Here is a 60,948-nt window from a genome sequence, read left to right on the forward strand (position 1 = left end):
GTGGTCTCCAAAAAGCTGGGCATGAATAGGTGGCAATTATTGATAAAGCTGTCATTCATCTGTGTCAATTGTAAGAATTAAGGACAATATATTAAAATTATCAGATAGCAAACTTTATTCAATTTAAAAATTTTAAGTTTGGTTTTTACATTTTTTCTTCATTTTATATTTATGACATTGGGCACTGTTGGATATACAGTGATTTGTCCTCATAACATTACATTCTAGTGGAGGACACTAGAATGAAACACACATTTTGTTTATCATAAGTTGTGTAAAAAATAAAGCAGGGTAACAAGACAAAGAATGCCTGTAATAGGGCAGGGGTTAGCTACATAAGGTCGTTAGAGAAGGTCTCTGAAGAAGTTGCATTTGAGCAGGGAATGGATGAGGAGACAGGACCAACAGGTAAAGATCTGAGGAAAGAACATTTCTTTCAGAAGAAAGAATATTTACAAAGGTCCTGAGGTAAGAATGGGCTTGGTAGCCGAAGTGGAGTGATAAAAGGGGAAGAGGAGTAGAAAATGAGATCACAGAAGAGGTCAGGAGCCAGGTCATGTGGGTAAGGTGGTAAGCTAATAGGGCAAGAGGAGACAGAGAGAGACAAGAGATTACTGCAATAGTGTAAATGAGAGAAAATAATTGCAGATTAGGGAGTTTGGGGTGGAAATGGAGGTGACGAAAAGTGGTAAACTTGGAGTATATCTTAAAGGTTAGTTGATAGGGTCTGCTGAAGGATTGAGTGTCGGAAAAAATATGGAAATATGGCAGACAGACTTTAAGGTGGTTCCCATAGCCCACTGCCTCCTGGTGTTCATGCCCTTGTGTGATCCCCTCCCTTTGAGCATGGGTGGGACCTGTGACTAACTTCTAACCAAGAGAATATGCCAAAGGTAATGGGATGTTACATCTGTGGTTATATTATATAAGACTCCATCTTGCTACCAGGCTCTTTCTTTCTCCCTTTTAGCTTTGAAAAAGCAAGCTGCTACGTTATCAGAGGGCCCATAGAGAGGGTCATGTGGCAAAGAACTGTGAGTGACTTCTAGGAGCTGATAGCAAGAGCTAGTAAGAGGCCAGGGCCCTCAGTCCTACAACCACAGGAACTTAATGCTGCTAACAACCTTGTGAGATTGGAAGTGGATCACCAACCAAGCTTCAAGATAAGAACAAAATGCTGATCCACACCTTGATTGTAGCCTTGCAGAGCCTTGTAGAACCCCTGACCCATGAAAGCTATGAGATAATAAATGTGTGTTGTTTTAAGCTACTAAATTCATGATAATTTTCTATATAGCAATAGAAATGTAGCCACATAGGATGTTTAATTCAACTATTCTAGTCTTAGTGCCACAAGGTAGTAAAACAATAAGAAAGCCATGATCCTCAAACATGGCCCACTTATTTTACAGGTTGGGGAAACAACACCACAGAGAGTCAAGTGACTTGTCTGAGGCCACATGGGTCATTAGCAATTAGAATCCCCCTCCCTTTTCCCCATCTGTAGCTCTTTCTGCAACCCTATGCTACCTTCTAAGTATTACACATGTCAAGCTTTTTGTTTTTGTTTATTTTGTTGTTTGCTCGTTTTTTCTGTTAGTCTATATAAAGCACTTTATTCTAGCTTATTAAGATTTAGAATTTTTCTTCATTTGATCCACGAAGGTGTGAGTTAGAAGCTCTCTCTTGAGTTAGAAAAAAGATGTCTTTCTTTACCTTAACAGGGAGATCTGTCCCATGTGTGATTCATATGAATTCCTAAACTTTAACGAGTGATAACCTCCATTGTGAAAATGAACTGGCTTGGGTTAGAGAGAACTCTTTAGGGTCTCCCAAACATAGCTAATTTTAAAACTGCCTGGATGACACAGTCAGTTGATTGTTTGACTCTTGGTCATGATCTCAGGGTTGTGAGTTAGAGCCCCGCATCGGCTACATGCTCAGTGGGGAGTCTGCTTGAGATTCTCTCTCCCTCTCCCCCGTCCTTCCTACTTGTGTTCTCTCTCTCTCAAAATAAATAAATAAATCTTTAAAAAAACAAAACAGAACTAAAACTTCCGGCCCAGTCATTCATAAATCCTTTGGATCTCAGGAAGCCCTTGTCCCTGTTTATGTGGCCTCTCCTGAGAAACACAATCACTGGAGAGCCACTGGGTTGAGGTGATAGAAAACAAGAAAATAGAAAATATTTTCAAGAAAGAAAGAAAGGAATGAAGGAAGGAAAAAAGGAAGAAAGAAAGAGAGAGATATGGAAAGAAAGAAAAAAAGAAAAAGAAAGAAAGAAAGAAAAAGAAAGAAAGAAAGAAAGAAAGAAAGAAAGAAAGAAAGAAAGAAAGAAAGAAAGAAAGAAAAAGAAAAACAAAACCATATAAAACAATACACCTTAAAATTCCAGTAACCTGTTGTGCTCATGATTAAAAACATGGACCTTGAGCAGCTCTGGGATAAGAACATCTCTCATTAACTGCACAGCTATGGTCAAACCTGGTGGATTCATCTTACACTGCTTCTGTGTCCATTGTCAGAGAGACAGGAACTGGAATTTTAGTTAATGTTACTTTGGAAGTTATTCTTTATGCAGTTCATGGAGTATTGGATGGGTTTAGCAAACAACCTCATCATATTAGGACACTTTAATACTCTCATGGCAATCATCCTCCTATTTTTTTGCCCTTTTTTCACATCATGTTCCTACAAATTACTATAAATTACTATTTTCATTCTTTTAATAATGGAATGAGAAGATGGAATTCTTTTCTTTTGTGTATGAGCCAAGGAATAATCTGTGTCAAGGCTGATGGAGTGAAATAGGCAACAAGGATAGAGTGAAAGATGATAGAGCAATATCCATGCACAATGGACAACCAAATATTTTTCTATAGATTATAGTAACTTGGGGGTGACTTTGGATAAAATGAATCTTGTAAATCATTTTGGCTTAAGTTATCAAGCTGTAAGTTGGACTGCTATTCTGCTACTTGATACAAGCAAATACTAGCAGTCACATTGTATGTGGAAATGTTTCACCTGGCCTAAGTATATATGAATATAGCAATTCTGAAAGTAATTTGAGATTACTAAATTTCTCCTATCCCTTTTGCTGTGAAGATCTCCCCACCACCACCCCATTCCCTGTCATCCTGCAAAAATACTGTCTTTATTTGTCAAGATCCTGACATTAGAAAATTAACTACTTCATTCTTTCTTTATTTGTTGTTTGACTAAAATTTAAATAACTCAGGAGTGATAACAAATGAAGTTTTGTCAGCTATTTATACGTGAAAGTGAGTCTATCCCTTCATTTTCTGGAACAGGTTTAGCTGAAGGATGGAAGGCTGGTTAGTAGTGGGAAAGTTATCTGGGGTGTACTTGGAGGGTATATATGTTAGGGGGATACACTTAGAGAGAGTCAAGCAGAAGGAAGAGGAGTCCTGAAGACCAAATCAGCCCACTTGACAGTCTGCCTGGCAAGGCAGCAGACTGCCATAATCTCAGCCTAGCTTCTTTCCTGATCCTTGTAAAAGATGGTAGATGTCTGAACAAGCTCAGAAACCTAAATAACAATTATGGTGCCACTCAAGAGCCACACCTTCTTACACATTATTTAGTAACATAAATATTATTCTGTCAAGTTCCATGTATTCAAAGCTTTCAAAAGCACACTATAGTTTTGTGTTACTCAAGTATGTCCTATGGTACTACCTCCTTGTCTGATGAGAGTATATTACTGATGATATGCCTATTTTGCTGTATGTAGACAATGCATAAATATAGTTACATTCTCTGAATTTCCATATTTCTGAGAAAATTTAATTTTCAGTCTGGGCACTTTATATTGTATTTGATAACATGGTCATAATTGAATTTGTCAGTTCAATTAAACAAATAATTTAGTAAAATACTATTTCTTTTTTTTAAATTTTACATTTTTTAATTTTATTATGTTATTCATCATACATTACATCATTAGTTTTTGATTAGTGTTCCATGATTCATTGTTTGCATATAACACCCAGTGCTCCATTCAGTATGAACCCTCTTGAATACCCATCACTAGGCTAACTCATCCCCCCACCCCCTCCTCTCTAGAACCCTCAGTTTGTTTCTCAGAGTCCATAGTCTCTCATGGTTCATCTCCCCTTTCGATTCCCCCCCTTCATTTTTCCCTTCCTACTATCTTCTTTTTTTTTTTTAACATATAATGTATTATTTATTTCAGAGGTACAGGTCTGTGATTCAACAGTCTTACATAATTCACAGCGCTCACGATAGCACATTCCCTCCCCAATGTCTATCACCCAGCCACCCCATTCCTCCCACCCCCACCACTCCAGCAACCCTCAGTTTGTTTCCTGAGATTAAGAATTCCTCATATCAGTGAGCCCAGGGCCAGATGGCTTCCCAGGGGAATTCTACCAAACATTTAAAGAAGAATTAATACCTATTCTTCTGAAACTGTTCCAAAAAATAGAAATGGAAGGAAAACTTCCAAACTCGTTTTATGAGGCCACCATTACCTTGATCCCAAAACCAAAGACCCCATCAAAAATAATTACAGACCAATATCCTTGATGAACATGGATGCAAAAATTCTCACCAAAATACTAGCCAATAGGATCCAACAGTACATTAAAAGGATTATTCACCACGACCAAGTGGGATTTATCCCTGGGCTGCAAGGTTGGTTCAACATCTGCAAATCAATCAATGTGATACAATACATTAATAAAAGAAGGTACAGGAACCATAGATCCTCTCAATAGATGCAGAAAAAGCATTTGACAAAGTACAGCATCCTTTCTTGATCAAAACTCTTCAGAGTATAGAGATAGAGGGTACCTACCTCAATATCATAAAAGCCATCTATGAAAAACCCACAGTGAATATCATTCTCAATGGGGGAAAAACTGAGAGCTTTCCCACTAAGGTCAGGAACACGGCAGGGATGTCCACTATCACCACTGCTATTCAACATAGTATTAGAAGTCCTAGCCACAGCAATCAGACAACAAAAAGAAATAAAAGGCATCCAAATCAGCAAGGAGGAAGTCAAACTCTCACTGTTTGCAGATGATACGATACTTTATGTGGAAAACCCAAAAGACTCCACCCCAAAACTGCTAGAACTCATACAGGAATTCAGTAAAGTGGCAGGATATAAAATCAATGCACAGAAATCAGTGGCATTCCTATATGCCAACAACAAGACAGAAGAAAGAGAAATTAAGGAGTCGATCCCATTTACAATTGCACCCAAAACCATAAGATACCTAGGAATAAATCTAACCAAAGAGACAAAGAATCTGTACCAGAAAAGTATAAAATACTCATGAAAGAAATTGAGGAAGACACAAAGAAATGGAAAACATTCCATGCTCATGGATTGAAGAACAAATATTGTGAAGATGTCAATGCTACCTAGAGCAATCTACACATTTAATGCAATCCCTATCAAAATACCATCCACTTTTTTCAAAGAAATGGAACAAATAATCCTAAAATTTGTATGGAACCAGAAAAGACCCCGAATAGCCAGAGGAATGTTGAAAAAGAAAAGCAAAGCTGGCGGCATCACAATTCCGGACTTCCAGATCTATTACAAAGCTGTAATCATCAAGACAGTATGGTACTGGCACAAAAACAGACACATAAATCAATGGAACAGCCCAGAAATGGACCCTCAATTCTATGGTCAACTAATCTTCAACAAAGCAGGAAAGAATGTCCAATGGAAAAAAGACAGTGTCTTAAAATATTATTTCAATTTAGGTATTTTTATTCCATTGCTTAAAAGCAAATATAAACAAAATTAACCAAGACCAAAAAAAAATTCCAAACAAACACTAAGCTTGCCAGTTAACTGTCAAAAAAGTTGAGGCATTGGAAAGCAGATCATTGGCAACACCCATGTGAATTTTTGTGAATCTATCAGGAGTTGAAGGAACTTGATTATGATTAACTTGACTTTAAGAATTAGTTCCTAAAATATGTATTTATAAAGATTTCCCTCTGTAATGGAGAATAACTTGTACAGTTATGAGGGTTAAAATGTCATTATACATTATATACAATACCAAGAATGAACCTTAATATAAACTGTAGACTTTGGATGATAATGATGTATTAATGTAAGTTGATCAGTTGGTACACATATCCCACTCTGGTGGGGGATATTTATAATGGGGGAGGCTGTGCATGTGTGGGGGCAGGGGGCATATGGAAAATCTCTGTATCTTCTGCTCAATTTTGCTGTGAACCTAAAACTGCTCTAAAAAAATAGTCTATATAAAAAAGAAAGAAAGAAAGAGAGAAGGAAAGAAAAGAAGCCCAGACTTAAGAATATGGACTTTTCACCAAGGAGGCGGTAATGATGAAAATGCCAAAAAAAACCAAACAAAAAACCCAGAAAAGTAATGATTCCAGTTGACTAGGAAAAACTTAGAAATGTTTGGCTAAACTCTTTAGGTGCCAAAGTTTAATTCATGAATTAAGTTCTTCATTTATACCAAGATCAGTTTCAATTCATGGATCAAATTACTAAAGCCACATGCCCACCTAAAAGACAGAAAGAGAGGAAGATATGTGTCCATGGGTGTGTGCATGCATAGATAGTTCAGTTCCCACTCTTGACAAGCTCTGCCTGGCCTCACCCATACCTATCGGCCGGGGGTGGACAGAAAAGCCCCTGCTTCTATCATGGGGCAGAAGACTGCTTCTATCATTGGCTAACTTGTTGAGAGGTTTGCCAGCTTCACTCCAGAACATGGGCCATTTGTTTTTGTTTGCAAAGAAATTTTGAAAAACAACAACAACAAACAAACAAGCTATGATTCTTTGGTCTTGTTAAAAAATATTGTGTGTGTGGTGGTAGTTAAGCTTGGGAGTCAGGGAGGTTTGAGAATGTTATGTATGTATGGGACAGACCCTTGCTGTCAGGTACGCAGTGTTTGCTGAATAGGATTCAATATGTGACAGACACAAGATAATGCTGATAATCTTCAGAAGCTTGTAAAAAGTAGAATAAGTTAGTTTTTGACCCCGGGATACTATTGAGAGTCATGAATACTTGCAGATCCCAAGACACTAGTGTGTTTTAGCCATAAGTAGATCAGCTTCCTAAAAAGCTATGAAGGGACAGTAAAACCAACATATGCATATATATGTGTATATATATCTATATATGTTCTGTATATAAATACATATGTGTCATATATATCTATATGTACGTATATAGACACCTATATACATTCTATGAATTAAGTATTTAAAATACATACTAATTAAAAATGGCAAAATCAAATGCATAGCTATTGTCTCATTTGTTTTAGATTCCCATTAGCTAACATAGTAAAATTTCCAGCAAGTGCCCTTTTAGAGAGAGAGTTTTATTTATTAAAAATAATTTCACATATCATTTTGTAACTACCCTGCACAGGGAATTTATGTTAAAATGTTTAATATGTCATCTCTGTTTTGAGCTATTCAGAACATTAAAAATACATACAGTAGAGGCCTTTATGCATCAGTTTGTTTTTCTTACATAATTCATCTCAGCATTTAAGTCCTACTAAAATAACTCAAGACTATTTAATTTGCTTGGGAAAACTGAGACACATAACAGATTTTTTGGTCTTAATACCTTAGCACAAAGTATCCATAGTTATTATTACTGCAGAATCAAGCATACTTTCAGAAATATGACAATGTACAATTAGGGAAATTCCAAAATTATCTACTTAGACACTGTTTCAGAGAATATAAATAAATCTTTCCCTCTAACACCAACTATCTATAGTGTTCTTACACTCTAAATAAATAACCAAATTAATCATCCTCGGTCTTAAATTTGTAGAGTTCTCATTTTTTTGCAAGAATAGCTGGCTTTCATTAGCATCTTTCAATTAACTTGCCCATGCTGAGCATAAATATTTGAATCTAATAAACAGTTGGTTAAAATGCATTCCCTTGCACTGGGATAGGATTTGTGTGTGTGTGTGTGTGTGTGGTTATTTAGTTTCATTTTTTAATCAGCAGCTTCATCCTGGGCTGGTTAGGATCAGAGCTCTGACCTACTGCTTTGACCTTAAGACTGCACAATCCTATAATTATGATGCCCTTATATATATGCAGAGGCAAGGAGCTCATTATTGTATTTATTTTTAGAATATATATAATAATCAGGTTTATGAAGGTTGCAATGAATCATTGGCTACCAATAGTTTCATTTATTAGTAAATAATAATTTATCATGATTAAATGGGATTAGGATGTTTTTGTTTCCATAGTTCAAAAAAAAAAGTAAAGAAAAAAAATAAAATAAACTGTAATAAATATAATTTACTTAAAACAGCATTTATTTTTTTTTAAAGATTTTATTTATTGGACAGAGAGACACAGCGAGAGAGGGAACACAAGCAGTGGGAGTGGGAGAGGGAGAAGCAGGCTTCCCACTGAGCAGGGAGCCCGATGTGGGGCTGGATCCCAGGGCCCTGGGATCATGACCTGAGCTGAAGGCAGATGCTCAACGACTGAGCCACCCAGGTGCTCCTAAAACAGCATTTAAAATACAATTTTATGTGGAGTTTAAAATTACAAAATCCTTCAATTATTTATACTTTTGGGGGGAATTTTTCCCAAAATAGCAAAATCAATTATTATGGTATCATAGATATTATTGAAAATGTTTTCATATTTGGTAGCATTAAATATACAAATCAAATATTAGCCTTAAATAAAACTAAGCAAAATGACTTTGAGAACAGATGGCTTAGTAAAAACAAAAATAGTTTTTACATTTTTCTCAGAGCTTTTGTTGGTAGCATAATTTCTACCTAAAATGTACTCCACTTCCATATCCCAAACTTTCATGACCCTCACAAATGTCAAGTCTTCCTCAAGGCCTTTCCTAATTCTTTCTACTTCATGTAATTTCCTTTTTTGGACCTCTGTTCGTTGTGTACCTAAAAAATACTTCTATTGATTCTTTGTCAGTTACAAAGTTTTTTCAATTTTAAGCAACATAGATTCTGACAGTGGCTTAAAAAGATAAGGTTTTATTTTTTTCACATGACACAAAATTTGGGAGGAGGTGGCTGATGGATATATGTTAGCAGCTTAGAGATATCCGTGCTAGCATCATTGTGATTCTCTTGTTCTTTCCCATTTGATTTCAAGATGGCTGCTCTATCTGATCTTGTTAAGTTTCATCCTTGGTGTTTCCCTCCTTTGGCAAGCCAGGAAAAGAGAAGCAATCATAAGAGGGGATGAAGCATCCATGTCTTTTTTTTTCCTGAATGAGTGTATGTGTAACAAAATTAAAATATTTTAATTCAGCAAAGTGCATTTTAATCAATAATGAGCAACATAAGAAAACATGTATTTCATTTGTAAATAAAAATTACAAATGGCCTGTATTTTGGAATAATTTGTATTTGGGGGAACGTACTAATTCTGATGTATGAGGGGGAAAAGAGAAAGAGGTTGATTTTTATTTTTTGCAATCATGCAACTTTCTATTTTTTACAACTGTTATGAAATGAAGATCTACATTTAGCTTTTTCAAATTTCCAACAAAAGTCCCTTCCAACTTTTCCTTTTCCAACCAAAGTCTTCATGTTATATGCTTTAAATATAAGGTTTAGTTTTAAGTTTCAAAATGATCATTGTTTTATATTAAATACAGACCCTGGGAAACAATACTAATATACTTCTATGTAAAGGGCCTTGTTAAACACAACCATTTCTTAAAACTATTATTGGCTTCTGCCTTCTTTGTTTTTTTTTCTTGGCATTTTTTTCTTTCTGGCAGGGAAGATAGGTAGGTTTGCACCAGTTGTGAAACTGGACCTCAGTGTACTATCATAACAAATGGCCCTCACAAGGAGGCCTAGAGATGCAGAAGGTACCAGTAGCCAAACCTGGCCTGGATTTAAGCTGCAAAATGGAAGGGGTCTTTGAGGTGCCCTGTTGGTAGCCGCTCTGCCTTCTCAGGTACTAGACTAAGAACTTACTGAGGACTCAAGGATCATTCCTTTCACAGAATGTGGATGTTTCCTGGTGATTCTGGGCTACTTAAATCCCAGAGTTGACTTATGTCTCCAGTGCTGGTGATGGGCCAGAGGTTGTGTCTGGATAATGGCCAAAGATATCTTCAGATTTATCTGAATCTGGCTACAGTGAACAGAGTTAAAGTCATACTGACCTTAAACTTAAGAGTGAGTCTAAGGGCCTACTATATTATTCCTTTTTACCTAGTAGCCCTTTCAATGTAAATATTTCATTAATTCTGAAAAAGTTAAAAGACCAAAGAAAGGCTTTAAAAACTGTTATTACAGTAATAATGCAGAATTATAATAATACAGAAGCCAGCTGGCACTGGGTAAAAATAATCATTACAAATGAAAGCTATAGATATGTTTTTAGTCCTTAAAATGTGTTAAGGTTTTAGAAAAGTATTAGGAGTAATTTGCCATAATTGGAAGTGCTTTCAAGTATTTGGATGAAAGGCACTTTGGGAAATATAAAGGATGAGCTCTTTAGTTAATAATAATAGTAATTATTTGGCACTTTTATATAGGGAGTTCACTGCACATTAGATACATTAAATATCCCAACAGGCAGCCTCTTTCCTAGATGACCAAATAGACAGGAACTGACTCATAAAAGTTCACAGGACAAGTTACCAACATAATTTGAGTTTTAATCTGTGACTTATTCCCAGTCCAGGTAGCTACCTATGGTTTTAAACCTATAAGCTGCACACTTATTAATTAACATTTGTCCAGTAGTGACTATGTACCAAGCACTGTAATATGTGCCAGGTCTAAAGATGAATAATACCTAGTTCTGCCTACAAGAAACTCATAGCCATTCTGTGTTCACCTAATCATGCTGTAGCTGCCCACATGGTTATTCTGGAAGGGGCAGTAGCCTCGTGGGCTTTACCCTGTCTCCAGCCTGGGAATCTGTCATAAAATAAATAATGAGGAATATGTTTTAGAAGTAGAGTTGCTTAGACTCTTTGTGTATCATACACTAAAAATACAAATGTACATGGATATGCGGGGTGGGACCTGTCTTTTTTGATGTGAATGTGTAGAAATATCCTTTTGGGAAGTTTTCAAATATTAAATTATTAACCAATCAAATATACTATCCTTGTTCTTTTAAAATTATTTTCTTCTTTTCATTGAAATAGCAAATGGTGCTTCAATGGGTGTTTCAATTCTGCTCTTGGGTCAGTTGGTTCTAAGCCAGTTGGTTCTTGCCACCTGGTATGCTCCCCAGGTTGTCTTCCTCTCATAAATTTATTTTATGTTTATTTCTGACTTTGAAGATCAAAGGTTCTTAGAAAACTCTTTTCTCCTTTTCTGTGGGATAGATAATCCAGGGATCATCTGTTAACTTCCTTGTCTTCCAGACACAGGTTCTTAAATGTTAGATAAGAAAAACTTATAAATGGATACTTTTCAACTTTCATATTCCCTCAGGCCCTCACTTATTCCTGGAGATGCATGATGACTCTTCAATTTCCATTAACGCTGGGCATAAACTTCTTGAAAGAATGAAATGGCTGTCAACAACAACCCCAAGGTAGTAATTCCTATTGTTTATCAACTTTTCATATTATATGTTGATACAATAGTATATTCATAGCCCATTTAAATGGTTTTTTAAAAATATATTTGGAACAGACTGGTGGTTGCCAGAGGTGAGGGGTGGGCAGTGGGCAAAATGGGTGAAGGAAGTCAAAATGTACAAACTTCCAGTTATAAAATAAGTCAGTCATGGGGAGGTACTGTATAGCATGGTGACTGTAGTTAATAATACTGTATTGCATATTTGAAAGTTGCTAAGAAAGTAGATGTTAAGGGCGGAGCAAGATGGCGGAGGAGTAGGAGACCTAGATTTTGTCTGGTCTCAGGAATTCAGCTGAATAGGGATCAAACAATTCTGAACACCTACGAACTCAACAGGAGATCGAAGAGGAGAGTAGCAACTCTCTGAACAGAGAAGCGACCACTTACTGGAAGGTAGGACGTGCGGAGAAGTGAATCCAAGGTGATATTCGGGAGGATAGACGGCGGGGGAGGGGCCTCCGCCGGCCGCTTCTGGCAAGTGATAGAGCCGCGGAGCACAAAATCGGACCTTTTAGAAGTTGGCTCGGCGGAGGGACGTCGCTGCAGTGGCTAAGCGGGGGGTGGAATCCTCCCGGGACAGTGTGGTCTCAGGACCCTTGGGGTCACAGAAAGACCAGGGGTGCCTGAGTGCAGCAGAGCTCCCAGGTATCAGAGCGGGGAAGCCGGCTGCAGAGACAGAGCCGAGGCACGGGCTCTCAGCTCGGGGTTGCCATAAACTGTGATCCGCGGCCCAGTCGGGCCATTGCTCCTCCAGCAGGGACCCAACAAGCAGCAGATCCGGGGAGACTCCCCTTCTTTCCCAGGGAGGAGCGGCGCGGGAACGCCCTGCAGGGATCTGCTGGGTTTGGAGACTCCACACGGGGTCGGGTGCCAGAGATAGCAACGCTCGGTCACAGGCCCGGTGAGCACTGAGTGCGGCCGGAGACCCTGGAGACCGGGGACACGGAAGTGACTGCTTTTCTCTGGGGGTGCACTGAGGAGCGGGGCCCCGAGTTCTCAGCTCCTCCGGGTGGAGATTGGGAGGCCACCATTTTTGCCCTGGTCCTCCAAAGCTGTACCAAGAGCTTGCAGGGAACAAAAGCTCCTGAGAGCAAACCGGAGCTGCTTCCTTAGCCCGGACTGACAAGGGCGGGGCAATTCAGCCTCCGCAAAGACATTTGGAAACCACAGCAACAGGCCCCTCCCCCAGAAGATCAGCACGAACAGCCAGCAAGCCAAGACCAAGTTTACCGATCAAGGAGAACGGGAGAACTCCAGTGCTAGGGGAATACTGCACATAGATTCATGGCTTTTTTTTTTTTACCATGATTCATTAGTTCATCATAGTTAATTTTTGTTGACTGTTTTTTTTTTTTTATTTTTCTTTTTCCCTTTTTCAACCAACATCTTATCAATCCCTTTAAAAAAAAAAAACATTTTTTATTTTTCATTTTTAGAGTCATATTTTATCCCTTCATAGTAGTTACCCTTATTTTTGGCATATATATATAAGTTGTTCTCTCTTTAAAATTTTGAGGTACAGTTTCTTCTAACAGATCAAAATATACCCTAAATCACTAGTGTATGGCTTTGTTCTAGTCTCCTGCCTGATCACATTCTCTCCCTTTTTCCTTTTTTTTTTCTTAAATCTTCTTTCTTTTTTCAAACAACTTCTTATCTTATCAAGTCCTTTTATAAAATCTTTTATAATTTTCATCTTTACAGTCATCTTCCATCCCTTCATTGTATCAACCCTTATTTTGTACATATATGTCTTTCTTCCTTTAAAATTTTAGGAGGCACTTTTTTCTAACAGACCAAAATACGCCCAAAATCTAGTGTGTGGCATTGATCTATGCACTAGCCTGATCATATTTGATCATATTCTGCTTTTTTTGGATTGTTTTGTTTTTGTTTTTATCTTTTTTATCTTTTTTTTTTCTCTTTCTTTTTTCTTTCTTTCCCTTTCTTTTCCCCTGGTTTCAGGTCTTTTCTGATTTGTATACAGTATATTTGCTAGGGACGTTGTAAACCTGTTAGCATTTTGTTCTCTCATTCATCTATTCTCCTCTGGACAAAATGACAAGATGAAAAAAATCACCTCAGCAAAAAGAACAAGAGGTAGTACTGTCAGCCAGGGACCTACTCAATACGGACATTAGTACAATGTCGGACCTAGAGTTCAGAATCATGACTTTAAAGATACTAGCTGGGCTTGAAAAAAGTGTGGAAGTTATTAGAGAAACCCTTTCTGGAGAAATAAAAGAACTAAAATCTAACCAAATCGAAATCAAAAAGGCTATTGATGAGGTGCAATAAAAAATGGGGGCACTAAATGCTAGGATAAATGAGGCAGAAGAGAGAATCAGTGATATAGAAGACCAAATGATGGAAAATAAAGAGGCTGAGAAAAAGAGAGAGAAACAACTACAGGATCACGAGGGCAGAATTCGAGAGATAAGTGATACGATAAGACAAAACAACATTAGAATAATTGGGATCCCAGAAGAAGAAGAGAGAGAGAGAGAGGGGCAGAAGGTATATTGGAGCAAATAATAGCAGAGAACTTCCCTAATGTGAGGAAGGAAACAGGCATCAAAATCCAGGAGGCACAGAGAACCCCTCTCAAAATCAATAATAATAGGTCAACACCCCGACATCTAATAGTAAAACTTACGAGTCTCAGAGACAAAGAGAAAATCCTGAAAGCAGCTCAGGAGAAGAGATATGTAACCTACAATGGTAGAAACATTAGATTGGCAACAGACCTATCCACAGAGACCTGGCAGGTCAGAAAGGACTGGCAAGATATCTTCAGAGCACTAAACGAGAAAAATATGCAGCCAAGAATACTATATCCAGCTAGGCTGTCATTGAAAATAGAAGGAGAGATAAAAAGCTTCCAGAACAAACAAAAACTAAAGGAATTTGCAAACACGAAACCAGCCCTCCAAGAAATATTGAAAGGGGTCCTCTAAGCAAAGAGAGAACCTAAAAGCAGCAAAGATCAGAAAGGAACACAGACAACATACAGTTAACAGTCACCTTACAGGCAATACAATAGCACTAAATTCATACCTTTCAATAGTTACCCTGAATGTAAATGGGCTAAATGCCCCAATCAAAAGACACAGGCTATCAGATTGGATTAAAAAACAAGACCCATCAATATGCTGTCTGCAAGAGACTCATTTTAGACCCAAAGACACCCCCAGATTGAAAGTGAGGGGGTAGAAAACCATTTACCATGCTAATGGACACCAAAAGAAAGCTGGGGTGGCAATCCTTATATCAGACAAACTAGATTTTAAAACAAAGACTGTAATAAGAGATGAGGAAGGACACTATATCCTACTTAAAGGGTCTATCCAACAAGAAGATCTAACAATTGTAAATATCTATGCCCCGAACATGGGAGCAGCCAATTATATAAGGCAATTAATAACAAAAGCAAAGAAACACATTGACAACAATACAATAATAGTGGGGGACTTTAACACCCCCCTGACTGAAATGGACAGATCATCTAAGCAAAAGATCAACAGGGAAATAAAGACTTTAAATGACACACTGGACCAAATGGACTTCACAGACATATTCAGAACATTCCATCCCAAAGCAAGGGAATACACATTCTTCTCTAGTGCCCATGGAACATTCTCCAGAATTGATCACATCCTAGGTCACAAATCAGGTCTCAATCGGTACCAAAAGATTGGGATCATTCCCTGCATATTTTCAGACCACAATGCTTTGAAACTAGAACTCAATCACAAGAGGAAAGTTGGAAAGAACTCAAATACATGGAGGCTAAAAAGCATCCTACTAAAGAATGAATGGGTCAACCAGGAAATTAAAGAAGAATTAAAAAAATTCATGGAAACCAATGAAAATGAAAACACAACTGTTCAAAATCTTTGGGATACAGCAAAGGCAGTCCTGAGAGGAAAGTATATAGCAATACAAGCCTTTCTCAAGAAACAAGAAAGGTCTCAAATACACAACCTAACCCTACACCTAAAGGAGCTGGACAAAGAACAGCAAATAAAGCCTAAACCCAGCAGGAGAAGAGAAATAATAAAGATCAGAGCAGAAATCAATGAACTAGAAACCAAAAGAACAGTAGAACAGATCAACGAAACTAGGAGCTGGTTCTTTGAAAGAATTAACAAGATTGATAAACCCCTGGCCAAACTGATCAAAAAGAAAAGAGAAATGACCCAAATCAACAAAATCATGAATGAAAGAGGAGAGATCACAACCAACACCAAAGAAATACAAACAATTATAAGAACATATTATGAGCAACTCTATGCCAGCAAATTAGATAACCTGGAAGAAATGGGTGCATTCCTAGAGATGTATCAACTACCAAAATTGAACCAGGAAGAAATAGAAAACCTGAACAGACCTATAACCACTAAAGAAATTGAAACAGTCATCAAAAATCTCCCAAGAAACAAAAGCCCAGGGCCAGATGGCTTCCCAGGGGAATTCTATCAGACATTTAAAGAAGAATTAATACCTATTCTCCTGAAACTGTTCCAAAAAATAGAAATGGAAGGGAAACTTCCAAACTCATTTTATGAGGCCAGCATGACCTTGATCCCAAAACCAGACAAAGACCCCATCAAAAAGGAGAATTACAGACCAATATCCTTGATGAACATGGATGCAAAAATTCTCACCAAAATACTAGCCAATAGGATCCAACAGTACATTAAAAGGATTATTCACCATGACCAAGTGGGATTTATCCCTGGGCTGCAAGGCTGGTTCAACATCCGCAAATCAATCAACGTGATACAATACATTAACAAAAGAAAGAACAAGAATCATATGATCCTCTCAATAGATGCAGAAAAAGCATTTGACAAAGTACAGCATCCTTTCTTGATCAAAACTCTTCAGAGTATAGGGTTAGAGGGTACCTACCTCAATATCATAAAAGCCATCTATGAAAAACCCACAGCGAATATCATTCTCAATGGGGAAAGGCTGAGAGCTTTTCCCCTAAGGTCAGGAACGTGGCAGGGATGTCCACTCTCACCACTGCTATTCAACATAGTATTAGAAGTCCTAGCCACAGCAATCAGAAAACAAAAAGAAATCAAAGGCATCCAAATCGGCAAAGAGGAAGTCAAACTCTCACTCTTTGCAGATGATATGATACTGTATGTGGAAAACCCAAAAGACTCCACCCCAAAACTGCTAGAACTCATACAGGAATTCAGTAAAGTAGCAGGCTATAAAATCAATGCACAGAAATCAGTGGCATTCCTATACACCAACAACAAGACAGAAGAGAGACAAATCAAGGAGTCTATCCCATTTACAATTGCACCCAAAACCATTAGATACCTAGGAATAAATCTAACCAAAGAGGCAAAGGATCTGTACTCAGAAAACTATAAAATACTCATGAAAGAAATTGAAGAAGACACAAAGAAATGGAAAAACGTTCCATGCTCATGGGTTGGGAGAACCAACATTGTGAAGATGTCAATGCTACCTAGAGCAATCTACACATTCATTGCAATCCCCATCAAAATACCATCCACTTTTTTCAAAGAAATGGAACAAATAATCCTAAAATTTGTATGGAACAAGAAGAGACCCCGAAGAGCCAAAGGAATGTTGAAAACGAATAGCAAAGCTGGCGGCATCACAATTCTGGACTTCCAGCTCTATTACAAAGCTGTCATCATCAAGACAGTATGGTACTGGCACAAAAACAGACACATAGATCAATGCAACAGAATCGAGAGCCCAGAAATGGACCCTCAACTCTATGGTCAACTTAAATTTGACAAAGCAGGAAAGAATGTCCAATGGAAAAAAGACAGTCTCTTCAACAAATGGTGTTGGGAAAATTGGACAGCCACATGCAGAAGAATGAAACTGGACCATTTCCTTACACCACACACAAAAATAGACTCCAAATGGTTGAAAGACCTAAACGTGAGACAGGAGTCCATCAAAATCCTAAAGGAGAACACAGGTAGCAACGTTTTCGACCTCAGCCGCAGCAACTTCTTCCTAGAAAAATCGCCAAAGGCAAGGGAAGCCAGGGCAAAATGATACAAAGATACAAATGTAGGGACCTGAAGGGGTACGTGTACCCCAATGTTTATAGCAGCAATGTCCACAATAGCCAAACTGTGGAAAGAGCCAAGATGTCCATCGACAGATGAATGGATAAAGAAGAAGTGGTATATATACACAATGGAATATTATGCAGCCATCAAAAGGAATGAGATCTTGCCATTTGCAACGACGTGGATGGAACTGGAGGGTGTTATGCTGAGTGAAATAAGTCAATCAGAGAAAGACATGTATCATATGACCTCACTGATATGAGGAATTCTTAATCTCAGGAAACAAACTGAGTGTTACTGGAGTGGTTGGGGGTGGGAGGGATGGGGTGGCTGGGTGATAGACATTGGGGAGGGTATGTGCTACGGTGAGTGCTGTGAATTATGCAAGACTGTTGAATCACAGATCTGTACTTCTGAAACAAATAACGCAACATATTTTAAGAAAAAAGAAAAAGAAGAAGGTAGCAGGAGAGGAAGAATGAAGGGGAGTAAGTCAGAGGGGGAGACGAACCAGGAGAGATGATGGACTCTGAAAAACAAACTGAGGTTTCTGGAGGGGAGGAGGGTGGGGGGATGGGTTAGCCTGGTGATGGGTATTGAGGAGGGCACGTTCTGCATGGAGCACTGGGTGTTATGAACAAACAATGAATCATGGAACACTGCATCAAAAACTAATGATGTAATATATGGTGATTAACATAACAATGAAAAAATTAAAAAAAAAAGTAAACCATGCAAACATTTTTGGATAACTACAAAGTTTTGACCAAATGTAAGATACTGTTTTTTTAATGACCTGAGGTCCTCTCTTTAAGGATTGATAAGCAAATAAAAATAAAACTAACCATAGTTATTTTCATAAAAAAAAAAAAAGAAAGTAGATGTTAAAATTTCTCATCACAAGAGGGGCACCTGGCGGCTCAATTGGTTAGGTGTCTGCCTTTGGCTCAGGTCATGATCCTGAGATCCTGGACTCGAGCCCCACATTGGGCTCCCTGCTCAGCAGGGAGTCTGTTTCTCCCTCTACCTCCCCTTCCACCGCTTATGTGCACTCTCTCTCTCTCTCTCACACATTCTCTCTCTCAAATAAATAAATACAATCTTTTTTTTTAAATTTCTCATCACAAAAAAGATAAATTCTGCAACCATGTATGGTGACAGCTGTTAATTAGACTTATTGTGGCAATCATTTCACAATATATACAAATATCAAATCATTATGTTGTATACCTGAAAATATGATACTTATAAATTATACCTCAATAAAAAAATTAAATTTGGACTGAAGTCATGTCCAAAAAAACCCCACAGATATTGGGGGGTATTTTTACCACTGTTCCCTTTTAGCAGAGATAATTAAGAGATGATTGTAGGTTACACGTGTCTCTGGAATGAGTTTTGCACATATATATATTTTTAAAGCTTTTATTTATTTATTTATTTGAGAGAGAATGAAAGAGAGAGAGCATGAGAGGGGGGAGGGTCAGAGGGAGAAGCAGACTCCCTGCTGAGCAGGGAGCCTGATGTGGGACTCAATCCCGGGACTCCAAGATCATGACCTGAGCTGAAGGCAGTTGTTTAACCAACTGAGCCACCCAGGCGCCCCTGCACATATATTTTAATGTGGGTATGTTGTGCTAGAAATTTACAGTAGTTCTGATTAAAAAAAAAAAAAATGAAGCTTTACCATGAAGCTCAGACTCTAAAACACAGAAGCTTTCCATTTTCATGTCCTAGGTTTTGCTTATCTCCTCCTTGCTCTCTACCTCATGTTGGGGATTGACCAGCATCTTCACTTTAAAGAAGCATCAGCTTAAGCAGAGATGATTTCCTCTATTCCCACCCAGATGATTTGCTGTTGGCTTTTCACTTCCATGTTTGTTAGGAAGGTTAATTAAAATTTTTACTCTAAATAGAGGTAATAAAGTCTTTTTCCCTTCAGTTTTTGCTAGGCTATAAGTGGACTACTGAGGAAGAAGTTAAGCAGGAAGATGATATCATGAAGATATTGCACTGCTACCAATAATAGGAACAGTTAACATTTATTCATATTCCTTAACTAGCCAAAAATTTATATTATATTTGAGTATTCTTCATATTTGACAGAGAATTATGCAACTACATTTCTTTCCCTCCATATTGAATTTCTTCCAATGAAATTAGCCAATCAACAAATGGCACACTTAATCCATTTAGAATGCAAATCCACTGGGCAATTTCTCTTGTTTTGACTAAGCAAACTAAATTCTTCCTCTTTACTTCTGCTCCTCAAAGTGTATTTCCTTGAGTTCAGAAAGGAGAACAATCTCCATTGTTTATTTTTTGGGTTCTCAACATCATTCATTTTGAAGATAAGGGTCAGCCAGCCACTCCTGGAATTTATGTTGTGATAATATGGTGCTACTCAGGTGAATGACCTCTTGTAACTTCGGTTGTTTGCTTGTTTATAAAGAATTCTCATGGATATAAGAACCTGGAGTCCTTGCCTACAATAGCTTTTCATCTTATCTTAAGTTCTCTAAGCATTTTCTTTATTTAGGTAATATTCAGATATTGTTCCCTTTAAGAGGATAAGACACTTTTATAGTGTCAAATAACTTCATGTCATACAATAAATGATTAAATAATGAAGCTGAGTTTTGGGCAGTTTTAAAAATTATTGTTAATCATGCATTCATCCTAAAAATACTTATGAAATGTCTTTTATGTGCTCAGACTGTCCCAATTTGAAGATTCTAAGTATTTCAATGATTTCTATTTTTATAGACTACGGATTGTAGTCCATAAGGTAGTCTTGTCTATTTAGGATCCAAAGCAGGGAGGAGATCAGGATATTCCAGTAGCTCTCCAAGTCTTGTATGTTAGGTCCACAAGTCAGTGGGGTGCAACAGGGTCTGAGGGAAAGTGCAGAGCCTCGAACAAAGCGTGTGCCTAGGAAATGTCAGTTCTGTATCCTCCCCTCCATAACTTCTCTTCTCCTGTGGTATAAAGGATTAATATCCCCAACCCTGAGTTTGTCAAAGTGTATGTAAGCCTCACCGGCTAGGGATCTTGTCTGTTCTGTTCACTTATGTATTTCCATTTCTTGCAGAGTGCCTGTTACCTGGTAGGAGCTGCATAAATGAGTGAGGACAGGCAGCCAAGATGCTCCCCCTCCCAGCTCTGCTGAGAACCTGTGGAAGGCAGTGCTCTTCTCCCTGACCCTTCTGTGTAAGTACCACTTCCTCTCCTCCTCTCTTCTCCTGACTTCTCTGGTCATCTCAGGGTTGATAAGGGCAGGAGGAAATTGCACTTCATACAGAGATGGTAAACCATACTTCATGTTTTTCCTCAGTTTACCTCTTCTTTCATTGCTCTCTAATTTGATTATGTCTATTTCTTTAACATTGATCATATAACAGAATACTTGCCCAATTCCATAGTCTTAACTCCTAAAAAATCTTATTCTGAACAGAATAACAAAATTTAAGTAAGTTTTGTTGGTCAAAGGTAAGAGGTAAACAATAGGGAATTGTTCCATGCCTATACTTTATTAGTGTTGATTTCAGTTCATCTAAAGATCTGGAGAATTATTAAAGAAAAGCAGGCACCTCAAACTGAAGCTTTACTCATACATTTTTAGGAATTATAGTGGTTCTGAGGAATGCATGAAGGCTCTTATGACACAGTGGGGTAAGGTTTCGTTACTTGCAGTCTGAATATCTAGTACTTGCAAAAGAAATGCACCCTTACAAAACTGGCCTATGGGATTACAATACTACTTCTAAACCAGCAATGTAATGGTGTCAAGACAAAACTGCCCATAATCTGTATGCCCTAAATGCTCAAGCTATTTCACACTATCTCTACTCTGTGGATGCTAGGTAGATGACTACTGTGGAGAATCCCTCAGCCATGGTTGATCTGAGAAGATAATAGATTTTGTTTGCAGTTCTTTACTTCATTCTCAAGAGGGAGCTGAGCTCTGTACAGAGTTGCTGAGGTGGTGCAGGTACTACCTTGTATGGTAACACGATTGATGAAGCTGTCTATTTTAAGGCAAATATGAGAAGGTTAGAGTCCATTAGGGAATGACTGCTAGTTAAGGTTTTAGTTTCTTACCTCTCAGGTCCAGAAACTCAGTAAAATGCTTCCACAAAGGTCTAAACCTTAATTTCTTTGTCTATAAAATGGGCATAATAATTAATTAGACTTACTTACTTCACGGGGTTTACTGTGAAAATTAAATGAATTGGTATATATGAAGTGTTTAAAGGAACATCAGGCACATAGCAAATGCTCTGTAGGCATTAGCTATTATTTTTTTATTGTTATAACTAGATCATACTTGCTAAACTCAAGGGATCTGGTTTATACTGCTATTTTAATTTGCAGAGAGCCATATTCCTTTCCAGGGAAAAGAATATTTCTTAATACTCTCTCTGTCCAGCACCATGTGATGTGCAAAACTAAATGAATAAATACTAGATTACTTGGTGAAAATTAAATAGAAGAAAATAAGTTAGATGACTTTAAAGGATTTTTCAAGTAAGTGTGGCAAAGCCAAATGATATATTTACTATGATGAGCTTTCTAGGGCTACCTGTCAGGTAGTTCTGTTTTCCTTGGATCGTGCCGATGACTTTCTTTCTGTCTCTGTCTCTGTCTCGTCTCCCTTCCTCCCTTGGTTCCCCTCTCCTCAGAAGGGACCACCTCTTCCATAGGAGGGTTTAATCTTGCTAGAGAGCCTTAACATACCTTAAGACAGCCACAGATATATGATGGCTTTGGGTCTAGATTTTAGACTATTACTACTTTGGGTTCTCTAGCCACCTGCCAAATGGGCACACAGTGTGCTATATTATATCCAAATCTTTAAACTGGAGGACAGAATTGGAAGTGTGAACTTTGCCCTTATTGGCTTTATGAAGATGGGAAGAAAAATTCATAAAATAATTACTCTTCAACCACTTCTATTTTTTTAATTACTGAAATTTATACCTTTTCTTCTTAGATATAATCTTTCATGTTATTTTTGCATATGAAAAGGTTTAGCTCTCCAGTTGTACTGCTGAAATGTATCTTAATTATTGGATGTTATAACTTTTCCCTTACTTGTGGGCACACTCTCCATCAATGTCACATAGTGCTCTGTTTCTGCCATATGTGACATTCATATTAGGTATACATAACTGATAACCAAAATTTAACCAGTTTCCAAAGAATTTTTATTATAAAGTATTGCCTGTAAAGGGGGTGGTAGGAATGAGATGAGTGGTTTGTTTCTGTAGTCACAACCACTTTCATCCTGTGGTTGATCCTGAAAAAAATCAATGCCTGGGAAAAGTCAAATGTTGTTTCTTTCTGATGAAAGAAACTTAATTATGATTATTAGTTTGCTAGGGCTGCTGTAACAAAGTACCACAAACTGGGTGGCTTAGAACAACAGAAATTTATTGTCCCACAGTTCTGGAGGCTGGACGTCTGAAATACAGTGTGGCCAGCTTGGTTCCTTCTGGAGGCTGCAAAGGAGTCTGCTCCCTGTCTCCGTCCTAGCTTCTCGTGGTTTGTTAGCAATCTTTGGGGTTCCTTAACTTACAGACCTCTACTTTTATCTTCACATGGCATTCTTCTTGAGTGTGTGTTTGTTCCCAAATTTACCCTTCCCAGTCATATTGGAATAAGGGCCTACCTCTCTCTAGTATGAACTCATCTTAATTAATTGCACCTACAAGAGTCCTATTGCATAAAGGTCACTTTCTGTGGTACAGGGGGTTAGGGGTCAACATGTGAGTTGTGGAGGGACATAATTCAGCCCATTCATAATTATAGTCCTCAAATCCCATTTTTAAATGCTCATGAGCAATGGGACCTGTTCCTTGGGCTTGTGTCTCACTTAAAAAATATAAAGAAAAAATTACCAAACAAAAATAAACAAATGAACCCGCTAGTCAGCAACCCACTGCCAGTCAGGGTTCTTGTTGCTCAGTTGACAAGTTGACCGAGGTAGGCTTCGTTTCATAAGCACCAATTCAGAAATGATACTCTCTTACATCCTGACAATATTTAACACCCAAATAAATTATAATGTGGAAAATAAGTTCTAAAAAAAAAGAGTAAGCAGACAAAGGAGAAAAAAATCAAATTTGGAAATCTTCAGATTTTATATAATCTTAGTAGGAAACCGTAAGGTGCCGCCCATCCTGCATTCTGTGGAATTGTTCCAATCTTACCAAGAAAATCTTAGACCTTATAAACTTCACTTCATATCTAAATAAATGCTTATTATTTACTAGAGTGATAAAACAAGTTATCAGTGATGACTTATCACATTACCACCTCTTTTTTGCCTGGCATATACTATAAAAAGTATGGAAAACCTATTCATGAATAACTGAAGATATTTTTAGCAGTTACCTTTTAGAGGATACAATATTTAAAAGTAAATGACTTTTAATTTTATGTATTAAATTTAGTTTAATGTATTGGCTATTTTTTATTTTTATTTTATTTTTTTAAAAGATTTTATCTATTTATTTGACAGAGAGATAGAGAGAGTGAGCACAAGTAGGCAGAGAGGCAGGCAGAAGGAGAGGGAGAAGCAGGCTCTCCGCGGAGCAGGGAGCCAGATGGGGGGCTCAATCCCAGGACCCTGGGATCATGACCTGAGCTGAAGGCAGACGCTTAACCAACTGAGCCACCCTAGGACAAGGGTGCCCCTTGGCTATGTTGTTTTTAAAGGTAGAGAGGAGTTGAGTGTTTTGGTTTGATAGCCAGGTTTACTCTGATATGTCTGTCTCTTATAAAATATAAGATACATTTGGAGGCTCAGTTATAATGAGAAATGGACAAATTATATTTTTATCCTTTTACCCAAATTATAATCTTTAATAATCATTTGAAAATTACTGGAAACAGATGTTTTTTTTTTTTTTTTTGTGGGGACATCTTACTCTGAGATATCTTAGTATGATGTGGACAGTTTTTAGTATTGTTGATGTTTGATGCCTATCACCTAAAAAAGTATATCTGAAAACTATGCAACGTTATTCTTACTATCCTAACAGTCTGGAGAATCTTTCAAAGCAGTAATACCCCATTAAGTCATAGCTACTACAGGGACTACTACTTCCTGAAACCCTGTACTTCCTCATTTAAACTGAAAACAGTTTTTGAGGCCAAGCTAGTGTTTTCATAAACAAATAGTTTAAATTAAATTTCAAAAGGTTAGGTTTCCACTTTTTTCAAAGCTTCTATGATATATAAACTAGATATAGTATCTACAACTTCTGTGATACTCAAAAGCAGTTTGAATTTTTCACTTTTTGATCCATGATTTTGTTCTTGTGGACCAAGTAGTAGGGCAAACACGAACTCTAAATATTCTTATATTCACAATAAAAGACATGTTTTAAAAACAGTCTAGATCACAATCTATTTATATTTGTTTGAATAGATTTTACTCTCTTTATGAAGGCAAAAAGCCATTCAACTACAGTTCTTCAGAAATACTGACAAAATCACAGATACTGACAAAAATTTAGAAGGATTATTAGTTCTTTTCCTTGAATTTTACACACCATATTAATTAAACATTTACTTAGTTCTGCAATCAACCTTAGCAGTGATACCTAAAAGTACCAATGTTGTCTCTAGTTATAGCCAAGGAGTATCAACAGAACACTGACTTCTAGCAGGCTGTCCAGGTGATTCTAGTAACGCAGTAAGTTTGGGGTTAGCAAAGCCATTCTCACCCTACTCCTTTTTCTTCTTTGCTAAGAGATCCCTTTTTAGATATTCGTTGGAAATGTTATGATCTCAGGGAAAATGGTTCTAGTTTTTGGCCTAAGAACAAGCATGTGACCCAGTTATGACCAATGAAGTGTAAGGGAAAATCCTCTAGCGGTCTTCTAGGGAATATTTTCCTTTCTGATAAGAGACAGGGTACTAAGAGAAGCTCTTGGACTGTACCACTAGCTATTTCTGTCTTTGAACCTGGTTACCGAAGGATGTGATGTTTGGGACTCCTGAAATGATCTTGCAACCCAGAAAAGTCCAAGAGACTAACTTCTTTTTTTTTTTATTTTAATTCCAATATAGTTAACATCCAGTATTATATCAGTTTCAGGTGTACAATATAGTGATTCAACGATTCCATATATTACTCAGTGCTCTTAAGATAAGTATATTCTTAATCCCCTTTGCTTATTTCATCCACCCCACCCCCCACCTTCTCCCGGGTAACCACCAGTTTATTTTCTATAATTAAGAGTCTGGTTTTTGATTTGTCTCTCTTTCTTTTATTCCTTTATTTTTTTTTTCTTATTTTCTTATTTTTCTTTTATTCATTTGTTTTGTTTCTTAAATTACACGAATGAGTGAAATCATATGGACTTTGCCTTTCTCTGACTGGCTTATTTCCCTTAGCATTATACTCTCTAGATCCATCCATGTTGTTGCAAATGGCAAGATTTTATTCCTTTTTATGGCTGAATAATATTCCATTGTATATAGATACCACTTCTTCTTTATCCATTCATTTATTGATGAATACTTGTGCTACTTCCATTACTTAGCTATTGTAAATAATGCTGCAATAAACATAGGGGTGCATATATCTCTTCAAGTTAGTGGTTTCATATATTTTGGGTAAACACCGAGTAGTGCAAATGTTGGGTAATATGGGATTTTTAATTTTTAATTTTTTAATTTCCATTTTTAATTTTTTGTGGAACCCCCATACTGTCTTCCACAGTGGCTACACCAGTTTGCCTTCACACCAACAGTGCAAGAGGGTTCCTGTTTCTCCACATCCTCACCAACACTTGTTATATCTTGTGTTTTTGCTGTTAGCCATCCTGACAGATATGAGGTGAATCTCATTGTGGTTTTGATTTACATTTCCCTGATGATGAGTGATGTTGAGAATCTTTTCATGTGTCTGTTGGCCATCTGAATATCTTCCTTGGAGAAATGTCTGTTCATGTCTTCTGCCCATTTTTTAAATTGGATTATTGTTTTTCAGGTGTTGAGTTGTATAACTTCTTTATATATTTTGGATACTAACTTTTTATTGGATATGTCACTTGCAAATATCTTCTCCCATACAGTAGGGAATGTCTTTTAGTTTTGTTGATTGTATCCTTTGCTGTGCAGAAGCTTTTTATTTTGATGTAGTCCTAGTAGTTTATTTTTTCTTTTGTTTCCCTTGCCTCAGAAGGCATAGCTAGAAAAATGTTGCTACGACCGATGTCAAAGAAATTACTGCTTGTGCTCTCTTCTAGGATTTTTATGGTTTCAGATCTCACATATAGGTCCTTAATCCATCTTGAGTTTATTTTTGTTTATGGTAGAAGATAGTGGCCCAGTTTCATTCTTTTGAATGTAGCTGTCCAGTTTTCCCAGCACCATTTGTTGAAGAGACATTTTTCCCATTGCATATTCTTGCCTCTTTTCTGGAAGATTAATTGACCATATAATTTTGGGTTTATTTATAGGCTTTCTATTCTGTTCCACTGATCTATGTGTCTCTTCTTCTGCCAGCACCATACTGTTTTGATTACTATAGCTTTGTAATATAACCTGAAGTCCAGAATTGTGATGCCTCCAGTTTTGTTTTTCTTTTTCAAGATTGTTTTGGCTATTTGGGGTCTTTTGTGGTTCCATACAAATTTCAGGACTGTTTGTTTTAGCTCTGTGAAAAATGTTATTGGTCCTCTGGTAGGGATTGCATTAAATGTGTAGATTGCTTTGGGTAGTATAGACGTTTTAAAAATATTTGTTCTTCTAATCCATGAGCATGGAATGTCTTTCCATTTCTTTGTGTTGTCTTCAATTTCTTTTGTCAATGCTTTATAGTTTTCAGACTAGAGGTCTTTAATCTCCCTGGTTAGTCTTATTCCTAGGTATTTTATTATTTTTGGTGCAATTGTGAATGGTATTGTTTTCTTAATTTCTCTTTCTGCTACTTCATTATTAGTGTATAGAAATGCAACAGATTTCTATATATTGATTTTGTATCCTGAGACTTTATGGAATTCATGTATGAGTTCTAATAGTTTTTTTGGTGGTCTTTAGGGTTTTCTATATATAGCGTCATGTCATCTGTAAAAAGTGAAAGTTTTCCTGGGGCACCTAGGTGGCTCAGATGGTTAAGCATCTGCCTTCAGCTCAGGTCATGATCCCAGGGTCCTGGGATCAAGCCCCACTTCAGGCTCCTGGCTCAGCAGGGAGCCTGCTTCTCCCTCTCCCTCTGCCTCTCTCCATGCTCTCTCTCTCTCTCTTTCTCTGTATCTCTGTGTCTCAAAAGAATAAATAAAATCTTTTTTTAAAAAGTGAGAGTTTTCCTTCTTCCTTACCAATTTGGATGCCTTTTATTCCTTTTTGTTTCCTGATTGCTGTGGCTAGGACTTCCAGTACTATGTTGAATAAAAGTGCTGAGAGTGGACATCCTTGTCTTGTTCCTTCCTTTAGGGGAAAAGCTCTCAGTTTTTCACCATTGAGTATGATGTTGGCTGTGGGTTTTTCATATAAGGCCTTTATTATGTTGATGTATGTTCCCTATAAACCTACTTTGTTGAGGGTTTTTATCATGAATGGATGTTGTCCTTTGTCAGATACTTTTTCTGCATCTATTGAAATGATCATATGGTTTTTATAATTTCTCTTATTGAGGTAATGTATCCCATTGATTGATTTGTGAATACTGAACCATCCTTGCATCCTGGGAATAAAACCCACTTTATCGTGGTGAATGATTTTTTTAAATGTATTGTTGCATTCAATTTGCTAGTATTTTGTTGAGTATTTTTGCAGTTATGATGATCAGAGAGATTAGCCTATAGTTCTCTCTTTTTGTGGTTATCTTTGTCTTGTTTTGGTATCAGGGTAATGCTGTACTCATATAATGAATTTGGAAGTTTTCCTTCCTTTTATACTTTTTGGAAAAAATTCAGGAAAAATAGGTGTTGACTCTTCTTTAAATGTCTTCTTTAAGTGATAGAATTCACCCATGAAGCCATCTGGTCCTGGACTTTTGTTTATTGGGATTTTTTGATAACTGATTCAGTTTCATTGCTGGTAAAGGGTGTTCAAATTTTATATTTCCTCCTGTTTTAATTTTGGTAGTTTATATGTTTCTAGGAATTTATCCATTTCTTCTAGGTTGTCTAATTTGTTGGCATATAGTTTTTCATAATATTCTCTGACAATTCTTTGTATTTTTTGTAGTGTCGATTGTTAGATCTCCTCTTTCATTTCTGATTTTGTTTATTTGAGTCCTCTTTTTTTGTTTCAGGAGTCTGGCTAGAGGTCTACCAATTTTGTTGATTTTTTTGCAAAGAACCAGCTCCTGATTTCATTTGTCTGTTCTATTGTTTTTTTTTAGTTCCTGTATAATTTATTTCTGCTCCAGTTTTATTATATCATTTCTTCTGCTGGTTTTGGATTTTGTTTGTTATTGTTTTTTTCTAGCTCCCTTAGGTGTAAGTTTAGGTTGTTTATTTGAGAGTTTTCTTGCTTCTTGGGGTATTCTTGTATTGCTACAAACTTCCCTCTTAGAAGTGTTTTTGCTGAATCCCACAGATTTTGTACCACTATGTTTTCATTTTCATTTGTCTCCATGCATTTTTTTGATTTCTTCTTTGATTTCTTGGTTGATCTATTCATTGTATAGTAGCACGTTATTTAACCTCCATGTACTTTTGCTCTTTCCAGATTTTTTCTTGTGGTTGATTTCTAGTTTCATAATGTTATGGTCAGAAAAGATGCATGATATGATTGCCATCTTTTTGAATTTGTTGAGACTTGTTTTGTGACCTAATATGTGATTGACTCTGGAAAATGTTACGTATGCACTTGAAAAGAATGTGTATTCTGCTGTTTTAGGTTGGAATGTTCTGAATATATCTGTTAAATCCATCTGGTCCAGTGTGTCATTCAAAGCCATTGTTTCCTTGTTGATTTTCTCTTTAATCTTTCCACTGATGTAAGTAGGGTGTTAAAGTCCCTTATTATTATTGTATTTCTATTATTTCCTTTATGTTTGTTATTAACTATTTTGAGTATATGGGTGCTCCTATGTTAGGTGCATAAATATTTGCAATTGTTCTATCTTCTTGTTGTATTGTCCCCTTTATGATGATAAATTGTCCTTCTTTATCTCTTGTTACAGTAAGAGACTAACTTCTTTTTTTTAAATATATTTTTTAAAGATTTTATTTATTTGTTTGACACAGAGAGAGAAAGAGCACAAGCGGGGGAGCAGCAGAGCCTGCTTTTCTAGCAGGCTCCTCGCTGAGTAAGGAGCCTGATGCAGGACTCAATCCTAGGATGCCAGCCAGGATCATGACCTGAGCTGAAGGCAGACACTTAACCAACTGAGCCACCCAGGCACCCCAAGAGACTATCTTCTTAACAACAGAGCCAGCAAATAAAATTTAAGTTCAAAGATTCTAGACTAAATGTCAGAAGGATCTCCCTACCCTTTTTAATTATTAAAAAAAAAAAGGATTCCAATAGATAAATTTCCTTTCCCCTGAAGGGGCAATAGTTATATAAGGATAATTTGAGCAATATTTATACAATATTTATATCCAGAATTAATCTGGATATATATCAGAAGGATTTTTTTTTTACCAGTAAGCCTTATAAACACCTCAGAAATGCTTATCCACTCCTCTGTTGGTTGAGCCAACAGTTTATATATCTGGATGGACTTTTAGGTTTAGTTGTGTAAGCTTAATGGTCTTTTTACGGATATGTTTGGCAGAGAACTGAAAGTAATTTGAACTGGAAGTATCAAAACAACTGGAAGTTATTTTAGTCTCTTTCTATATGAAGATAGTATCTAGTTAATTTGACTAAAAGGCACGGTTACGGCACTTCTGGGATATTTGTACCATGGAGGCTTTATATACCGTTATGGTTTACAAAGCAGTTTGGAACAAATGGCATTGATGACCTGAGCAATCTCTGAAATATGTGAACAGGAGAAATCAGCAGAATTGTCCTATACTTTTACTTAAAAAAAACGTCAACAGTTTGAAAGACAAAATGTGCCAGATTTTCCCTGGGGCCAGATAGCACCTTCAAATAAATATACATATCAATTTAATGTAACCCCTGAGATTTTAGTGAGGAATTCTTTCCTGAATATCCAAATAGTCAGTTCAGGATAAGCTCACAATAGGTAGATGAATACACTTAGTTTGCTATGATTTAAAGTGTCGTTTGAGCTGGTCAACTGCTTAAAAAAAAGGAGGCTTTTTTAGTAGACAGAAGAGATTCTTGTGACACAAATATGGATCTTTCCTAAACCATTTTATCATCGGTATTCAACATTAGCTTAGAAGGCCCACCCTATGAAGAGCTGACACACAATCATTATTCTGTATCAGTCTACTTTACCTTAAAGGGCAATCAATTGCATATATAAAGAAAAACAAATTAGACATGTCTAAAGTAATTGGTACTAAGGAGAAACAACTAAACTCATTTAATGATACCCTACCTCCTCATAAACTGTTAATTGTAGTCTAGGTGTTGTTCATTTGCAGTTTTAAAGTAGTCAAAACATTAATGTTTTCTAATGTGACTTCCTAGCAATGCATTATTTTTTTTTTCAAAGGATGGAACCATCTTAATGCTGACGAGAACACAAAGTAGATTATACAAAAAGCACACACCTTGTGACCACAAGAAATGGGAGGCTGAGCTTGCTACAGCACCATAATTGGTTAGTGCTGTCTATCAGAAGGAAAGGGTGGGGATGGAAAAGGAAAGACTCACAGTCAGTACAGATGGAGGGTGAGGTAAACCTGAGGTAAACCTAAAGCAACAACATGAAGCCAGCCTGAGGTGGACTTTCAAAATCAGATGAAACCTAGAAGTGCAAAGACACATTCTTTGAGACTGACAGCCTCGAAAACATTTTTGCCAATCAGTTCGAGCAGCATATTTTATATATTTTTGGCAACTACACATATATTGAAAATCAATCTCATGCATAAATGCGGTGTTCTTCAGGAAGCAAAATTTCAAATAGCCATTGTTACATTTCAGATAAAAGATGGACTAAACAATTCAACTCGAACAATAATTTAAGTTCAGAAGCACCAAAATAGTTACCAAACCAATGTCCCTTACTTGGTGATCCTATTTTTCAGGTTATGAAAATTTGGATCCAGTAGATAGTCTAAAAATAAACAAGGATTATATGTTGCCTTAATGAATAACTCAAAATTCCCTAGAGGTATCATAATGGAATCAATTCAACTGCAAAATCAAGTACAGAACATATTTATTGAGCTTTCTTTCAAAACTATTATGGCATCTCAGAATTTTTTTTTTTTTTAGATTTTATTTATTTATTTGACAGAGAGAGACACAGTGAGAGAGGGAACACAAGCAGGGGGAGTGGGAGAGGGAGAAGCAGGCTTCCCGCCAAGCAGGGAGCCCGACGCAGGGCTCTATCCCAGGACCCTGGGATCATGACCTGAGCCGAAGGCAGATGCTTAACGACTGAGCCACTCAGGCGCCCCACATCTCAAATTCTTAAAAAGTTTAGTTTACTTTGTATTTTAGGGATCCATGCTCTTGAAGAGAATTTGCAGTTAGCAAATACCGAGTCTCAGTCTTTTTATATGCACTATAGGGATAATAACACTATTACTTCATAAGGGTGTTGTGAAAATAAAATGAGATATCTGATAAGCACCTTCTTGAACATCTGCCACTTCTATTGTGCTCCAAATATATGGTGCCTTTTGTTATATACATGGCTCAATGCAGATAACAGTGTAGTAAAACATTTCTGACAGACAACCTTGGGAGGGGCCTTTTTACTGGATTTTTAACTATCCTTAAATGTTGAAATAATCACTCCAATCACTATTTTCTAACTGCATCAGAGAGGAAGGCTTTGTCCAGGACACATGATAAGGGATCTTCTTTATTGTATCAGGATCTTTCTTATTCCACAAATTGAGCACAAATTCAGGGACCCAAGATGAGGAATATCGTCTAATCAGGACTTTATGTCTGTGAGATGCAATTATCTTCTACTATGCTGCACTCATAATTGACATATTAATTAGGTAATTTATGAGATATGAGGGACAAGTCAGCAGAATGGAAGTAGTATTTCTAAAAACAAACAAAATAGAAGAGCAGACACAATGACCACATCACTAATAGTTTGGGGTCAGGAGGGAGCTGGAAAACAGGGACTCTTGCCCTGGACAGGTCAACAATGTCCCAAAGGGAACATTAAGGAACTCTGAAATTTTTATCAAGAGCCCAGAAGGCAAACATCATGCATAAGTGCATGGCCAGCTTAGTGGGAATCAACTTCAAGGTGCTGCTTAGAAACAGGTATGCAGTGTGGAGTGTCTGAGACAGAAGATTGAGGCTATCAGAGTAAATAACACAGGAGCCCTTTGCTTAGATGGGGGAGGCCCTCTGTGCTGTCTTCTGTGAGGGGCTTGCAGGTAAACCGTGCTATTGAAAACGGTGCCAAGATCAGCTAAAATGACTGAATGCCGAGAAAGCCATCCCTGTTTATGTAGCCTGTGAAAGGTAAGGCCAAGAAAGGTCTTGAAAATGTGAAGGGATTATTGTGGTGATGTTGTGTGTGTCTTCTGTTACTTTAAAATACGAGAGAGTGTATGTTAAGTTGTAACAGGAGAGAGTTAGGTTAGGCAGCTAAAGAAATGACTTGTGGCCAAAGTTACGTGACTGAAACAGTTATTAAGTGAAATTTGTATGTGTTTTCTGACTGCACATGGAGAAAACGAACCAGTGAACCCAGTTCCATGTTTTAGTTTCCAGTGAGTATGATGGGCAAGAAGTCTCTTTTCCTCTTTCCAAATCCTTTCTAAGATCACCTAACACAACATTTGGCCTACATTTATACCAATGAACACTATTACAGAAAAATGGCAAACTTGCTATATAGGAATAGATTTTTTTTTTTTTGAGGTAAACTTCACATAACATTCATTTCACCATTTTATCCATTTTAAAGTACACATTTCAGTGACTTTTAGTACATTCTCAGTGTTGTGCAACCAGCACAATTTGCTTGTTCCGGAACATTTTCATCATCCCAAAAGGAAACCTCGTACATATTAAGCAGTGGCTACCCACTCTTCCCTCCTCTCAGTCCCAGCCCCTGACAACAACTAACATGTTTTCTGTCTGTATGGATTTGCTGTAGGAATGTATTTCTTTTGGTATCTTCTGAATTCTGCATTTAATTTTCCAACTGGAAACTGTAGACTACAGAGTGTGTGTGTGTGTGTGAGAGAGAGAGAGAGCGAGAGAGAGAGGAATAAGAGTCAGTATTCATGAGAAACTTTGCAAGGTCAAGTCTATTTAAAATATCCAAACAAAATGAAAACCTGAGAGGATATGTATTTTTCAGTTAGATGTCTGTAACTTAAATTAGGTGTCAACTTAAATTTCTCAAGGGTTCAGTCAGTTATAGGTTATAGAAACATCAAATAATTCTTGAAATATGTAACACTGAAAAGGGTTTTTGAATGCAATGTGGCTTTATAGCTCCTAAGTTAGGTTAAAAAGTTTCACATGCATCAGAAGCTCTGTTCTGGATCTGAGCTCTTCCTGTAATAGTTGATGATAACCCTATTACTTTTCTTTAGAGCAGTGTAGGGGTGACCATTCTTTATTCTGCATTTGTCTTGGTAAACACATCAGATACAGCGGAGGAAACAGGATGCTGGCGGTAAGTGAAAAAGCAACTTAAAAATAATAAACCCCCTTTTTTCTCCAACCATAAATACTTATCAACTTTAAATTAGAATACACATTTCATTCTGGCTGGAATTTATAAAAAGTTAACCTATTCACAAACTTAAAAACTTTGAAAATGAACTAGAAAATGGTTCTTAGGGCATCTATTTCTTTGTAAACTGATTTAAAATTTGCATGGCTTTCTTAGTTATGATTACATTGATAGAGAAATTATGTTTTCTGAGTTCTGGAAAAAATACGTATTTCTGAGAGAAATTTTAATTGTCAGCCAAATAATTCCTTGGAAGGAAGAATAGCCAGTTGGGTCTTGTGATTTAAGCTGTGCTTTATAATCTTGAATGTCAAGGCCAGGAGATTACTGTCATTTTGCATTTTGTACATATTTTGAGGACTTTTATTCCATTTTCATTTTCAATTCCTTTTCATTTCATGAGCCTTAACTAATATATCCTGACTATTTCCATTAATAAGGACTTAGGATTCCCCTGCCAAAGCTCAAACACCTCACTGGTTTTAATGTTATAGATCTTGCCTGTTTTTCTTTCCAGACTATCTTTTGTATGTGCTTCACTGTAGTCTCCCATCTGTTTGTTCTTCTTTTCATTCTCTCAGTTTGGGCTTCTGGGGACTCCTTGATGACAACAGAAAACAGTCTCCATGTCACATTTTGAGGTATACATTGACTTAGCTACTGTTCCCACAAACACCTCTCAGTCAGTGTCAACCGGAAGCATTTTTTTTTTTTTAAAGCAACTGAACCTCCTTTAAGCCACCTGGAAGTCGGGGACAGCACAACACTTCTCTTATGGCACGTTAAAATTAATGTAATGCACTTGGAGGTCCTTGTTGCTGAGAGACGCTATGGCAAATGCGCAAAGTGTCATTATCTTTTTTGCCTTGCTTGAGTACCTATCAACAAAAATTCATCTCCAGTAAGCACTGGCCATAAGGTGGAGGGGTTTAACTGGCCAGTTCCCTCCTTCTTCAGATCCCTCTTATTGTGTGGCTACATGAACCTACTCTCCAACTTAAGAAGACAAACCAAAACCTCTCTTGGAGTAAAGACAAAGGGCTTGAAAGTCCTGTGGAAAGAAAAGGGGGAAAAGGGCTTGAAAAGGGAAAAAAAAAAAGCAGTTACCAGCAGAAGCTAAACTGTAAATCCCCTATCTCTGCCCTCCAGACCACATCCCAACTGAATCCAGCTGTGCCCCGCCCGCTGGTGGACCTGTGAGGCTTCTGATTGATAGTCCAGATACTGGGCATATATTTATCCGAGTCTCCCTTCACTGCTGGGTGTCAGTCCGGCCTGTGCTCAGGGTGTGGAATCTGGTTGGAGTTTCACTGTGTAGGATCCACTCCTGGGGGTTTGGCAAGATTGAGAAGGGTAAGGTAATTGGCTGGCAATAGGGGCTGGTATGTCCAGGGGTTTCGGCACTGAGGGGGAAAACAGTGTAAAATTCATGGAAGGCTTAAGCCTGATGATGTTCTTTAGAGTCATTCACCTGCCACTTCAGGAGGCCACCGAATGGCTTTATCTGGACAGGTACAGACCCAGGGACACAACTGGGACAACCGGTATTCCTGGTAACTGCCTGTCAGATACTGGGGCATTTGGAGAGGTGGGGAAGGGACGCAGGGGTGGGGGTGGGAGTGAAAGGTGATGAGGAAGAAGGAAGGATGGTGAAGGGAAATGCTTGCACAGGTTCGTCCTCGCTGCACCTCCAGGAAGAATTTGGAGACCCAGGTTCTGGGCTGGGGGTGGGTCCCTAACACCCTGCGGGCCTTGACCTTTCCACGCCTACCTTTACTTCTCAGGAGAGGGCTCAACTCTGATCTTTGCGCCCTTTCTTGCCTTTTGATTCTTGTTCTTTGAGAGAAGCCCCGCCATGCAATCTTGGGAAGAAATGATTCTCTCTGCCGCAGGTGGGCCGCAATGGGAAAGCCGGCCCCTGTAATATGGATTATATTTATTTAGATTCCTATGTTAAAAACGACTGCCGTTTAAAAAAGTAATAATCCCCCAGTCCCAAGCCCGGGTAGGAGCTCTGCACAGTGACCATCCGGCGGCCTCCCTCTCCCCCAAAACTGCAGGTAGGCGGTGCGAAGCGCTTTCCTTCCGCACCTGCCGGTTCGCTTGGCTCTGGGCCTCTCCCCTCCGGCCCTGCGGGGTCCACGCTCCGTCTTTCCCTTCCTGGCCTCCCCGCGCCCTTCCCGACGCCCTCCCGCGGCGAACACCCCGGCCATTGCGGTCCGCCGGGCCAGAGTCCTCGCAGGCCGCGTAGGTTGTTTGTGGGCAGGTAGCCGCTTGCGCCCGCGGCGAAAGACTCCTCCTGGGAAGGGCGTGGAGGGCGGCACGGCGCGTAAGGCCGGCGGGCGCCTGGCCTCGCGCCGCGGGGACGCCCGGCTGGCCCTGAAAGGGAGGGGGCGGCCCCGAGCCGGCGGCCAAAGGGAGCTCCGCCCCGGCCCCGTATAAGTGTGCTGGGCTGAGCCGCGCAGGCTGTGGCGGCGGCGGCGGCGGCGGCGGCGGCGGCAGCGGCGGCGGCGGCGGCAGCGGCGCAGGGTTCCCGATCCGGCTCGGACGGCCTGTGGAGCCTCCCACCCGCTTCCATAAGGCTTTGCCTTTCCAACTTCAGCTACAGTGTTAGCTAAGTTTGGAAAGAAGACTACAAGAAGACCCCCGGACCGTTTCTCTTTTGTTCTTTGCCTTAGCAGTCGTTGGGGTCTTTTTGCACACGGCTGTTGTGTTTTTAGCGGTGCTCTCCTCGGTTCCTTGCACTCCTGTGAACAAGCACCTCCCCAAGAGCAGCGGCAGTAACAGTAGCAGCAGAAGAGCAAGCGGGGGGCGCCTGGTGTCATGACCAAGGCAAGAGAGCAAAACCACCAGGGAGGATGCTGCGGTGAGTAGACCTAATGCATGTGGTGGGCGGTGGAGACGAGCGCGGAGGTTGGAGAGGAATGCGGCTCTGCTGTTAACCAGAGTGCTTTGTAGCTCCTTTGACTCATTTTGGTGAGGGTCGGGGAAGAAAGGAATTTCAAATTCTGGGGAAAGGGCTTGCACGCAGACAAAGAGTAGACTGGGAGGTTTGGATTGTCTTTTTTTTTCCTTATAAAAGGGGAGTTAAAGAATGTTGAAACAAGAGCTTTCTTAACTGTATGTGAGGTTTTGCAGTTATTGACCAATGGGGCGTGGTGAATTTAAGTGAGTGGTGTTAAGTAAACTGGACACATTTATTCCTGGGTGACTTGATAAAAATGTATATGGTTTACCCCACAAATTAATTTTTAATAATCGTGTTTAATAAGAGAAAATGAAGTAGCATTCCAACCTCAGCTCACTTAAGTGACAAATACGCTTTTTATCCACCGCCCCTCCTGTGTGTCTTTGCAGGATCCATAGCAAACTACCTGACCTCTGCAAAATTCCTTCTCTACCTTGGTCATTCTCTATCTACTTGGGTAAGTGACTATGTACAGTAATTCTTACAACATTCTTGCATAATTTTTTGTTTCATTTGGGCCAATTTTATTAAACCATCTTCCAGGTTTGTCATTCAGTTAAGAAATAAATCATCCGAATGCACATGTTCTAATGAAAAAGTTATTTTCATCAAAGATATTTTCCCATAGGCGTTAGTAAATGCTATTTAAGTATCATACTTTATGTAAATGAAGAACTATCCAAAGATAAAATGAACAAGGACAGGAATATTTGCAATTCTTGTCAATTGTATTTTGCATTACTAGGCTTAGTAAATGGTAACATTTGCTACTAAGAATGGATGAATGTCTCATGTATCTTCTATTTCACTTTTTGAGCTATTTCTCCATTTTCTTCTTCTGTTAAAATGATAAGTTCCATCATATTGCACTATGAAAATACAGTAGAAGAGCGGAGTGACTGACTTAGGCTAAAAATAGCATTCTAAGATTAATTTAAATATAATTGGCCCCAAGAACAAATACCCGAGTGATTAAAAATTCTCGACGGGGCATCTTGGGCTATCTTAAAAACCATCATCCACAGAAAATTTGCAAATGATTCATAATTCTCCCTCTGATTTCCTATGTGGTCCCAGAAGAGTGCCAGTGTTTCTGTGGGCCTGGGTATCATCAACACCCCAAAAAAGAATAATCCCAAAAGGATGCTGGATGTGTTTCATTAATGATTAGAATCTTTCAACCATTGTTCTTATTGTTGAAAAGCAGTATCTGAATAAATTCTCTTTATGCCTCATATGTGATATCTAATCTTTAAAAAAATTATAAATAAGGAGAGAGAATTTTTAGGGTAAATTTTGTGAATGTTATTTTCTTTTTAAATTGGAAACTTCTATTGGATCATCCTTAAGACTTGAATGCAAACTGTTGCCTGAGGAAATCTGTACCCATGCCCTTGGGAAATTATTAAGCTTGGTTATCAGCTCTTTAAGAAATAGCAGTTCAAAGATGGCTTTGGCTTTTTTAGAAAGGCCAGCTCCTATCTCCCCAGAGGCTTAGACGGGGATGACTCTGCAAATACATGTAAACAAATTGAGTTTGTTTTGTTTCCAGTAGCTGATGATTCTAAGTAGAAATCTAGTGAAACTACTCTTAATTATATCTAAATCAATAGATTGTTCTTCCATTTAATTTAGTAAGTATTAAATATTTTTAAAAACCAATAACAGGTGGTGAAGATAGTATCTGAAATTGTCATCCTGTGATCTGGACCTATGAGGAGAATGAGGTGCCTCACTTCCAAATACTCATTACCTTGTTTAATGTTTATGTGACCTTTTGTTATTAGGTTGGGAGGTCAGATTCACCAGAAGGGTGGAACTCTAGGTGTTTGTCATGTTTGTCTGTTTGTCATGTTAATTAAGAGTCCCACAAGAAAAAGGACAGACACCCCAATCTTACAGTAAGTTGAGCAAAGGGAATTCTTGTGGAAAGTTGGATTAAAAAATTAAAAAAAAAACAGCAACTATTTTTATTAAAAAATAAAAAAAAAAAAACCCATATAAGGTTTAGTGGAGTTTTACTTCTTGTTGGAAAAGAGTGCTAAAGAGGAATGCTCACTAACTCTAGATCTGAATTCTGCCTTTCGAGTTTTGTCTCCTGTTTGACACTGGCTGATTTTACTAGAACAAAATATATGTGCTTATGTATATGTATATACATATATATACATATCTATCCATGTCCCTGCAAACTCTGCCAAATCATGGTTTCCTATACACCGAAAATAGAAGTGTTAGCTTAAAAGGTTGTATTTGTGTGGGGTTGAATGCTTTTTATTTCTGTCTGCCAGTAGATCAATGTATTTTACTCTATATACTATGAAAATACAAACTACTGTAAGAAGTGGATCTTGTTAAGGAGCTTATAATGTGATTTAGTATGGGCTTTAAAAAATGTATCTGGTCATAAAAAGATAACCAACAGTGTAAGGCAGTGGGAAAAGGTGGCCAGTTGCTTATATCTTACGTCATTATGATGGGGTTTTGAAATATAGGTGCGGTTCAGTGGGGTGGAGTCCGGAGCGGACGACCAAGAAAGAATTCTTGAGACGTCTTTGGTGCAAAATGGTGGTTTATCAAAGCTTGGGGACAGGACCCGTGGGCAGAAAGAGCTCCTGCACTGGGGTTGTGAGGGGTGGCTGATTGTACACTGTGGAGTTGGGGGAGGTAAGGAAAAGGGAGGTTTTAAAAGAACTTTCACATGCTAAAGAGGACCCACAAAAGGTACCAGAGGCCTTGGCATTTTCAAGTTAAGGTTGTTTTTCCCTCTAGGAAGGCATTAACAGTAAGATAGTTGGGAGCTTTCTGGAGGAACATTACACGGTGCCCACTTCAAGTATCTGTCAGTGGGCTGCAGGTTATAGGGACGTTTAATTGTATCTACATTTCCTTCTGGAAGCTAGGCCATTGATAGAAATGCTTTGTTCTTGTAGATTGGTAAGACATTTGTAAACTGAGGGAGATTCATGCCTTGCAGGATAGTGATCCCTACAAGTTGACTATTTGTTTTTCCTTTCCTTCGCTTTAGGGCAACCAGGAGTGCCTGAGGAATGTCACATATATCCCATGGGGGTGGGGTTGGGGTGTCAGCTTCTGCATTGTCCTCAGCTTGCCCTTCTGCTCCCTCATCATTTATCCTATGGACTGTCTCTATTCATATCCTGGATGTCTGCATGGCTCCAGCCTTCATTTCCTTCAGGTCTCTGCTCAGAGAGGTCTCTGACTAATGCAAAACGCCACTTTCCTGCTCACGCTACTTTGTATTTCCTCATGGCATTTATACCACCTGAACTGTTCTAGGTTTGCTTTTGGTCTCTGTTCCCTGAGATGCCAGTTACGTGAAAGTACGGACCTTGGCTTTTATGTACCACCGTTTCTAGTGCTTGCCATAGTATTGGGTATATAGTGGCCTCTCAATAAGTAGTGAGTGGGTTAATGACTGATCATTCATTCACAGGTATTCAGTTGGCCCTCAGCCCTCAATCCGCTGGGGGTAGATGGATATGTAAACAAATCATCAAAGTACAGGGAGAGCACAGAGGAGGGCAGGAAATGGATGTAAGGAAGGAATGGGTGGGCTCGAAATTGCACTTGGTCAACATTTACTTAGACTTTGCCTGATTCTTGGGCTTTATGAGCATGGAATCTGTTACCACTTAAAGCCTAAACCCTTAGGAATTGGGGCAACTGGGGCAATTTTATGCCTCTCCATCAAGGAGGTGTCATGTCACACAAGGATAAAGAAGAAAGAAAATTTTCACTTAGTAGTACTTGTTTTGAGGCTGGCTGTACATCTAAAACAAATCTTTTGGGTAAAAAATAGGAGTCCAAAAACAAAGAAAGAAAGAAAAAAGCAATAGAAATAGAGTAATATCTTTTATTCTTTATGTTGAGAAAGAGGAAATTCACTCATGGAGGCGACCTGTCATTAAGGGCATTTGTATGTTTTTTGTCTTTTCCTTGGAAGCTGTTCAGAGGAATGGAGATTACGATAAAGTAGGGGAGGTACTTTACTTACTCTTTATTCTTTTCTTATGGTAGGTGCTTAACACTCCCCGTGCCACTGTGTTCTAACTCAGTCTAGATTTGCTTCTCCTGTTAAAGATTAAGAGAAGTTTGTTATTCTTATTGACATCCTTATCTTAATATAAATTTGTCTTTTTATTGGTTTGAAACAAATTGTATGTGTATCATACATTTTTAATCATTTAGTACAATGGTATTTGAAACTTAAATAAATCCTCCTTAATTTAAGTGGAAAAGCTTTCTATTATCAAAGCAAACACACAAGCTGTGTTAGAAATATTAATTATGGTACGGATTAATCCTCAAACTTTTGAACATTCATGGAACAAATCTAATGTATCAGAACAATGTGATTGATAAATCAGTCTAGGTTTTTGCCACTTATGTAATATTTACTCATTCACAACTGGGATTCACGGCATATCCACTCCTTTGTTGATTACGCAGTATCTAATCTGGGCTCCATGTGCTCGCTGAGGTTTGAGAGTGCAGAATGTTCTAGAGCTCACATTAGTTTCCTGTAGTGATTTCCAGGGATAGGTTATAATAGAACATCGTTGTCCTGTTTTATGTTAACTCAGAGGTCAAAGATGGAGCCAAAAATCTCATAATAAAGTCCATTATAGATTTCTTACACATTCCAGGCCATCAAGTTAGAATCAGTCTTTGAGACATGGTGCTTCCAGTGTTTGTTTTAGCATTTACTTGACCATATCCACCCCATCTACCAAGGCCCTACTATGTTAATTTTGAATTGCATTTCCTTTTTTTTAAATTATTTTATTTATTTATTTGACAGTCAGAAAGAGAGAGAGATAGTGAGAGAGATAGAGAGCTCACAGCAGGGGGTGCAGCAGGCAGAGGGAGAAGCAGGGGGAGAGATGGAGAAGCAGGCTCCCCACTGGGCAGGGAGCCCAATGCGGGGCTCGATGCAGGGCTCCATCCCAGGACCCTGGGATAATGACCTGAGCTGAAGGCAGATGCTTAACCTGACACAGCCACCCAGGTACCCCTTGAATTGCATTTCTAAATTATGTTCATAATCCCCTACATCAAGTTTTCTTTACCTTGGTACTATTGCCATCTTGGGCTGAATAATTCCTTGTTGTGGGAGACTGCCGTAGCTATTGTAGATGCCAGAAGTACCCCCACTCCCTGTCTCCAGAACTGTGACAACCCGAAACAGTTTCAGATATTGCCAAGTGATCCCTGGAGGTAAAATCATCCCTGCAGAGAAATACTGGTCTACATGAAGTTTATTGTACATGATTGCTATTGTATAATGTGCATCAGTTTTAAATTTTGAATGCATAGGATTGTTGTCTTGGCTTTATTAAATTGTTTAAATCATTTGATAGACCAAGATAATACTTTGCTCCTGATACATTAAATTTATCAGACAGATTTTAAGAGACTTTGGAAAGAACCAGGACTCAGTACTTCCACATAGGGTCAAATCCATAAGGAGCCTAGCCTGGGAATTTCATTTCCTGTAGTGATTTCCAGGGATAGGTTATAATAGAACATTGTTGTCCTGTTTTATGTTAACTCAGAGGTCAAAGATGCAGCCAAAAATCTCATAATAAGGTCCATTATAGATTTCTTACACATTAATTTCCCTGACTCATTTAAAAGTTTTTGTTTTTTCTATATTTTCCAGTGTTGAATTCCAAAATTTCCTATATAGTCTGGAGTGAAGAAATAAGTAGGTTTTTTTTTTTTTTCCTTTCAAAACCCATCTGTATTAAAATGTTCAAATGAAAAGCTGCTTATGCATTTATTTCTGACATTTTTGTAAATATGGTGCCAGAATTTGCCCATAGTAATTTCACCTTTCTGAGCCCTGCTGTTTTTTGACTTTGAAATTTATTTGTGAAATAGAGCATAGATTTTAGAATGTTAGAGGTAAAAGAAACTTTAAAGATCATATGGTTCATTCTTAACAGTTTACATATTGTGACGCTGGCTTTTTCTTGACATTCAAGGCATATGAATATTTGTGAACTAGACTGTAGTTTCATTCTGGTTCGGTAGCAAACTACTCTATGCCTCTTAAATCAGAATAGGTCAATTCCAGACCCGGGTAGAAACCTGACATGAAAGGGAACAAGTTTTGTCTCCAAAAGCCTTCTTTGGAGACATCCAAATGGCCAACAGACACATGAAAAAGTCCTCAACATCACTTGGCATCAGGGAGATACAAATCAAAACCTCAATGAGATACCACCTCACACCAGTCAGAATGGCTAAAATTAACAAGTCAGGAAGCGACAGATGTTGGCGAGGATGTGGAAAAGGGGAACCCTTCTACACTGTTGGTGGGACTGCAAGCTGGTGCAGCCACTCTGGAAAAACAGTATGGAGGTTCCTCAAAAAGTTGAAAATAGAGCTACCCTACGACCCAGCAATTGCACTACTGGGTATTTCCCCCAAAGATACAAATGTAGTGATCCGAAGGGGTGCATGCACCCCAATGTTTATAGCAGCAATGTCCACAATAGCCAAACTATGGAAAGAGCCCTGATGTCCATCAACAGATGAATGGATAAGGGAGATGTGGTATATATATACAATGGAATATTATGCAGCTGTCAAAAAACCAAAATCTTGCTACTTGCAATGACGTGGATGGAACTAGAGGGTATTATGCTAAGCGAAATAAGTCAATCAGAGAAAGACAATTAGCATATGATCTCACTGATATGAGGAATTTGAGAAACAAGACAGAGGATCATAGGGGAAGGGAGGGAAAAATGAAACAAGATGAAACCAGAGCGGGAGACAAACCATAAGAGACTCTTAATCTCAGGAAACAAGTTGCTGGAGTGTAGGGGGGTGGGAGGGATGGGGTGGCTGGGTGATAGACATTGGGGAGGGTATGTGCTATGGTGAGCGCTGTGAATTGTGTAAATAATACATTATATGTTAATTTTAAAAAAAGCCGCCTTTGGTATGGAAACTACATTTTTTCTAGAGTGATAAGGAGTGTGTGTGTTTCATTAATATCATGGCTTTTTGGGTTTACTTAGTAAATGGACAAGAATATTTTCCACTGGGCCATGATGGATGGTTTTTTAACACCTGACCCATATTCAATTCATAGAGGAGTTGTTGACTTTGAAAATCTCATGGCATAGCCAAAAAGTACCTTTTTGATAAGGAAGCAACTTCCTGAGTATACTTGACTAGAAAGTAAAAATAATTTCATCAAAACATTTTCTCTTTTCTCATTCAAGGGAGATCGGATGTGGCACTTTGCTGTGTCTGTGTTCTTGGTAGAGCTCTATGGAAACAGCCTCCTCTTGACTGCAGTCTACGGGCTGGTGGTGGCAGGGTCTGTTCTGGTCCTAGGAGCCATCATTGGTGATTGGGTGGATAAGAATGCCAGACTTAGAGGTGAGTAAACTAAGGCTTTGTATTTGTGGGACCCATGCCTGAGCTTAAGAGAAATCTCTGCCTAGAGGGTCCTGAGGCCCCTGCACAAAATTGGAATGCCAAGATACTAAGCTTATAGATTTTTTTTTTTTTTTGGATCTTTGGCTGTTCATAAATTCCAGATGTTAATAATTAACACCATAGCTCTTTTCTGGGAACGATGTTAAACATTAAAAGTTTGCTTAACTCTGGCATTCTTTCTTACCATGATCTGCACTGAAGTTTGCTAGTGTGATGTTGCTGGGGCAGCTCTAACATCTGTCCTCTGGGTTACAGTGTTTCACATAGAGGCATGTGTAGGGGAATCGAAAACTATAAATTTAAGAGAGTATCTGAGTCTGGATCATGGAGAGCTGAATTATAAATTTTTGAGGGAAAAAGAAGAAATGATAATATAAAGACATTTATTCTAGCACATTAGTGCTGAAATATTCAGTTTTATACAACAAAGATAGAAAGTGATTGAACAATTCAGTTGTGCAGAATATAAGGGCAATGTAAATAATAAGTCAGGGCAACATTTTCCTGAATTACGCAGTTGGTAATGCCGAGACCTGGCCATATCCATCTTAGACATTGGAGAAAGATTGAGGTATCAGTTTCTTTCAGTGCAGGATGACTGCCCCTGGATAGAGAGCAATTTGAATCATCAAATTCTAGGACTTGATGCTATTAGTGAAATGGTCAAGATGACATTTGTTTGTCTTGAGAATGGATAGACCAAAACACATATAAAGTGAAGTTTTGTATACTAGAAAAACATTCCTAGTTGTTTACATTGTTATTTATAGGAACATAGGAATATTATACATTGAGACCTTTTAACCTTAACGATTGTCGAGGTTGGGAATGTTAAGTTGGATGAAAAAGTGTGTGGTGGGCTAGCAATCTCCCATTTATCTCATGAAATCAGCTCCTATGTCACCTTCCATGAAAATCTCTGATGTTTCTAGGCTGAGTTAATCATTTCTTCCTCTGTGCTCCCAGAAGGCTTTGTCAATACCTCTGCTGTTGTACTTATACTCTTAAAATTATCTGTTCACATATCTTTCCTTCCTCTGGTCTGTGGGCTCCTAAAAACTAAAGGGACCTCATGCAGTTGATATTTAATCCTTGTGCAATGAAAGAATGAGTTCCATGTTGGGATTTCATTCCAAATTAATTTCAGAAAGCAGTTTGTTTGAGGCTTTTATATGACCTTCCAAGCCAGAATGAGCTTTGCTGCTCTTGAAGACAAGAGCTATGATTATAGCTTACATATACAACTCTATATTTTTCAAAGTACCTTCATGAGTATTTTATTTGAGCATCATAATGACCTTGTAAAGTAAAGAAGGCAGGAATGGGTTATCGTCCTCACCTCATGGACACGGACGTATGAGACATTATATATCTTGTCCTAGATCACCCTCCTCTGGGCGTGGCAGAGAAGAGACTGCAAATAAGACTGTGGGTGTCCTTACTTGGTATAGAGACTGCCCTTACTCCAAGACTTAGTCCACATGGGTGCCTCACTCCAAGGAAGTTAGCATTTTTTGTGAAGAAAGGTGTACCTTAGAATTTCATAGCATGGCATATAGCATTAGAATGCCCAGAGGAACAGAATGCTGCTCTTTATTCTTGGTGAATTTTTATATCTTTCCTCTTTATCCAGACCATCTGATCTTACCAGATTCCGCTTACCTGGAGGGAGGTTATGGATGCCATGACTTCTTCCTTAACCTCTTCTTTCACTTCTTAATTATTCTTATTTTAGCTTAAGCAACAAAGAGCTGAAAGATGGAGCTTGTCTATGTAATATAGTTCTGTTTATGACAGTAAACCTTCAAGAGAATACACTAAATGAAAATGTGGTCATTATGAACGGCATCAACTAGTAGGAAAAAATGGTGAATACTTCATTCTTTCTGCAAGTTTTACTGGTCTGGTGTGATATGGTGGGTCCTACTGGAAATAGTTCGTTCAAGGTTTACTTCAGGAATTTTTTTTTTCTTATAATAATTTTCATATGCATGAATGTAGTAGAACAGGGATGTGTGGACAAAAACGGGTCCATTGAGATGTTCTGGTACAGTGAATACTTTGTTTCTCCCTCTGTGCAGTGGCTCAGACTTCGCTGGTGGTACAGAATGTTTCGGTCATCCTGTGTGGGATCATTCTGATGATGGTTTTCTTACATAAAAACGAGCTTCTGGCCATGTACCATGGATGGGTTCTTGTAAGTTCCCGGTGGGATTCCTAATGACAGAAAATAGAACATCTGGTATTGGTAAAAAATGAAAACCCTTTGAGACTAGGGAATATCTTTTCACAAAGACACTATTGATCTCTGTGTCCACTTTAACATCCCCTACAGTTATTATGTTTTGTTTTTGATTGTTTTTTTGTCCATAGTAGGCACTCATTAAGTATTGTTTGAATTTTAACTTTGCTCAGTTGTTTTTTTCTTACTTGTTTTTAATGGCATTTCTAAGAGTTTATTATATAATTCAGTTTTTAGTTTTCAGCTCACAGGTATTAGCCTGTAATTTGTTCACATTATATAAGAAATGTTATCCATATATTTATCAATGTGTCATGATTGTGTTCCTCCAGTAATAATTGGTATTTATGTTTGGGGTCATGGACTAGGTAACTTCTTATACTAGGGTCTCATGATAGCTTGATGAAAAAAGGAGAAAGATTTGGGGAGGGGGTGGAAAACAACAGATTTGATGTCACTCTTGGATCTTCTTAAAAATTTAGACTGAATTATAGAGCTTCAAGGCCAGGTGGGACATTAGAAATTTTCTAGAGTGTTCCCTTTATTTTGTTAATGAAAAAATTAAGGCAAAGTGATGTTAGTTGATTACCCATTGTCATGCAACTAGAAAGTGTCAGAACTCTGATTTAAGTACAGGTCTTCTCACTTCCCCTTCAGTGGTTTTTTCCAAAAGAGATATTCTGGGGAGAAATTACAAACTTACCCCCATGTTAACACTTATTATGATAACTATGTCACATGAAAGTACATATGATTTTTACAATTTTTGTATGATGTGTATTATAGATGATACAGATTAAGAACCCTTTAACTTGACCACTGGTACCTTAACGTGTACCTTCATGTGTACAATGTAAAATGATTTCTTATGATTTTATGAAATGAAGTTAAAATTTTATTATGCCATCAAATACCATTTTAAACTACATTGTACAGTGAAGTAGGTACCGTGTGATCAAACTGACATTTTAACTCCGCTTTTTCTTGTAATTCCTTAGACTTCCTGTTATATCTTGATCATCACTATTGCCAATATTGCAAATTTGGCCAGTACTGCCACTGCCATCACGATCCAAAGGGACTGGATTGTTGTCGTTGCAGGAGGAGACAGAAGCAAATTAGCAGGTAATTTGGTGTTCTCTTTGAACTAAATGGGTTATATAAGGATTCACTTTAAGTCAGAGGTAGTAAATGAAGCTTAAGCCTTTTTTTCTGGGTATTTAAAAAAATATTTTACTTATTTATTTATTTGTTGCGGGGGGAGGAGCACAGGGAGAGGGGAAGAATCTCAAGCAGACTCCATGCTGAGTGAAGAGCCTGATGTCCCACGACCCTGAGATCATGACCTGAGCCGAAATCAAGAGTTGGCCACTTAACCAACTGAGCCACCCAGGCGCCCCTTTTCTAAGTATTTTTAAAGAATGATAAATTGAAAACAGTCTTTGTCTTATCATCACATTATCGGTCTCAGTGCAATGATTTATCTCACTGTTAGGAAGTTGATTTATGAGATAGTGAAGTTATCTTTTATTTATGCAAACCTGGCAAGTAGAAGAACATTCCTTTTGAGCTCTTTGTTTTAAATTCTGCTCACGGTCTCTAAATGTTTGCTTAATACTTAGAACAGTGAAAATCTGACATGAGAATATATTGTCATACTATGGATATTATTACCAGTACTAACTGGTCATACTATGGATTTTATTTTTCTCCAAAACAAATGGAAACATCTTAGTCCTAAAAGAGAATCTAATAGTTAATTCCTTCAACTTTAAAATTACAATCTATAACTTTTATTACATTATATACGATGCAGTGTAATTGCTGTTACAAATAAAGAAAATTGAGGCCAGAATATGGTTTTCAAGAAGCTTACAATCTTAGTTGTCCATTGGAAACATATAAGAGGCCAGAGAAAGATGAAAAAATGCTTATAAAGCATCATGTCCTATCACATCGATATTACTTGGGTGCAGAATAACTCACTTCAATCTTCCCTACCTGCCCCCTGACACAGACATACATTGGATTGATAATTACACAAGGTGAAGGAGGAAGGGTACACCTATCTACTGAACAGATCAGCTGAATCAGTTCTGCTAGTCATTGAGATAATGGGCATCACAAAGCTGTTGCCCAATCCTGACAGACAAGAAAACCATTGCTGATGATTTAAATGGCTTATCCTAGGACACAGAAGGCAAGATTAGGTGCTGGGGATAGCAAGCAACTTTGGGCCATGTGGCTGAAAAAAGGCAAGGAGGTGGTGACAGAAAGGAAGCGAAATCTATGGAAGGTCCAAATGAGGAAAGAGGGGAATTTGCTTAAATCATCACTTTGTGGGGCGCCTGGGTGGCTCAGATGGTTAAACGGCTGCCTTCGGCTCAGGTCATTATTCCAGGGACCTGGGATCGAGCCCCATCTCGGGCTCCCTGCTCAGCGGCTCCCTCTCCCTCTACTGTTCCCCCTGCTTGTGCTCTCTCTCTCTGTCAAATAAATAAATAAAATCTTTTAAAAAAAATCATCATTTTGTTATAGTAACGTTATAATCGAGACAGAAATACCACAGTGATTTTAGAGGCTGATGTTTGAATAGGATGAATTTAGCACGTGTGCGTATACCATATGACATTCTTTCTAGAGGTGAAGTAGGATTCTCATTGATTTTTTTTTTCTTTTTTTCTTCCTGTAGTCATTTACTAATGGGAAATAATTCCATGTCTCTTTTTGTCGCACTGAACTTAAGATAAGGCTGTGTCCTTTTTTGTTTGTTTTTTTCCTTGTTATTTACTTTCTATATTTAACCTACTATTTTAAGTATGTAATACATGTCCATGGTTTAAAATTCAAAGGGTATAAAAAGATGTGTTTTGAAAAGAGATCACATACGTATCTGTTAGAATATACTTGGGAGAAAAAGTTGGCTTTGAAAGTGATTTTATTTCTCTTAATCTGAATTTCTTAACTCATTTTGACTCTGTGAAGTCTCTACACTCTGGGGGAAAAAAATCCGGAGTAAAGTGAAAGTTACTCAGAATCTTTAATTTGTTCTAAATTTGTACATAAATAAATAACAAAAAACAAAGATTCCTATAACTTTGTGGGCTTTTTGATTCCCCGAACAACAACAAAAACAGGGCCATTTCTCAACTGTCCTTTATTATTAGGAATAATTGCAGAGTGGGAGAATCTAGGCCAACCAGCCTGTTTTCTAACCTGGAATTTCTCAAGTTTAAGAAAGGAAGTAAGCTGCCTATCGAACTTCGGTTCACTGTGAATTAGCTTTTAGTAAGCGGTGCTTTTTTGCATCCAGCTAGTAGTGCAGGTTAGTAGCCTAGTGAAGGGAAACCTCCGTGTTGTCTTTCTTCAAGTTTTAACATCAGCATTTGTTAAAAAAATTAATTAAAAACCATGCTTCAAAGTAAGAAACTTTTTTAGTTCAGAAGGTCAGGAAGGGTCTAACCATGGATTTTTGGTGCCAGTTCTGCTATAAGGGAGAGTTATAGAAGAGACAGAAAGGAGGAGAAGAGAGGAAAAACAGAGAAGGGGAAACGTACACGTTGAGGGGACTCAAACTGCCACCTCGGGTACTTCTTCTGAGGTTGAGTCTCTGGACACAGACACACCTGCTCCAGTCAGGAATCATGGATGTTTCTGCAGGCCGAGTTTTGCGGTTCCCCAGCCAAAACTGTGAGGAACCTCAGCAGGGGACTAGGCAGGGATGCTGAACCTGGGTGCGCCCTGTGTGTGCCCGTCTGTGAAGGGAAAGGGCTGTGAGCACAAAGAGGGGAGGTTGTGAGCTGGATGCTAACTGTTCCCATTCCCTTACCCCAGTGTTTCTTGATTTCAGAGTAGGTTTTTAAGTTGGAAGTTCTATCACCGAGGGTAAAAAAATAAACAAACGCAGGAGAAATTTTCCCTGGAAGGTGAAAAAATTTTAGAATTTCAGTGGCATCCAGCCAAACTGTAGCTGTTAACATCTAGTTTGGACAGTTCCAGAAAATGAATTGTTTTGTACCTAAGTACCATTAATTAACCAGTTAACTAATGTGCCTCGGTACTTGCTTTAGTATTTTATTAAAACATTCTCTTGTGCCATGACCCTTAGCCTGTCAAACCTGTTTGAAATTCACTTCCTTTTCCCAGACTTTTTCCTCTGTTTTATTTCCCTGCCTGTTTTCTTTGTTAACCACTCTTTGTTAATAGCTTCTGAGGTTTTTTTTTTTTTTTTTTGTCCTCCGTCCTGAAGAAACATCTGGTTAGCTTGTTCACGTATAGCAGATACATTTCTTATTTGAACTCTATTGACCAAAAATTAATCTCATATTTAAGATAGACAGACGTCCTAGCTGCTACTTGTTCAGCGGGTCTTTTTATTATTATTTTTTTTTATCCTATGAGATTGAATATATACCTTATAATAGCAAGTAGCTATTTAATGTCATGTTCTGTGCCTCAGCTGTAGCTGAAAACAGTTAAGTTGGAGTTAAATGAGCACACATTGTGTGTTTGCATAGGAATAAAAAGAAATTTGTGAAAAGGACGTGTTTGCATATTCAGAGGGCTGATTCTTCTCTAGCCTGCTACCAGTAAAATGATTTAGGTCTTTTTCAAAAATCATTATATAATTCATTCTGCTTTAGAGAGATAAAAGCTGCTTCCTGATGCTACATTACACTTAAACATTATCAGCCTCCTAAGCATAATATAGAAGACAGAATTTGGTGGCATTAGGAAGCTTCCAGAGCACTTGAAACCTGAGGTAGTGCAAGAATAGCAAATCATTATAATTAAATTAATTTTGCTATTGTTCTGTGGTTTTCAGAACATGCATACACTTTCAGTAGTCCTCAATTTTTGGAATCAAAATATTGAGTTATTTGAATCAGTTCTGCATTTGTCTGTTAGCGTAGGAGTTGGAAACTTATTGGTGGGGGGCAGATGGAAGTTAGCAAGGCCTCTGCAAAAAATGGTCACATGTAAGATCAATGCAAACTGCCTTTGCCTCTCAAGTGAAAGGTGAACCGTGTCAAAGTTCTCCTGTTATCATGTAATCTTATACACTCATGGGACTAATTGGAAGGCAGTTGAGGACCAGGAAGAATTACAGAAGGAATAAAGGCAATTTTCTGTTAATGCACTTATTAGTCACGCATTGCTTTTCCCTTAAGGTGCCCGACATGATTGATAAGGATTTGTCTCGTTAATTCCACTCTACTCTGTGAGATAGAGAATAAGAAAATAGGTCGTTTTCGGGACTCTTTCATTCATCTTGTCTTCCACTCTGAGCTAGCTATATGTTCCCGTGGTCATACCCTAGCCTTTGTCGTCACCACTAGAGCCTCCCCTCTGATGATCCTGATCTTAGGCATTCGTGTCTTAAATTGCCACCTCCTGTCTTTCCAGCTCCTTCCTTCTGGGACCCCTACCCCACAGTCTTCCAACCTGGTTGTCACCTACAGGTGATTAAATCCACTTCCTTTTCACTATCTGTGACCCCTCTTGTCTTCCCTCCTTACCCAGCTGAAATTCCAAGGTCAGGCCTTCCGACCACCTATGATCACCTCCTAGCAGAGAGGTCGGTTCAGTTGGCCACTCTTCCTTCTGTCACTTTTCTTTTGTAAGATGCTGGTTAAATCCAACTCTACAGTAGAGCATGGCTGGAGAAAAATGCACAGTTGTGCTCACTTAAAGTTTGTGACCATTGGGTTCAAGTTGGCCCTTTCATGCTGCCCGGTGATCAGACCACTTTCTGTGGTCCCTTTTCCTAAAGGACTAGGTCTCACTTTCTCCTTTTCCCTCATACAGCTCATCCATTCCATACCTCCTCTCCCATCCTCACTTTCAGTGATGATCTCGCTTTGTGTTTTACTGAGAAAATAGGAGAAACGAGAAGTTAAATGTGCTTTCAGTGTCACATCTGCCTGAAGCCGTGTATGTGGTCCGCACTCTTGCTCATAGTGATGGGTTTGCTCCCATCTAAGAATAAGCCTTTTACTCTTCTACTTGTGGTTCCGGGATGGTTCAGAGTCCATCCCTTCTCATCTGCCCATTCCCAGCAGCATAGGAATGTGCAATAAATTTGCTCTTAAACATTTTTACCTCTCTCTACACCTCTGCCAGCCCATTTCTTTGTTCTTTCAACAAAACTTAAGAAAAAGATGTCTATGCTCACTCTTTCCAATTCCTCTCCTTGGTCAGGGCTTTGCTTTCCATAATGCCGGGGGGCAGCATTCATGTTGTGAATCCAGGGAGTGCCACTCACTTAAAATGTAACATAAATGGTATCTCCTGGAGTTGGCTCCAGTCTCTTAAACCAACTTCAGTCAGGTATTTGTCCTTACTGCTATACCAGAACCACTCTTTTTTGAAGTCCCCAGTACCTGCCATGTGACCAGTCTAGAGCTGCTTCTCTGTGCTCGTCTTCCTTGACCTATCCGCAGCACTTGCAAGTTGATGACCCCCTCCTCTTAGAAACAGTGGTGCCCATGGCTTCTAGGATACCACCTCTCCTGGTTTTTCTCCTCTTTCACTAGTTCCTCTTCATTTTCCTGACCTCTAAACATTGACATGTCTAAGACTCGGTCCTCAGATCTTATCTCTTCTGGATCAACACTCAGTTCCTTGGTTGACCTCATCCAGTCTCACTGCTTTAAAACTCAGCCACCTGGTTTGCCGGGGTGGCTCAGTCGGTTAAGCATCCGACTTTTGGTTTTGGCTCAGGTCGTGATCTCAGGGTCATGCATGGAGTCTTCTTGTCCTTCTCCCTCTGTTCCTCCCCTCGCTCATGCGCGCGCGCTCTCTCTCTCTCTCTCTCAAATAAATAAATAAAATCTTAAAAAAAACAAAACTCAACCAGGTGATGACTACCGAATCTGGCACATACTTCTTCCTTAAAGTCCAGACATATCTAACTGCCACTTGATGTGGCCTCTTGACTGTCAGTAGGCCTATGAAAATCAGCTTCTCTAAACTAAATGCTTGTTCTTTTGCCCCAAACCTGATCCTTTTGAAGTCTTTCCTTTCTCAGTAAGTGGCAACTCTATCCTTCTAATAGTTGCTCAGGAAAAAAACAACAACAACAAAACTTTAGAGTCCTCCTTAATTCTTCTCTTTCTCTCACACCGCATATCTAATCAATTTGCAAGTCTTTCTGATTCTGTCTTTGAGGTATATCCAGCACCTGTCTCCATCTCCATTACTGTCCTGGTGTATGCCACATCATTTTCTACCTCTCTTCTTGCCTTTGCTCTTGACTGCAAATCTCTCCCTCTCGTGCCCCAGTCTTTTCACACCACAGAAGCCAAAATGAACCTTTAAAAATATAAGTCAGACTGTGCCACCTCTCTGTTCATTAGCTTCCAGAGGCTTCCTGATGCATTCATTGTCAAAGTCAACATCCATATAATGTTCACAAGACCCTACATGATTGGGCCAGTCTGCCCTCCCTCTCTGACCTCATCTCTTCCTCACTGTTCTCCAGCCCTACCGGCCTCCTTGTTGTTCCTCTAACACTGTAGGCAGCTCCTCCTGCCCCAGGTCTTTTGTACCTTCCTTGGTCTGGAATCCTCTTTTTACTAATATCCACATGACTGGCTCTTTTTCCTCCTCCTGCTTCATGTCTTTGCTATGATGCTCTTTTCTTCAGTGAGTCCTCTCCTGACCTTGCCATATTTAAAACTGAAATTTCACTTTTCCCCTGAGCACTTTCTATGCCCTTTTTGTGCTTTATTGTTCACCCTGATATTTAATTAACATCTGACATGCTGTATATGTATATGCTTGTTGATTTACTCTTTCTTTTCCCATGGGAAGGTAAACTCAGTGAAGACAGGGCAGAATACTCTTCATGTTCCTTATAGTGACAGAATTGGTGCCCTGCTCATAATGGGCATTTAATAAATTTTTGTTGAAAAAATGAATAAAGAATCACTATTCATTTTAAAAGCTGATGTTAGACTAAGTCATGCAATCCCAAGGGATTCATGATTTTTGAGGCAAATTTAATATGACTTGTTCCAAACAATAGATTATTTGCAAACAAAATGGTTTGCTTGGAATTCTTTTGGAAATTTGCATTTTAGGAATCTATATACTTGGATTATGAGTTTGTATTATATAAGTGGGCAGTCTCTCTTTGATAGGTTTGCACACTTATCTACCTCTTTTACCTACCTCTGTAGATATGAATGCTACAATACGAAGAATTGACCAGTTAACCAACATCTTGGCCCCCATGGCTGTTGGCCAGATTATGACGTTTGGCTCTGCAGTCATTGGCTGTGGCTTCATTTCGGGGTGGAATTTGGTGTCCATGTGTGTGGAATATTTTCTGCTCTGGAAGGTTTATCAGAAAACACCTGCTCTAGCTGTGAAAGCTGCTCTTAAAGTAGAGGAAGCTGAATTGAAACAGCTGAATTTACATAAAGGTAAGCTCAACACAATGGTCAGTTCCTTTTATTCTGATGTTCAGACCTTAAATGTTGATGAAGACAAAAACTACTTTGAATTTATGTCCGGATTATTACTGCTGAAGGAGTTAAATATATGAATCAAACCCAGGCTTTTCACGGCCTGAGGAGCAACTCTGGGTTGAATCTCAGGGAGTTGGAATGGGACCCCTGACCCTTTTCCTTAATGTGAGCAGTAGACATGGAAAGGAAATTAATTGGATGGCTGGGAAAAATTGAGCCATAGGAATAGGAAGAACAATGGGGGGAAAAGGGAATAAGAGAATTCATAAGAGTCTGTGAAGAGGAGTTACATAACTATTTGTAGAACAGTAGAAGGGAGTGCGGACATGAAGGTGGGCATTTCCCACAAAGAGAGAGGAAATTGGGCTTCTGGGCAAATAGAATCTTAACAGGGCCCCAGAAAATAAGATGCTGTGGTTTTCCAGACAATTACTATATTTTTATTTGATGGGTTTTCCTGTTACTTACTTTGGTGGGAGTATAATTTCTTTCTTTTTTTTTTTTTTTTTTAGGTGGGAGTATAATTTCTAAGGGGGTCAGTGGGGAAAGGGAGGCAGACCATAGGAGAGAGGGCTATCAATAGTATGTTTATTTAACATAAATGCTACTTGGAGATTGTTCCTTGGCTGAAATTCTTAGATTAGTAAAAGAAAATACATATTATATTGATATATATAATGATGTCTTTTATTAATAGAAACTGAGCCAAAATCCCTGGAGGGAACTCATCTAATGGGTGAGAAAGGCCCTAATGTCCATGAGCTTGAAGTTGAGCAAGAGCTGAGCTGCGCCTCCCAGATGGCTGAGCCCTTCCGCACCTTCCGAGATGGATGGGTCTCCTATTACAACCAGCCGGTGTTTCTGGCGGGCATGGGTCTTGCTTTCCTCTATATGACTGTCCTGGGCTTTGATTGTATCACCACAGGGTACGCCTACACTCAGGGGCTGAGCGGGTCTATCCTCAGTATTTTGATGGGAGCATCAGCTGTCACTGGAATAATGGGAACCGTGGCTTTTACTTGGCTCAGGAGAAAATGTGGCCTGGTTCGGACCGGTCTGATCTCAGGATTTGCACAGCTTTCCTGTCTGATCTTGTGTGTCATCTCTGTGTTCATGCCTGGAAGCCCCTTGGACTTGTCTGTTTCTCCCTTTGAAGATATCCGTTCTAGGTTCATTCAAGCAGAACCACTGTCCACGATGACCCCTACAAAAATACCTGAAGTCACCTTGACAACTGAAATGTACATGTCAAATGGGTCTGACCCTGCTAATATTGTCCCAGAGATGAATCCTAAATCTGTGCCCATAATCTCTGTCAGTCTGCTGTTTGCAGGTGTCATTGCTGCTAGAATCGGTAAGTCCTCTCTCTGTGTGTTGAAGAGCTAAAGTGTCTTTCTGCAATGCAGGTTCAGAAAATCCTACAATAAATGACCTGGAATATTCCCTGAGTGTTAATTTAAGCAAAATCCATTATTTATCCTTAGGTATGATCCAGTCTTTAATTATGAAATTTTTATTTTATAGTTTAAAATATAGTGTGTATATAGGTACTTGTTAGGGCTTGAAATTTTTTTTTAATAAATGAACATCTTAAGTATTACTCCTATTGTAATTTAATTTTCAAAAAGATAGGAGCTATAATAATTATAATGCCATTTAGTCATTTGGAATCTTTATATTGCTATAACTCTGCCAAAAGGACTATTATAATTAGGGATTATTTGTATAGGACAAAGTAAAAAAGATAGTGTTTTGGTTTCAAAAAAAGGACACAGTAGCTGGAAAAAAAAATCCCTCAAAAAGTCTCTCTAGCTTGTGTGTGTTTATAGTATACTTTGCCAAACAAATGGATTTTATAGCTCTGGAAGGAAACACATTATAAAGACTTCTTACAAGGCAAAATTTAAGTAATTATTAATAGAGTACTGATGAATTATCTCTACCTGAATTTGTTCTTGAAATGAAACCGTATTTATCTTGTGATACAAAGCAATTCATTAATTTATCAAAGACAATTAATATTCAAGCAAGACAGCTTTATTGTAGCAGCTTTAGAACCCAAGCAGTAAATGTAATAATGGTTTAAAGTTTCCTTAAACTTTAACCATAAGAATATATTAATACATTCACTTTAAGCCTTCTAAACTTGAGATTTATTGTCTCTGATTTCAGAGTTTTGCTTTTGTACAAATAATCACAGAAAAATAGAATTAAGAAGTTTGTAGATTAGACTTATTTTTGGATGGTGTGGTAGCTATAAAAATCATTTCTTGAAGCCATTAGTAAACCAGTATTCTGTATCTTATTTTATTTTTTATTTTTCAAGTTTTTATTTAAATTCCAGTTAACTAACATACAGTGTAATAGTAGTTTCAGGTATAGAATTTAGTGATTCAATACTTCCTTCACACACCAGTATTTACTGATGAAAAAGAATTCTCAAAGACAAGGCTATGAGGAATATATATATACACAGTGACTTTAAGGTACTAGGGATAAATGTATATTTTGCACATGTTAACATTTTTAAACTGTAAATCTGAAATGTAAAGCTATAAATTAAAATTCAGTCTTTACCAATTATCTTTTATTAATAGGTCTTTGGTCCTTTGATTTAACTGTGACACAGTTGCTGCAAGAAAATGTAATTGAATCTGAACGAGGCATTATAAATGGTGTACAGAACTCCATGAACTATCTTCTTGATCTTCTGCATTTCATCATGGTCATCCTGGCTCCGAATCCTGAAGCATTTGGCTTGCTTGTATTGATTTCAGTCTCCTTTGTGGCGATGGGCCACATCATGTATTTTCGATTTGCCCAGAAGACTCTGGGCAGCAAGCTTTTTGCCTGTGGTACTGATGAAGAAGAAATCGCGAATGAAAATCAAACGAATACATCTGTGGTGTGAGACAGTTGAGCTGTTGCTGCCCTTGTTACTAGGTTATATAGAGCACGTATGCTTATTTTGTACTTCAGCATCCCAAGAAATGGCTAGGTGTTTCTCTCTGGTTTTACCCCAGTTGTATTGTGAGGGCTAAAAGCTATTTAGGAAACTTAGGTCAGAGGAAGTGAGCTGGTTAATTTCCCTTACATTTAAGGATGGAAAAAAAAATTCGGAAAAGAAAAACTCAGTTTAACCGTAGAGAGTAGAATGGTAGCACTGATTTTCCCTATTTCTCATGAGTAGATAAAATTTTACATGAAGAGCGGTTAGTCATGGGATTTAACTTATTCTTTGGCAGATACTTATTATCTGTGCAAGAATTCAGATACATCATTTTTCCCTAAAACTCATTCATGTCCCGGTCTAGCTAATTTACTTTCTTTTAGCATCTTATTCACATTATAAAAAACAAATTCTGCTTCACGTATGAAGATGAGAGTTTGAGAACCAGTATTATTCTTATGGATCCTATTGACTATAAGGAATTTACATTTATATGGAAAAATGAAATCCTTAACTAGAATTCCCAAATAGGATTTATGGTTGTAACTTTAGAGAGCACCTTTGTATTTTTATTATCATGGTGAAATATTGTATTAAGCATATGTAGCACTTCATCAATGGCTATCACATAAGCTGCAGGTAGAAGCAAAGCTGTAGATTTATAACACAGTAAACGCATAAGAACTTCAAATACACTGATAGTTTGGCCATAGAAACTAGAAGCTAAAAGTCACACAGAAGGGCAAGATCTGAACTGAACTCACACCATTGTCATTTATGATCTCTGTCTTAGAATATGAGGGAGTAAGCTTCCAGCCTGGTAAATGAAATGTAGAAAGCAAGCTCACATGTGGGAAGGTTTTGTTTTTTAAAATCATCTGATTTACTTCAAAATGTGCTCGGGTAGAGCATTTTTACTTTCACTGTTTTGTACCCTGGAGTTATTTTTACACAGTTGTAGAGCAAGACTGTTCATCAGTGTATCCCTTTCAAATGTCTTTGAGAAGAATGGAGAAAAAGAAACACTTTTGTATGTATTTAAAAAAAAAACTGTTTTACAAGTCATTTTGCGACATGCCAGTACCAACACGGTACTTTGCCTTAACCGTTTATGCACTTTCATGGAGACTGCAATACGTTGCTATGAGCACTTTCTTTATCCTTGAGGTTTAATCTTCTTCCTTCTATCTATGACATAATGATTTCCGGTTGTAAAATCTTTGTAAAATATTTCTACATAAAAACATTTTTAAAATCTTGATTCCTTTTTCCTGAGTTGCGCTCCCCAATTCTTTAATACTGTTTTTGTTACAGAACATCGGTTTTGGATAAGGTATTTTTTTCCTCTCTATAACTATAAAGGATATAACACTATAATTTGTAGTGTTACCCTACTGTTCGTATGTACAGTTTATGGTAGCTTTGATGAAAATACAGTAACCGTGAAGCCCAGCCCTCATTCCTTGCCCTTGAAGTTCCATTGAACTGAGTTCTATTATTTCTTTTTTTTTAAAGATTTTATTTATTTGAGAGAGAAAGCACATGAGAGGGGGGAGGGTCAGAGGGAGAAGCAGACTCCCTGCTGAGCAGGGAGCCCGATGCGGGGCTCGATCCTGGGACTCCAGGATCATGACCTGAACTGAAGGCAGTCGCTTAACCAACTGAGCCACCCAGGCGCCCTGAGTTCTATTATTTGTTCTATCAAGTGGAGATGCTACTATAAAGCCAACTCTACCCTCCTCACAGCTTTCCTGACCAAGTCAAATCAGAGAAGTCACGTGGAAGCACTTTGTGCCTCTCAGACCAGGTGGTGTTAGGACCAGGAGCTGGGCCTAACTGATGACAGTTAAAGCTAGATTCCTGCTGTAGTCCCCAGAGGAGAGCCACATCCTATACTCAGCCAATGTGTACTGAAGACTCTCTCTACCCCAGACTGAGGCGTCCTGGGGTGCAGATTGGACTCAGACATGGTTGATGAGAGGCTCCTTTCCTTTCCCCTGACACTGGGAACTTGAGAACTTTTGATGTCACCCCCGAGCTATGATCTGCTCGCGACCTTTAAACAGAGAGTCGATGTGTCTGTAAGGTTTGGCGGCTGTGTTGAACACTTCCTCTGCTCCCTCCCCCAGGGGGTGGGTTGAGCTGGGGTTGGAGTTCTGGCCCTAGTGTTTGCTGCTGTAATGCAAGGCCTGTGACCTTGTAAAATGAAATAGAAGCATGTTAGCAAAGGAAGGTCAAGGCTCGTCATGTGGGCATTTTGCCAAATTGCGGGTCTGGGGTGAGAGAGGCCTGTGTAGGAGGAAGGAGCATGGAGTTGGAGGATCGATAGGAAT

The 60,948-nt window shown here is 38.4% G+C and overlaps 1 protein-coding gene across 1 annotated transcript; it reads left to right on the top strand.

The window, feature by feature from the left end:
- The first annotated feature begins 36,986 nt into the window (after nt 1–36,986).
- SLC40A1 (solute carrier family 40 member 1) lies at nt 36,987–59,876 on the top strand. The gene is made up of 8 exons (XM_028124878.2): nt 36,987–37,365; nt 37,857–37,924; nt 44,730–44,889; nt 47,031–47,146; nt 48,190–48,316; nt 55,375–55,620; nt 56,363–57,019; nt 58,263–59,876. Exons 1-8 carry the CDS (start codon nt 37,323–37,325, stop codon nt 58,574–58,576), a joined length of 1,731 nt encoding a protein of 576 aa, XP_027980679.1. The 5' UTR covers nt 36,987–37,322; the 3' UTR covers nt 58,577–59,876.
- Nucleotides 59,877–60,948: the final 1,072 nt, after the last annotated feature.

The sequence above is a fragment of the Eumetopias jubatus genome, unplaced genomic scaffold, assembly GCF_037043125.1.
Source record: "Eumetopias jubatus isolate StellerSeaLion01/CBP00866 unplaced genomic scaffold, mEumJub1_p1.0 scaffold_3, whole genome shotgun sequence".
Lineage (NCBI taxonomy): Eukaryota > Metazoa > Chordata > Mammalia > Carnivora > Otariidae > Eumetopias > Eumetopias jubatus.

What these genes read in the sequence shown, in the direction of transcription:
- SLC40A1 (XM_028124878.2), top strand. Translation starts at nt 37,323, where the DNA reads ATGACCAAGGCAAGAGAGCAAAACCACCAGGGAGGATGCTGCG. An exon ending in TAAGAATGCCAGACTTAGAG is followed by an intron (nt 44,890 to 47,030) that starts GTGAGTAAACTA and finishes CCCTCTGTGCAG; the next exon opens with TGGCTCAGACTTCGCTGGTG. An exon ending in TGTCATTGCTGCTAGAATCG is followed by an intron (nt 57,020 to 58,262) that starts GTAAGTCCTCTC and finishes TTTTATTAATAG; the next exon opens with GTCTTTGGTCCTTTGATTTA.